The sequence below is a fragment of the Symphodus melops genome, assembly GCF_947650265.1.
Source record: "Symphodus melops genome assembly, chromosome: 14".
In the NCBI taxonomy this organism is placed as follows: domain Eukaryota; kingdom Metazoa; phylum Chordata; class Actinopteri; order Labriformes; family Labridae; genus Symphodus; species Symphodus melops.
This window is the reverse complement of record NC_136704.1, coordinates 16,462,930-16,523,877: the sequence shown is the minus strand read 5'-3', so window position 1 is coordinate 16,523,877 and position 60,948 is coordinate 16,462,930. Positions and strand designations below refer to the sequence as shown.

The following is a 60,948-nucleotide window of genomic DNA, read 5'->3' as shown; positions in this document are numbered from 1 at the left end:
TTAACAATTGGAGCTTGGCTACCGTGCCCTTGGGGAGCTTTGCAGGGGTGCAGAGCAGGCGAGAAATCGCAATTATGAATTCGGAACTAAACTTATAACTCAGTTGTGAGTCTTGTAGGACCAGAAAGATAACTTAAGATCATCCCAAGTTTGCCCTGAGGGGACATAACATTTTTGACACCTTGTAACACAAATAAAAGGCAGATATAAGTGTTATGAAAAAAGCACCCAAAAAAAGCAGTGATTATGCCTTTATTATCTGATATGGGAGACTAATATTTCAACATTCTGCTGGCGGTGAATGAATCAGATATTATGTCAGCTGATATGGCTGTAGATCCATGAGGTGAACTTGTTGACCCTGGTGTAGACCCCAGGAAGGTTTGGTCGGCCACAGCCCGCCCCCCAGCTGACAATGCCTATAAGGAACCAGCGACCGCCTGGTGCCTGACAGCTCAGCGGGCCCCCTGAATCACCCTGATGCAGAAAGAACACATTTAACATTCAATGCTTCAAGGTGGTTTAAATTTACATTCTGTGAATTATGGCTAATGCAGACAGATGTAAGCTCACCCTGCAGGCGTCCCGCTCTCCAGAAGAGACCCCAGCACACAGCATGCGCGATGAGACGGGTCCGTAGCTCTTCTTACATTCAGTCTGACTCATTATGGACACCTCGGCTTTCTGCAGCACTGACGGCAGCACTTTGTCTGCAAGGGCAAGATGTAGACACAGATCAAGCAACTAAAAGAAAAGGGTTTTTACACATAACGCCAATATTTAAGAAGAACCAACATAAAAAAACTGCTCAAAGATGTCAAAGACCAACTAGTGCTGCCTTTGACGAGCTCATTAAGAGGTATGATGCAACAAAAGTTTAGTTGTGTTAGGGAAAAGATTAAAGTATGAAAAGGCAATATTAATATTTCAAAAGGTTGATTGATTGTAAAGTATCCAATTCGAAAGGTTAACATTTATATGTATAAAAGCCAAAGAGCTCATCTGAGTTATTGCTCACCCTTAGCGCCACCCCTCCCTACACGCAGAACACACGCTGTGCGTATAGGGTTAAAATGCTATTTGACCAGTTGGTGGTCATTTGGTAGCTCAGCTTTATAGCATATTAATCTACGCTATCAATAGAAGTTTTGGGCTATTTTCATGGAGGTAAAATGTCGCCATCTCTTGGTGAATTTAATTCATAGCATGTGTATCATGCTATGAATGTCTCATATTAGAGATTGGATAAAATAAACTGATCCTTTATTTGACCCATGATGGAGAAATTTAAAGGGTTGCAGCGGCAAACAGCAGTGGAGAAATCTCTTCAGCTACATATGCTCCTCTTACTACTCCAACTGCACAAGCAGTTGAGCCTGCCTCGTGATACGGTCATTTTGTAATGGGGGGGGGGGGGGGGGCTCAAAATAAAATGCTTCTAAGGGCCCCAATTTGACTAGGGGCGGCCCTGCTCACCATCCTCAGAGCGGTATCCCCATCCGGTGACCCAGCAGCGGTGGCTGTGGGTGACAGTGTGAGACGAGGGAGGCAGGCACACAGGCTGCACGAGCGGGTTGAGGGATGGAGGCCAGGGCTTCTTCAGCTGCAGCAGAGCGATGTCATAGTCAAATGTGTACGCGTTGTAATACTCATGCACCACAATCCGCTGGATCTCCGCTACATGATTGGCACTGTTCTGTGTCAGCATGCCGAGGTGGGCACTCCAGTAACGCGGGTCAGACAGTCTGTAAGGAGAAAGGGATCAAGGAGACATCAAAGATAGCGTAGATTCTAGCCTACTGTCTTTTAGATGAACTCTTTGAAGGCGAGAGGACCGCTGCACGGATCATAGAGAGTCTGTTGAGCTCTTAGATCGAGTTTTAAACAACATTTATTTACTATAGGCAAAAAAGTTATCAGGGCTTTAAAATGTCGTATACATCAAATGTTATTGCAGTAAATTTAGAAATTGCATTTCAGAAAATTATTAATTGATATCACTTAAAAAAATTATTTTAACACAGCCTTTTAAGGTAAAACTTTGATGACCAATAATTAAAAACAGATCACATTCGCTCTGCATTTCATTTCACGACTTTAATGCAGTGATCAGGTACACATCAGCTGTATAATTAAGTTATTATATAGGCTGTAATAATGCAACTAGTTTTTATTCTTAAACAGCTTCTTCTTATTGAAAAGATAATTAACTAATATGTTCAATGGATTATTTTAGATATTGAGTCCGTAATTAATTTGAGATCAATCTTAGGGGTCCCAAAACAATTGAAGGGATTTTTCTGATACTTGGAGTATTAAATGTAAGTATTTCACTTTGAATCCAGAGGCCACTACACTTATCAGAAAATCTGAGGTGGTACACACTGACCTTTGCTTACTGAAGCAATGTGCTGCTGATATGAGCCAATCAGAAGAGAGGACAGAAGCACCACAGTACAGGTTACCGGAGAAGTGGAGGCTGACCTGCCAAGGCCACTCCCCCTCCATAGAGTTATCTCCGCCCACAATACGCTCTGCTCCTGTAGATGAACCCACCTTCTTAACCACAAAGGGGCGACCACAGTCTGTGGATGACACATATTTGTATTCATATTGGAGTAATTATATATGTATGTGTGTGTGTGTGTGTGTGTGTGTGTGTATATATTTATATATATTTCTACACACACACATATACATATAAACATATACATATATATATATATATATATATATATATACTGTATATCACTATATATACTGTATATCAGATGTATGCTATGTATGCTAAATACTGTATATCATACATATAAAAACTATTAAAAACACTATTTTTTGAAATATGGGTCAATGAGTTGCTGCTGCCTTATTAAAAAGTAGGGCAGTGTGTGTGCATGCACATTTGCTGATAAATGATCAAAGACAGGCCTGTTCCCATCACATTGAGCCCCCCCTGTGATCAAATTAAAGCAAACATTAGAGCGTTAACAGCTGGGTCACCTCAGCGCTGCAGGTCAGCCGGTTCGGAGCACACAGCCCAGTGGATTATGAAATTACTACAACTTTCTCATGAAGCCACATAAGGGACCTGGCAGTGGAGGGGCAGTTTAATCACCAAAAACCTACTGTTCATTAAGAAACAGTTCAGGTGATGATTTTGTATATATGTATAAATTATATAAATAAGTGTATATTTAGAATAACTTGAATATGATAACCATTGTCGTTTGCAGAAAGTTAAGAGCAGTTTGCAGAAATAAGGGAGAACCCCAACATATTAGGACAATCAGATGGAGGAGGAATATATAAAACACCACTCTACAGGATGATGTTGTATTGTACAGTATATTAGTGACCCCCTAACCTACATCCAAGCACTTTCATAAACTGTCATGAATTTCAGAGAGTACGTGCTTACAGAATTAATGCCACTGGCTAAAAGGCAAGTGACCATCTGAGCTGGATTCAGATACTCAGGCATCATGATCAGACCAGAAACCTCAAAGTTTTACAAGGCCAGTTATTGTAGATTAATTGACTATTGTTTTCAAAACAAGTGAATTCCATATATTTAAATGTGCATAATTTATTGGAGTGCAGATGGCCTAGCCATAAGGTCTTGGCCCATGTACAGAGGCTGGAGTCCTACAAGCGTGTGGAGTGAGTTCAACCTGTGGCTCTATTCCCTCATGCCATTTTTGAGCTGTTCATTCAGAGGGCTCACCGCAGTCGGCCTCATCACTGCGGTCCTGACAGTCATTTACACCATCACACTTTGCGTTCTTCTTCAGAATGCATGAGCCACTGTCGCACTGATATCTGATGGCAGAGCAGGTTGTTTCTGAATAATTAAAAAAGGAAAAAAGGAACAAACAAATAATTTATTGCTGGTTAAAGGCCGACAGTGAATATAATGAACTTTAAAAAAAAAAGAGTAAAATCCTACCCTGAGTGCAGTTGATCTCATCTCTTCCATTGATGCAGTCTGTCTCTCCATTGCATACAAACAAAGGATGCAGAGGACTTGGGCCTCCACAATTCTTCGTTGGCCTCGCTTTGAAAATATGCACACAAAAAAATTAAATGCACGACTATCAAAATAACCAGTTTTATTTTGCTTGTGACACAACTTACAACAGAAAACCTCGTCACTCTCATCCTGGCAGTCATCCAGACCGTCACAGCGTCGGCTCTTCTCCACACACAGTCCCGTGGAGCAGAGGAAGTGGCTCTCTGGACACGCTGGGGAAAGAGTTGTAAAATACATGTGATAGGAAAGAAAAGTAGGACAAAACTGATTCAAACAAACACATGTACAGTTTTTGTTTCCTAGGGCCTAATTTCAAGAAGCTTCTTTGATGAGGGTGTTTAACTCGATCACATTGTTGGAATCTAACAAATGACAGCGTGACAGTGCAAACTGTTCCAGCAATGAATACTGTGCGATGTGTATTACTATACATTTTTTGCTTAATAGGAAATATCAGAATTAATATTTCAAACAAAAAATAAGAAGTTTTTTTAGAGCCCACTTTAAAACTAAGTCTTCCATACTGCAGTACACTGAAACACATTTGATCCACTTCCTTATTCGTATTCTGGCAGTTATAGTAAGTGTCTCTCTGGCCATGCTGTGCTTACGTTGGCTGATATTGTAGCTGCTGTAAGACGCCTGAAAAGGTTGAGCAGAATTACGTGAACTGCAGCGAAACTCCACCTCTGGGCGGTGGGCCGCGATGCGAAACACCGTTTGATATCCCACATAGCTGCCACAGAAACTGATGGAAGGAGAACAGCCATCAAACACCTTCACACGATGTTGTAAAGTACAAGTGAATAAAGAGTAAACATGACTTTATTTTCTCTTAATAAAAATCCACCATTTGATAAGAAGTTACTGTAAGCTGAAGAAAGCAGTCTGTGAAGATATTTGTAAAAAAAAAAATCTAATTGTATGAAGCGGTTGTAGCGACATACATGATTTCATTAATCTTCCACCAGCCCTGGTCACAAGCCTTCATGTCCTTCAGTTTCAGTACATAGTTTTCAAAAAGTAAAGCAACTCCTAAATGCCTGTGAGGGGTCTGAAATGAAATGAAAGCAGAACATGGGTCAATAAAAGCTTTTTTTAGGAGAGCAGTAACATCGTCACCCATAGTTTGAGGTGCCATGTAAGTGTCCGTGTGTTCTACCTTAAACTTCCAGGTGCAGGCACACTGAGGGGGCAAAAGGCTGGGGTAGAAGGGGCTGTAGATCTGCCCTGAGGTTTCAGTTTTTAACTGGGTCTCAATTTGAGACATGCAAACTGAGAGAGACAGAGATGGAATTTAACTTTTGACTTTCAAACAGGAGAGAGTCTAAAACATCTTTCTAACAATCATTCACATATTATTCATTTCTGGTTTAATTGTAGTTTAATCCCTTCTTTGGGTCTTGTTAAGATTCCAGACAATTGACATCTCTGTGGTCATGAATAAATTCTAAAAATGTTGGGAACTACTCCATATAAAATAACCAGGTAAATGTGACGTACTTTCCCCAGCAATGGCCTCAAAGTGTCCCCTGAAGCTCTTGTTGCCGTTAGTCATCCTGAAGGACAGCAGCATGACATTAGAGGTAGAAACCAGGGACAATGAGCTGGACACCGGCTCACACAGCCTGCAAAAACAGATCAGCTTTAATAGACGCAGAGTCTAATATCATAAGGAGAGAAATCAGCTGCAGGCTCACCTGTGCAGAATGCGCCCTCTCATGGGCAACAGAGCATCATACACGGTCAGAGCGTCATGCACACAGTCACTGGGCTCGATGTGGAAAAGGGCGACGGTCAGACGGATCATAGATCCGGGGACAGCCGTGAGTTTTACATGGCAGGTCACACCGCCCCATGAGGGGAAGACGTTTAAAGGGACACTTGAGCCGGGAAGGTTGGCATACAGCTTATCTACACACTGTGAGCCTGGAAGGAGAGCCAACAAACTTTAAGACACAAAACGGGCCATCAAGTATAGATTAGAATTCAAGCTGTATCACCTACCTGCTCCATTTGATGCGTAATCTGATCTCTGAACAGCTGCATGAAGACACAATAATCAATCTCTGCGAACATGAGAAAAATAAGGATGCTTGTTTGTGCACTCAGACGCACCATTGATAAGGATGGAGTCTATGTCAACTGGGATACCCAGCAGATAGCCGACAGAGGACCTGTTCTTCATGCTGGTGTGGACTGAGTCTCTAAATATGGCTCCCACACATTCCTCACACACTGCAGCGCTCTTCAGCTGAGTGACTACAAACACCATCCAGAAATGAACCAGCACACCGCCTTCTTTGTTGTTACTGTGTGAGAGAAAGCAGCCTATTAAAAACGAGGTGTGGAGGTTTTTGATAATGAATTCAAACGCACAAACCAAATCAAAATATCAGCTTTATTACAACTCCGATTTACCGAGTCCCTGTACCTGAGGTCTGAAATGACAGCCTGCCTGTAGAGACTGGCCACTGAAGACATCTTGTACACATTGCTCACCTGCAACAGCAGACACCAGCAATTAACACGAAGACTTCAGAGGAGATCAGCTAGTGTAACACAGATGCCTACCACTTGCTGGATATTGTTTGCCATGGATACAAACTCATGGGACTCTGCCTGGCGGTACTCAGGGATGAACTCCACATTAGCAACACGGAACATGCCGGCAAAATACACTGCACTGTTGCTTTCTCTGCGGACTAAGGAAATCAAGACAAAGTTTTAAGTAATACTTATAGTTACAATTTAATCTTAATATAAAGTACATTAGTTGCAAAAAAAAAAAAAAGAGTTAAATGCTAAAAATAGTGGTGTGGGGGTGGTATTCATTTTGGGAACAGGTTTGAAAAGCTAAACATTTGTTGCATTTAAATAAAAGATCCAGACACTTACATATGAACACCCACAGCAGTGACCACATGATCACCACCACCACAAACACCACACCTGCGATGATGACTGCAAGGTGTGGGATGTTCAGCAGACGAATCCAAAGCCTTTGGAGACCCTTTGGTTTCCGTCGAGTCTTCCTGTACATCCTGCGGAGCATCTGAAGAGTGTGGTCCACTGTGGCCAACTCCACAGACACATCCGCAATCTACAGCCACAAAGGACACACACACACACACACACACACACACACACACACACACACACACACACACACACACACACACACACACACACACACACACACACACACACACACACACACACACACACACACACACACACACACACACACACACACACACACACACACACACACACACACACACACACACACAATGTATTCTCAATGTTTGAGGATGTATATATGATAAAAGTGAGACATCAAGAAAGCTGAAGCCTGCTGTGACTCTTCCCCTTGTATCACTGTTTTTTTATACAGGTCAGCTAGTTATCAGTTCAGTAGATGAAACGATATGCAAATCAATCCTGACGGTACATGTAGTAGTAGCAAGTTTTTTAATTGTAGAAGTTTTCATAAATGTTTAAAGGGAACATCAATACTCAAAGTCAAAGGAAAATGTAACATGCAGCAGATCTGCCACTTGTGATATTAAGTCTCCATTGATAGTGGCCCACATAACTGGTCACTGGAGCTTATGGAGGCTAATACCTGACGAGCAGTAACTCCATACAGTGCTGTGCACTCATTGAGTTACCCAATGCACATGTATTATTCATTCAGTGTCATCCCATACTGTGCAGGCGTCACTTAATCCATCACAAGTTAGCGGGAGATAAGATTCCCACGGGAAAAAATGTTTAATGTGTTAAACCAACATTTAATGAAGATACATGACAAAACGTTTATTTTAATTAATCTAAACTCAATTCAATCTTCAAGGTTTAATCCTGAGAGAAAGCTATAATCCTGATAAAAACTATTTGACTGGTTTCAAATGTCACCTTAAAATCAATAAATATAACACTATGACCACTCCATGTTGATGTACTCACACTGGCAGCATCCTGGTGAGAAGAATCATCATCTCCCCTCGTTGGCTTGTTCTCCTCGCTTTCCGTGCCCATGACAAAGGCATCTCTTCAAGCGTCTATCATCTATTTACCGCTTTGTGATTTTTAAGATCCATTCCCTCGAGAAGAAAAATTGACGCACAAAATCATCAGGCGACAGAACGGTGTGTAACCACCCAGCACACTATTCAGATGCACAGCCGAGGGGACAGACGTGTGAAACCAGATCCTTCAGCAGGGAATGCGTCGTCTGTGATGGTCATGTTCCTCCTCCAGCGCTATAGCTAATGTTTCATTCATTAACTTCTATCGTCGTTAACATAGAATCACTGACTTCATAGTGTACAATAGTTCAGACTTTCATGTAAAAAAATGATTTTTCATTCACACAGAAACAGAAATCTTTTGAAGTAATGTTTTGGTATGTTTGTACAAGAGTTTATTTACAGGGTTAACAGGGAAGGTGAGTGTCAGTTAATTTATCCTCCAACCGTTTTGTGCTCAAAGTTGACAGACTCGAAGCAAAAAGGGTCCAGCCTTTGAGAAAGAACTAAAATCACGTCTGTCAATGAATAAGCGGAATATACATCTTTGTCATAATTAACATTAAAAAAAAAAACACTTTTCAGCGGGAGCTGATAAGACAAAGAGGGTGTGAGTCTCTTGGGAGAGCAGCATCTTTAACAAACCAACAAAAGGGACAGTCAGTAATTTAACACTTCAGTCATGCCTCTTTCAAAGTGGAAGGCACTATACTTCGAAATGCGAACAAACACAGACACACAGAAGACAGCAGGCACAGAAATAAAACATTCACAAGCAGGAAAACGCACATGAAAAACAGAGTGTTCTTTGAGTCTTCAGGACTGTTTTGGGGTGTGCTGAACATGCACAAGGAAAGAAAAGAAGGTGAGGGAGCAGAGCCTCATTTTCTGAAAAAGGCGTTGCGTGTGATGCTGTACAACAGGTGATAAGGCTTTCGTTTTGGGGGCTCCGCCAGGGAAAAGACCTGCTGCTGAGGCACGCTGGTTGGAATGGTGATGTGACGCTGGTGAAGAGGGTGGAGGTTTGTGTTGTGTGGTGGAACAGAAGTAGAGTAACCGATGGCTGAAACGTAAAGAGGCAAAACAAATCAAATAAATGTGAAAGTCAGATACAAACTTAAAATCAAATCTAAATCAGGAGCGGTAGAACAGCCTGAGCTGAATAGTTCCTTACTTTTGTTCTTCCCCTGTTTGGCTCTTCGCGCATTAACAATGGCCTGTTTTCTTTGCTCCTCACTGATCTCCATGCCTGCCAGAGAACAAACACAAAGACACCTTCAGGTCAAAATATGCACCAACATCCCCGCTTTCCAACATTCATTTCACCCTGTTCACCTTTATTTGACATTATGTAATGAGTGAGAGGAATCCCACACAACTCACCCATTTCTTGGTCTTCCTTGACTCTGTGTCTCTCCTTTGCAAATGCCTCCAACCACCTCTGTTTGTCATCAGCCTTCCTGCAGCACAGCACACACACAAACTCCAGAGTGGATGCGTTGCGCAGCCGCATAGCGTTCCTCAGGGACAGGCCCAGGTCTGGGTCCCGCCCGTCGGGCATATCCAGCACCTCGGTCTGGTCCATGTCCAGCCGTCCACGGTAGTGGAGCAGGTCTCTGCGCAGGACGTCTTTCTTGCAGAAGACCAACTGGTGGTCAAACAAGAAGAAGCTGCGCTGTTGCAGCTTTCCTTGTCTGATAACTCGGGTAAGCTCACCCGAGTGGATCAGATCTGAGCTGCGCTCTAACACATTGGATCCCTGGAGCAACACAGATGTGATTGATGAGTTTCATTTAAAACTTGACATAAGGTTGGTTTACGTATTCGCAAGCGACTTTTTGTTAGTGATTTTTCATCATTACCTCCCAGTGCAGAATGGCCACCTGCCAGTGAGCGATTGTGTCTATGCTCTCAAGTCGTCTCTTCCTCTCGTTAATCAAACTCGCCACATTCTTCATTGCCTCGTATGCTTCACTCACTCCACTGTAGTCACTGCGATTAATCAAGAACAGATCCAATGAGAAAAGGGTTCATGGGGTAACAAGTAATCAAACCTCTGGGGCCCCGAAGGGTTTCTTTCCTGAAACCTTTATGAACTCACGGTCAACTTAAGTCCAGACGAGTTAATGACTTATCAACCATCTCATAGTTATTGGGTTGATGAATGTCCGATGAAATTAGGCAATGTTACACATTCTGGAAGTAATATCTTAAATATGGCTTCATTGAGTTAGTTGTGCTACAACAAAGTGCTTCATGAAGTCAAGGCTTTGTTTTCACATGGTTGTACAGTTGACTGCATCCATAGCAACAACAACTAACGTAGATGTCTATGAGCCACATGCTGCTTATTATTTCATCAACTGGATGTGTGAGTGCAGGCTGCTTTTCAATTCATATGTAAGCTGAAGTGTAAAAGGTTGTGTGTTTTTTTTTTTTAATATCCTAAAAATGAGAAAAGTGATGAATTCGTATAATACGCATCATGATGTGAAGAATTCATGGAGGAGTACCTGTGGTCTTTGGGGGTGTACTTCAGCAGTTCTCCCAGCTGTAGAGGGTATTTACAGATCTTCTGGACGGGTGTGAGCAAGAAACCAGCGATGGAAATGTCAATCATCTGCTGGAGAAGCCTGCAGGCCTCAAAGAAATGTTTGTATTTTCCTGACTTCATGAGACGCTGCAGCTCAGCAGAGGCTGCCGGGTGAGTGTTACAGTAGTCCGAGTAGATGGAGAAGCCCTCTCCCTGAGAACAGCCAATAAAATCAAGTTAACTGAGCTCCTAAATAGTGTAAATAAAATGGGCTTTACATTGATGAAGTGAATATTAGAGTGGTTTGTGCGTGTGTGCTCGTCACCTGCAGGAGGAAGCAGGATCCTATTTCACTGAGATGTGGTTGCACTTTGTTGTACTTCTTCTCCAGCTCTTTGAGAAACTGCCTCTGAAATCTGTAGATGTCCTCGATGTTACTGAAGATGGTCTTCAGCTGCAGCTCAGTGAACATGTCTGGGTGTTTGCGGCACTGACGGATGTAACCCTGGAAAGAAACACAAAGCATCATGTTGACGTGGAGAATGGAAAATGCTAAACGTGCTGGTGGGCGATTCTAAACATTTTGAAATAAGATGCTTTGTGTTTTTGTCAGTTTATTCTGAAACGCAAAATTGATTTTATACTCTGACGTTTACAAGTGGAAGGACAGGGAAGACAAAAGCAGCGCAGATATAACAGAAGTTCCTGCATGTACCTCACAGATGTCCTTCAGGTGCTTGATGTAGATGCGTTCAGTATTCATGATTTCTTGAACCACATTGGTTCTCATCTGCTCCTTGTGCTGCGTGCTGTGTGTGTCTCTGGGAGCTGGGTCTGCTACACTCTCCACGCTTTCTGCACCCGAGTCCTCTTGGTTCACTCGCACCTGAAACACATCCAACACACACACAATGACTTCCTGAACAGCACTGAAAGCATTTCAAGTCAGGATCACGTTTATAAATCAGGACGTATTTGTGTGAAATCACAAATACAAATCAGCAAAAATTACAAAAGGAAGAACAATAAACTACTTAAATTACAAAAAACTAATCCTATCACTATGGTAACAACATGTGCAAGTTTAACCAGCTCCTTTTCTGCAACATTGATTCAGCGTCATGCAATTACACAGCAGATGCCCATCTGCCAATCAAGTAACCTCGCCATAGCTTCCGCCACCTAATTAAGATTCAACTGTCAATCAGCTGTGGTTGCCACAGAAACCAGTTGAACCTCTGAGGTTTGAACTCTTCCACAAACAGCACCGTTAGTACTGCTGAGGTTTGTTTGGAGCGGACCCAGTTTGTTAGTCTTTTCTGTGCTGCCTGAGAGCAAACATGAGTGGGACACACAGGTCAGGAAGTCCACTTACCCTCACAAAGCTGGAGGGGAACCAAGCCTCCCTGTCAGCCCCCCTGCCCCACCACCAGTCCTTGTGTGAGGCATCCAGGACACGGATAACGTCTCCAGCTTTGAAGGCCAGCTCCTGCTCCTCCATGGTCACATGGTCCCAGAGAGCCTCAGCACACACTGTGTGTCCAGAGCTTATCCACTGAGCACACACACACACAAACAAGATAAATATACAATTACATGCTGGATGAGCCTATGTCTTACATGTTAGATTACGTCTAGACTTCGGACACAGAGGCGGTTGTGAGTTCTGTTGAACTTTTGCCAAACATCTTGAAAGCACACATGAAGACATTTGACACGGCTGTACGAGAGCCAAGCATGCACACAGATAAATGTTGCATCATAATGTAGACACTTCTGTTGGAGAAGACGTCTACGAGTGTTGCAACGTGACTATTTTCCCCCCAACAGCCTTACCTCATTAAGCACAGAGAGCTCCACCCCCAGCTGGAGGAAGGGCGTGCCGTCAGTGATCTCATCAAAGCTGCCCTCCTCTTCCTCACTCACGCTGTCATCGAGTGTCACCGAGCACCCCGACATGCCATCTTCAACACACACACACAAGAGATGAAAAACCTTTTGAAAACCAACTTTTTTACAATCCAGAAAATAAATCTCAGACAAAGGCAACGCCCGCGCCTGGCTCCACGCCAGCATTTTCTTCCAGCACACTTGTTGACATTCCCAGACTCAGCTTTTCCCTCACGCTGAAATATGGGATCAACAACAACCCCGGGTTCTCACCGCTGAGCACTCTGTGGAGCTTACGCCGTCCGACACGGTCCAGGCCGATGGGGGTGCTCTGGGAGAGGGTGGAGGGGCGGAACCTGGCTGATACTGCTCTGTAGGGGGGTACCTGGTGGGAGGGGATGGGGGGCCGCGACAGGGGCTGCAGAGAAGACAAGAAAAAAACATTCAGGCATTTAAAAAGAGCAAACTCTCTCAGGCTTTCAACACTTAATAACATGTATTAGTAATAAAACAGACTGAAAACACTCATCTCCAAGAACTTGATCAACTGTTTTGAAAAATGAAGAGATGAAAAAAAAGGAACCTGGTCTGAATGGTACAGGAAATTGGATATGAATAATTAATGCTGGGGGGGGGGGGGGGGGGGTCGGTCAGATTTGGATTAATTCTGGCTATATTGTTAAATTGAATTTCAAATAGCATAACATTAATGATTGTATATTTTTCATATCCTGGTTGTGTTTTGTGTTAAGGCATGCCGTCTGTATACACCCTGCACTATACGAACCATGCTGCCCTGTTACACTTCATTCATCCAAACATATTAACGTTTATTTGTGGAAACCTAAAAATCTTTTTATTGACAATCGTAACACATTTGCTTATCTACAGTTTTAAATTCTACCTTATCATATTTATATTACGGTAAATATGAATGAATATAAAAGTGAAGTCTTTAAGAGTCATTACAACTGATAATGTAAAAAAGTTACAAATGCTGTGCTTCCCAATGTCATGAAAAGGTGATGCGTTTTTAGACAGTTTTTTAGTCGTATCTTGGAAAGCTCATGATTTGTACTTACAGAAGGAAGGCGGCCATCTTTCTCCTCAGCATCAGGAGAAAACGCGTCCACGACTCCGATCACAGAGATTGGCCGCTGCTTACTCCCTTGGATGTCTCCGTTGGACACGCTGCAGCTCTCAAGGCTTTCTCCATTCCCGTAGATGTTGTCACCCCCGCAGTTTTTGTGCAGAGGTGCGTTTGCTGTCCTGTGATCGGAACACAACTCAGCCACTTCCTCGGGAATGGAGTGCTTCCTGGAAACGAGCTGTGCGTAATCAGAAATGGGCCGAGGTCTCGGGCGCCCGTTCCTCCTCCTGGGTTTGATGGAGGACGTTTCTGTTGAATCTGGTGAAGCGTCTGTTGATGATGTTGGAGACTCTGAGAGGCATGATGGAGAGACAGGAGTGCTGCTGGTTGCTGGTGAGGTATCCTCTGTTTGGAGAAATGATTCTGACTCTTGTGTTTCTGCTGATAACTGTGAATCAAAGAGGGGAAAAAAAACTCATAAAGATGAAGGTATTGACTGTGCTGTGTTCAATGACCTGTAGTTTACAGAGATTACAGGCGAGAACATCATGTCTGCTGGGAAGAACATCTGTTAATCAGAAACATAAAACTACAGTGCAATACATAAAAGTTCCAATTAGGAACACATACCTTAGTTGAGTGTCAATTTAACACCAGAAGAATCAGAGTTTAATCATTTCAATGAACTTGATCTGGATTCTCGTGAGCAGCTGGATTGACTGCTCCGAGTGTTTGAGTTTGAACAGGGATTGGCTCAACAAATCAAAAATAATAGAAACCCCAAAACACATCAATGTCAAACAAATAATCCCCAGTGAAATGTCACAAAACTGCATATGTGTCTGAATGTATTGTATGTGCAACAGGCAAGTATTCTGAATGGCTACTCATTGTTTTAAGTCTGTTCGTCAGCCTGAGACTTCAAAGCTCACCTCTTGGTTTTCTCGATCGTGTTCCGCTCCTCGGCATATACACTGAAAAGGCACACAGGGGACGAGCACCATTGTGAAAAAAAAAACAAAAAAAAACGAACACTTAAAAAACGTAGACTGGCCGGGGTCCGAGGCCAAGTTCCGTTTTTACTTGAGGCCAGTAAAAGCCACTTTCTATAGTAAACAAATCTGATTTTTAACCTTCATTAAAAGGTAAAACACTTGTCTCAAACTAATCCACATGCCACTGTAAAAAGTGTTTATGCTCTGCATGTTACTCGCTGTCACAGGCCCGGAGTTCGTGGTGCTGGACTTTGACCCGCCGTGCTTCAGCTTGAGTGGAGAGGGGCAGACGCGAGGTGGGGGGGGGGCTGCTGCTCTCAAACCGCAACAGGACTATGGAGCTGTTTTACACAAGGGCGACTAATCATAAACAAAGCCTAATCATTAACCCTGCTCCTTCAGCGTGCATGGAAGGACAGAACAGCTGGCTCGAGCATGTGACCTCACTGGAGCAGAAATCAGTTCATCAAGCACAAGTGACAGGAAAGAACAGTGAGGGAGGTTTATGCCTACGCCATTATTTATTCAACACTGAAGGGGACTTTGGACACACGCGTACACACAAACGCACACGCACTTCCTCAGACAAGGGTCGATGCCATTCAGCTGGAAGAGTGCCAATCCATCAATGATCATGCCGTTTGAAGATGAAAAGGAACACACTCAATCTTTCCCTGTCCGGGCTTCCTTGAAGATTCACAGAAATCCTGTTATCTAATGATTCTCAATACAAAGTTTCTCAGTCAATGATAAAGGTGCAACTGATGTGTGATCCCGTGGGACTCTTTCAGATCTTTAAGCTGCAGTACATTGGATCCTGTTGTCAGCAGGAATCACGCACAAAGATAACGAGGCTAGCTTGATGTCATTCTTACTGTTACACGCGCGTCCTGCGTTTGTGTCGTCGCACGACGGCTCCTGTTTCTGTGAGCCGACAGCTCACAGAAACACTACGATGTAAAGTTTTAGCCAAGGCAGTTGACTTATTCGACAGAAGAGCCCGCTTTATCTTCAAGCACCTGTTAGCACCTTATGTTGCATGATAATCTGGGCGGCTGCCGAGAATCAAAGAGGAGTGTCTTATCTCTATGCTGATCGAGTCTGTACATGCGCGTGTGAAGACTCCTTTACAGAAAAATGTTTTCCTTACCTAATTTCCAAATCACTGCAAAAATGTTCCGGTAAATATGTAAACATAACCTCTAGCTGCCAGTACGCTGTGTGTGTCATAGCGATGACAGTCAGATATTTATCTTCTATCTGGAGGTCTACTTAGCTTTTGTAGGTCACAAGGAAGAGTAAGCATTACATTGAAAGTGCTTATTAGCCAATGAAAAACTTTCACAGTAGATTTATCACATCTTTTCTTTTTTTACCTCGAGTTGGCCCTCAGTCTCGTCTTGATTTTGCATTGGCTCTTTATGGTTCAGCGGAGACGAATCACATTCTGCAGTCTTTTCAAAATCACTTGTTGTGGTTTGACTCAGTGATTGGTGATGAGCAGAGGTACCGGCCGAGGTCTGCTCCGTCTCCGCAGGAATCGGGCTGATGAGGACCTGGTGCTGCTGTAGGCCGACCTCGGGCTGCGAATGAACCACAGGGTTGTGTCCGGCAGACAGGACCCTCGCTCTGATGGGCGAGGGCCGCCGCTGTCGCTCGCTGGCTGTTAGGCAAGGCGCGCGGCGGGAGTAGTCGTCATGGAGACGGCTCAAGGAAGACATGGTGGAGGGAGAGATGGGGCTTGGGGACGGACTTTGCCTCTGTCTGACAGTCACATCAGTCATGCTTCCTACTAGCTTTAGCATTGGTCCCTTGGCCTTCACAGGGAGCTTTCTTCCAGCGTGGCCGTGGAGGTCCACTGAGGACGCACTGGCTCTCCTCTGGATGCTTGGTGCCTCGTTCGACGGGAAAGTTCTCGGAGGTTCTTCCTGAGAAGACTGAGGTCGTTGAGCAGCTGCCTTGCGCCTGAAAGGTGCCTTAAATATGTGAATATTTTCGGCGCTTTTGCTCAGTCTGTTCAGCATCTTCACATTTGTGTTCAGATTCGTAATCCTTGTTTGAGAGTTCGACGTCTGACCTGATTTCGGACTGATTGCGACTTCTTCTTCATTTGTGCTTCTTCCTGCGACTCTCCCATTCCCCGTGTCGAGTAAAGAGATGCGTCCCGCTCCGTACGCTCTCCTGATACTCCTTGAAAATCGCGTATTGCGCGAGAGACCGTCTCCTTCGTCAGTCTCGTCATCATCATAGTCCTCAATATCTGATCCACACTGACACATCACGGCCAACTTTTGGCCAGAGTGAGCTCCGTTGGACACATGTTGTCCTGCTGCAAACTTCAAATGATTTGTTGCATCAGGGCCGACACGAGCTGTAACCATGTCATGAGTCTTTTCCTGATTTGAATATGGGATTTGATCTCCCTCTTGGCTGATTGTCCCTCTACTCTGTATACCCTGTAGCACAGAGGAGCGGAGCTTTTTAAAGGAGTCCACAACACCCAGTCCTGAAAGACCTGACCAGGACTGGGGGCCAGAGTCGCTGCCGTTGGATGAGGTGGGACTGTCAGTGGATGGACTATGAGCAGGGACGGGCCCTTTCCTGGAGTTAGAAAAAAGCCTCATAATTCTTGTGGGGTAAGGGTTTCCCTCAGGCTGACCTATCACAGGATTGGACCAGGCGGACGAGTTGATTTGGTTCAGTTTGTTTTCATCAGGACCTGCAGTCACTGGCTGAACCTGGGAGCCACACCCAGACAGGAGATACGGGGCCTCACTTCGATCCGCTTGCGTGTGGAATGGGTAAATATCACTGAGGGGTCGGCTTCGGATCGGCGGCTCAGCTTTAGAGTTTTGGAGGATCGGGAGAGGGTCCTCGCTCGTGGACAAGATCCTGTCCTTCTGTTCTGCCTGCAAAACACAACAGAATTTAAACGAAAAATTATAATTATAGTACTAAAGCATAAGAAGGACGTACAGCATGTCAAAGAAGAAGGGAGCAGAAGTATGGAGAGTTGTGCGTTTACAGAACATTGTCCTGATGTATGTAAATGAGAAACTAAACTAAAGGACACATTAAAGCCGAGATGAAGACACTTCCATCACTGTGCACAGGGTCCAGAGTAGTGAGACATCTGTAACTAAAAACCCTCTTTGTATTTGTCCTTGGTGCTGTATTTCAGCGTCCCAGGAGAGCAGAGGCCCTGGTAGGGGCGGTGTTGTGCTATGTCCAACTTAATGTGAGTGTGTGTGTGTGTGTGTGTGTGTGTGTGTCTCAGGCCAGTGGCTAATGCAGCTGAGCCTTTGAAGTGGGGCTTTGCGAGCGTGACTAAGCAATGAAATTTACTAATCCATTGTGATTAATGAAATAAATTGCCCAGTTTCCCCCAAATTGCGTCGACGAGGTGATGTTCAGGGTTGTGTGTTCTTCAAATCAGTGAGACAGTCTTACATGCTCTACTGTTATAAAAAGCGGGCCTTGATTTCTCTCTTTTTTTTTATTCATACCAGTAAATCCTTTTCACACAGGTAACAGCTCTATGTAATAGAAAAGCTAAAATATTACTAATAATTCGAGATGTAAAGATTAATCGTGGAGTCAAGGGTCACATCGGCACTCTGCAAAACAAATCCCAGTAACATCTTGAGCATAAGCAGCTGTAGAGCAGAGGCGGTGGTTTGTAACAGGCGTTATCATGGCAGGCCTCATAACAAGCAGTCACGCTCTCCCAAAGAGAATCTGAGGTGTGTGTTGGTGTTTTCAAGAAGAAAAAAATAAATAAAGGAATCGTTTTCAGTCTTCTCATTAGTTTTCTTCAGCCTCATTTTGTAAACTAAATCGGGGGAGAAATCGGACTGTGAGCCCAGCGCCTTGAATCGTATGCTGAGTTGAGTAAATCGTCACATCACTGCTAATAGTGTTAACTTTTTCTACAGTTTTGACTGAAAAAAAACACTTTAATCACGCGTCAGGGTTTCTCTTTGACTCCGACTCTCTGTAAAGCAACAAAAGTTCAATCATGAGTACAAGTACGGCCCACAGTGAAGCCTTTTTAGGACTTTGTCCTGAAAGTAATAGCACATTTCTCGCTCTACAGACTATTCGTCCCTCAAATATATTTTGCTTTTACATGCCAGTTTTTTGCATTCAGACAAATTGCATGAAGAATAGTTCATCTCAGCAGTTTATTTACAGAAACGTTACCTTATTATTATGGAACAAACATCAACCCAGGTTTTGTTTGCTGGAATAATAATAAATAGCACTGCATTGTTGCTTACTTATTGTGTTCTTGAATGTTTTGTTGCACTCACATTTTTTATTTCTCAGGTTTTGTAATTAAGCTCTTGTCATTTTTTTAAGCTCTGAAGGCAGCGTCGCTTCCACTTCCTCCTTTGTTGACGTGCAGGGAGTTGCAGGGCTCCTGGAACACTCCCATGCCTCCCGTCCCCGTGCCTGTTCAGCAGCAGATGGGCTTTCTCAATCAAACTCTCTGTGGAATCTGCTGTCACTTCAAGCAGCTCGCTCCATCACACCGAGCACTTATGTAAACACAGAGCCGCCGCTGCCAAGCACCACTGCTGACAGACAGTAAACACCCCTCGCGAACAATGTGCTGCTTTCAAAGCTACGCTGAATTGTCTTCTTGTACTTTCTCCTCCTCAGCTGCGGAGGAATCGTACCGAGTCGCAACTGGAAAAACACACATGATCGATTGTTTTTTTTTTTTTTATAATCAAAGTAGAAAGATCAGAGATGGGGAAGGAATGTCAGCTCGAGAAGCTTGTTTTTGTTTTGAATTCTCACATCATGCCATCAGCCATTCTACCAACTGTGCTATCCTTCATCACCTTCCTGCCGTCTCTCTGCGCTTGGCGCCAATTGTCACAGGCCAGTTGGCGTCCGCTAAGACTTGGCATTGATGTTAGTCAGAACCAGATTGGAGCAGGTCGCAGTTATGATATTTCACATAAGAATTACGGCTGGAAAAAATGGACAATTCAGATGTAATAGACTGTACTCTGTAATAACTCCAGTATGTCAGATTATGTATACGTTCCTTTAATATGGACAAAAATATCAACTATCAACTAATCTGCTGATGGACACAATGGTTTCACTGTTGAGTCTGTAAGTAGTCCAAGCTTGAGGAGCTGTTGTTTTTTTCAATGTGAGAGGAGACAGACATACTGATGCAAAAAAAAAAAATCATCATTCATTTTGTTGATTTATCTCAAAAGTCTAGATAAAAAGATTAAATAAATAAATAAATGCATTTCTGTCAACTGAATAAGAATAAACTATATATTAAACAAGTTTTTAAAAAAGTATCTATGACATTGCTTTCAACAGCTCTGCAGCATCCAGACAAATATTACTTACGTTGTGTTAATGTCACGGCGCTCTGTCTGTCAATGCAGATCACTTTTACAAAGGTTAACTTTCCTTTATCTGCATTACCCGCTCCAAGATCGCTGCTGCTCTCTTTCTTCCTCCTGTTTGACTGTGGAGGGAAACAGTGCCCTGGTCCAGAGTTAATTAAGAGCTCAGGGAGGAGTCTCCCCCCCAGACACACACAAACAGGAGTACATTGGAGCCAGCTGGAGCCTGCCTCAGATTAGACTCCTGGAGAAGAGGATGAGCGTGCACCCATACCAACATGTGTACAAGAGCTAAAAGAATTCACTCCAAAAACACATGTGCAATTAGTTTGAGCATCCTTTCTCATGGCTCACAGACTACATCTGTGTGTGTGTGTGTGTGTGTGTGTGTGTGTGTGTGTGTGTGTGTGTGTGTGTGTGTGCGCGCACTGTGCATGTGCTCTAACACACATGCATGCGCAGAGCAGAGCAGGGAGGAGCCCATTTCAATCATTGACTCCCTTCCTGTTTGGCTATAAATCCCATTCGGTTATGTAAGGAGTCATACATGGATAATGATAAGTGGCCTCCTACCCGTAGTTCAACTTTGCAAAAGGTATGTCTTGCCAGAGGCTAGGATGAAAACTCATTTGACTAAAATGAACTGAGCAATAACTAGAGAGATCCCAGACAGAAAAAGACAACAGAAAGGAAGCTGTGCGGTCATTTTCAATTCTCAGGCTTAACTGTGACAGACACAAGCACCCTGCAGGAACACAACCATTCCTCTGTTCACTGTCACTGACCTGCTCGTCAACTTGTATACATGAAAGCTGTGAGGAAACGTTCCTAAAGAGCTTCCACAATGAACACCATGTACTATTATAAAGAACAGATCAGCTTCTTAAGTCAGTATGAAACTTCAGTGTACATATTTTCACTAACTGAGAAAAAATGTCCCGTAGTTTTGTCAGTCAGGTGAACGTGTTCCTGTATTTGTTCATAAAAGCGCCTGACGAGATCAAGAAAAACCTTGACCTTACAATATATTAAACATTTAAATCTTTATAAAAATGTTTTTGTCCCAATACCGTGTACAAGCAGAGAGGAGGCCGAAGGAGTGTGGGGCAAGAGTGCATGCATTCATGTGTGTTTGTGAATGTTTAGCTTATTCATCTTTCATCCCAGTAATAATCTGATTAAAGGAGCTTTACCAGTGTGTGTCAACTGCTGGTTTTAATCTAAACATGATAGTCTCATCAGGGAGACAGCTAGGCTATTCAGCACTGATGGAGAGTGACACTCAAAGCTTGCAAACAGCCCACCGGGGCTGAAACTGCAGAGGACGACTCGGCCTCTGTGCACTCTACATTTCAAGGGTGTCAATTGAGAATGAAAGGTCAAAAATACCAAAAAAAAAAACAGTATAGGAAACATGTCTCTCTTGGGTGGTAAACTTTCATAGACAAATAGCCAGTAATCAAGTGTTTTGTTTGAGTGCAAAGAAATCTGGCATGACCACATGTCCCAAGTCTGGATCAGGTGAGCAGATAAGATACAGGTTCAGTTTGTGAGTTAAAGTGTCATATTTGTTTATGACCTAGTTCCTCATTTTTTTAATCGGACAGGAAGAAGGAGACTGAGAATCACCACGCCTCTTTCTATAGAGCGTGGGAAGTACAGGTACGGGCCAGACCAGGGAGTGTCCCCTCTCTCACGGAGGCAGCCACATACTCACATGATCTGTTGTAGACTGTCACAGAGACAGACGGACAGAAATCAAACACCACACAGGGCACAAGGCTTAGAGAGGACAAAACTAAACTGAGCCTCCATGTCAACAGTCAACAGTGTTTCCTGACAGCTGTGCAACAATAACCAAGAGGCTGCTGCATTTATCAAAAACCATTAAATCCAAGAGAGACTCTCAAGAGTTCAGTCTACTAATGTAACATCAGGATCCAAAGTACTGTTGAGTGGGACTGGAGGAATTATGTTGTACAAGATTTCTCTGGTTTAAATCATTCACATATTGTTTGCCATTGAGCAAAATGTCATACACCTGACGTAGGCCTGTTTTTTTTAATATCCCCTATAAAGCAGAGCACTCAAACAAATAAATGATCCCGACTTTACACTTTAGCACTAAGTCCATGTGGGCAGCTCTGAAAACAAGCCAAAGCACTTGAGAGTGGAGTCCTATAAGAAGACTAAGAAAAATGCTATGAATGAAAGGGGAATCTGATACAAGGATCAATGAAAGGAGATTATACCGAGAACTTTGCAAAGCTCACAGAGGACTTAGGGCCAAAACTGCTTATTTATTTCTGCATTAATTAACTTTCTCCGGCCTATAAAGCTCTTTGTAGTTGAATCCCCCCCCCCCCCCCTCCCCTCCCTCCCTGGCATCTCCCACATCACTATAACAACCACGGCTGTAATGCACTACAATAACCCCCTCTGGTCCCGTTTCAAATTAGACAACAGGAGGGAATATCACTGCAACTGTACTGCAACAAAACAAAATGATCAATGATTGGAAGGATTCCTAGGATATGATTGTGTCTCACCTTGCTCATAGTCGCTGGTGAGTCTTTTCTCACATCAACAGGGCAGCTGTGGCTTCTTGTTCAGCCATAGTGAGGTAGTCTGTGTTCCTTTGAGGTCCAACGACTTGCTGCCTTCCACTCTTCGTCTTCTCGCAGAAACATGTCGAGCAGGCTACATGAACCACGACAAGTGCACCGTTTCTGCTTGCTAGTTACCCCTCAACATGTTGTTGAGACAAACGCCTGGCTGACTCCTCAGAGCTAGCGACTTGAGCTAGTTCACGAGCTCACCCATAAAAAAAAAACAAAAAAAACTTTTGTATTGCGCAAGCTCTGCGGTTTTAAATTTCGCTTTCGTAGACCGGCAAAACTTGTGGTAGTCAAGGAAGTTAGAAACACAAGTACAGACTTATCCAAAACCATAGGAAGTTGCAAAAGAAAAGCTCTAAATTTTCGCTTTAGACTCCAGTGAAAAGAGGTCTTTCTTGGAGGAGTGGGCTGGCGAGCATCCTTACTGCACTTGTTGCAGTGTTTGGAAGGGGCGGGGTCTCTAAAGGTTAGGTTTGAGGTTACTGGTTGACCGCAGCGTGGCCATTCTACAGACAGCCAATCATATGCAGGCAGATTAGTCGGTGACGGAATAGCCCCGCCCAAAGTGGAGCGCTGTTCATTGACAGAAAAAAAATGGAGAAGACAATGTAGCGTCTGACTTCCTGCGGCTTCTTTGAAGACAAAAAAAGACTGGACCTTCCAGTTGTCACAGCGTCTTCCTCGTGTCATGTCACTCTATCATGCCGTGAAAATTAATGTCTCGGGTATGTCTGTTGTACATGCCCATCCCCAAATACCAGGGGAAGAAACTTGACTATAAGAATGTTGCTCTTTATTCTAACACAATAGACAGGGTGTATTTAAAAGCACACACTAAGCAGGTAAGCGTGACAAACATGAAACCTCAATGTCATCTGTTAAATGTTTTTATTAAGCTAGTCTCTTACAGAGAATCACATGTAATTTGTTGTTACCACTTGTTGATTAAAAAAGGCGTGTGGAGTGTGGAGAATATACAATTCAATTAAAAAAAACGTTGTGTGTGTGTGTGTGTGTGTGTGTGTGTGTGTGTGTGTGTGTGTGTGTGTGGTGGGGGGGGGGGGGGGGACTAAATCTAAATCGATCTAAATCGGTATAATCACAAATACTGAAAGGCCATGAGCATAACATTGTAGGACGATTCAGTATTATATTATCTACCTGTATTATTTGGTTATTATCATTGATGAAAAATAGCATAATAATAATAATAATAATAATAATAATAGCATGCAAACCATCAAGTCAAATAAAAGCAGTCCAAAGTAAAAAGTAGACTAAGATGTGTCCATCTAAATTCTATGAGTTTTTGCATCAAGTGGTAATACTCGTGTAAAATACAAATACCATATGTATTCAAGTAGATGAGTTAAGTGAATTTATTGTGTGGACGTTAATTCCAGCACTGCAAAATGCATAGTCACTCAAGTTTGACTGATCCAGCTGACTGATTCTGATTTCGTAATTTCAATAATATAATAACCTATGTAGTAATCATGCCTTATTTAGACCCCAAATATTAAGAACCCAGAGAAAGTAGTGTCATCATCTTCATCAGCAAAGAGTCCATTGGACAGCTCTCCACCAGCCACCTGCAGCCAGACCTTGTCCCCCACATCTAGGTGCAGCACAGTGCCCCCTGCTGCCTGATCCTCGCTGCTTTGGTAGTTATCCGTAGTGTGGATGATCTTTGCACCATTCTTCACTAGAGCGACCTTTACGTTTCTGGAGAAGACAGTGATGTGGTAGGTAAAGTAGTAGGCTCCTGCTGCAGAACATGTGAATCTTCCTGTCTGTGGATCGTAGTGACTCTGCTGATTGTAAATAATCTTGTCAAACCGGATGGGTGCGTTAGCTGCTGGGAGTTTAGAATAAGCTGTGAGTCCCACAGAAAAGGCGCTTTTAGAGATAACTAAAGAATCTCCCTTCTCACCCTTATCACCTCTCTCCCCTCGAACCCCTCTTTCACCACGATAACCAATGTTGCCTTTGTGACCTGGAACACCAATTTCCCCTTTAGGCCCTGACCTGCCAGGAGGGCCTAATGGTCCCTGAATGCCTCTGTCACCTCGAAGACCAATCTCCCCTTTGGGACCCTCTGGTCCAGGAGGCCCCAAATCCCCTTTATGTCCTTGGGGTCCTGGTAGCCCAAGTTCTCCCTTATTTCCTTTCAATCCAGTGGGCCCTTGGACTCCTTGGGGCCCCATTTTTCCAGGGAAACCACGTTCTCCATTATCTCCCTTTTTTCCTTTGAGCCCTGCTTGGCCAACTTCACCTGTAAATGACAAGCAAACAAAATCCTTAAAGGCAAAGTGTGCATACATATTCCACAAAGCCAGATAAGCCAAAACACTGTTTAACTGTTATACATTAAGTGCATGTAAAGCGTAGTTGGTAGGGGTATTTGGCATTTTACAAATCTGTCTGATTATTCAGAGGATACTTACCAGGCTCCCCTTTGTCTCCTCGATGGCCGTCACTGCCTGGTCGTCCAACAGGTCCTGTTTCACCTTTGTTTCATAAATGATTGTTGATATCAATCACATAGTTGAACCCTTAGACACAGAAAAATAGACATGACGTCAAGTTCTAAAGAAGTTTATTCCACTTACCTTGATCCCCTTTTTCACCTCTGAGTCCATCTCGGCCATCTCTGCCAGGTGTTCCGTTATGTCCAGGGTCCCCTGGAATTCCAGGGTATCCACAAACACAGCCTTTATTTTGGGTTTCTTCCTGTGCAACAAACCTGGCAATTAATAGAAGGAGTAAAAAAGTAACCTTAAACCTCGTCTGCAACATCGTGCCAGAGGCACCTGTCTGACAAAACTAAAAAATTACAAAAACGTTCAGAGAGGAAATCCAAAAGTGTGCATAAAGTTGCTTCTTTATCACAAAGCAAATACTCAGAAAGGGAATGTCGAAATTGTTTTTTTATCAGGCAAAGCCAAGAAGTTCAGTGACGACTAAGACACCAACCAAAGAAAACATAATCTGGACAAGAACTTTGGACAAAAGTGACCTCAATCCTCAGAGCCATTCCATTGGTCTGAGTGTGTTTTCAGCTTACTTATTGAGTCGGTCAGTTACACATCACCTGTGCCCTTTCACATGCCTCTTTAGACTGTTTCAGGCTAATAATAAGCTGAATGTGCAGGCCAGACATACTAAAGGCCACACTCTAATATGCTGCCTTCTTGTTCAGTCAGGCAAAAAAGGATACTGGATCGAAACAAATCATAGCATGTCACTAAATATCGAGAGTGAAGAAGATACAAATCTTAAACTGTTAATTAAAAAGGGGTTTGGTTTCAGGATTGGATAACCTAAATAAATATAAGCCTTTTTTTTATCACAATTTAAAAGGACAGAATCTTAATGTGATAGGCTCTGTTTAGCAATTGAATGATAATAGCTAGCTAAAATGTTAATTCAAGCATGCTTTTCTTATAACTACTCTTTAAATGCCAACCATCAGAGGGAATTGACCCAAAACAAACTTGATCACTGACATAAAATTTGACCTTTCCTTGTTCGAATTTCTAGCCAGCAATGCCTCAATCAAGGTCTCTGCTTATCTAAATGATTGTATCCTTCAGTGTGTCTGTATGCTGAAAGGATTTCAGTGCATATTTAAAGTGGACTTTAGGCCAGTGAATTAACACAGGCTCACAAAAGGTGCACACATAAAATGGAAGAACACAGAGCTATTGGTAAGTATCACAACCAAATGTAGTTTTTCTGACAGTATTGGTGACTGTGTTTTGCTTTACCCGCACCGCAAAGGTGCAATCTGATGTTCAAAGCTTCAGTAAGGTTTCATGGGTAGAGGAACCATCATAATCATTATGCTGCTGCTGCCCCTTTATTAGATTGTGTACAGTTAGGAGAGACAGCAGGGATGGGCACAAGGGAGGAGCTGGAACATAAAACCAAGATAAGAAAAAAACTCTGCACACAGCATATACTTACATACTTCCTGATTATCAAGATACCCAGCTTGTATTACACAGACATACAGACAGACACAAATATGTGTTCACATACTTTATTGTTCAATTAATCTTGTCACAAGCCTCCAGATACAAATATATTCAAAAATATAAACATGGAAATACATTAAAGTGCACATTCAAGCAATGACTTTATCCAGAAACGTGACTTTCAGACTTGTTCAGTTATGTACTAGGACACAAAATGGACAAAGATGTAATCTAAAAAAACTAATAACAAGAACATGGCTCAGAATGAATGAAACTCATTTAGAATTTGCAGACACTGAATCAGGACCCAGTCTCTGTAGTCCCATAACCAGGCACAACGTGAGATTGATTTGGTTACAGAGGATACTGCAACAAGTCTACAGACAAGACAGCAGAGGCATCATCTGTCACTGAGTTCCATTAGATTTAAGGCTAAATAATTACACAGTAACCTACCATCCTAGCACAATGACCAGTGATAAATGGAAACAAATGTATACATATGTACAAATAAATAACAACATGCTGCAACATTTTTCCAGATTTAACAAGTGTACAGTATAACACTGATGGCTTATTTCGTATAGAGATTTTATCTTAAATTCTCTAGATTAAGACCTAAATGTTGTAGAGCGTCTTTGAAATTACATTACATTACCAGAGAAAAAATAAGCATGAAGTAACATCACATGGCATAAGGTAGGACAGGAATGGGAAGAGAGCTGGAAGAAGGAGATCTACTGTATATGACATCATTTTACAAGTCCTTCTTTTTAGGAAAGCAGCAGTTCCAGGAAAATCGAGGTTCACATAGCAGGTGCAAAATAAGGATATGGAGGTTACAGTTTTGGAGGTATTAGTAGAAATTAAAGTTTGGAAGCAAGGGATCAGGTTAGCTACTGTAGTAAGTGATCTACATGATCTGACGATGCATACCGTAGCCGGTCATACCAGACTGGGAAGCCCCTTGGTTGCTGCCCATCTGAAGGCCGATCAGACTCTGGCCCTGGCGGAGCTGCTCTTGGCTGAACTCTCGCCGATAACCCTGGGCTTTCCTATAAATGATGTAGAACGGTTATGAAAAGTTGTGGAGGAACATTGGCGCAATGGGTATGCAGTTGTAAGAGTTTCTTTTTACCTGTGAAACCAGTCTCGGTCTCCTCTGTAATGGCCATCGTCCTTAGTGACAGCCACGCTACCCAATGCCATTAGGGTTCTCTGAACTGCTGCCATGTCCTTTCCTTTAGCCAGAATAATGGAGAATGTTGTCATGACATGCTGTTAAAACTTCTTTTAAGTGTAAAAACTACAATGAAAGAAATGAGGCTAATCCAGGACTACATGCAGGGTAATCATGGGTAAATCACCTTCCCAGAGGTCCACAGTTTGAAATATATCAGTGGTTGTGACCCCGTAAGCTTCAGCTGCTTGCAGAAACTGAGAGATTTTCTCCATTTGTTTGAAGGCCATCTGCGTCTCTGGAATCTTCTTGATAGGCTCCTTCCCCCTTGGGTAAAGACTATTGATGAGCCTGCAAAGGATCTGGGACACAGGAAGTCGGAAATATGAAGCTTGATCTTAACTGACACTGATAAAAAAGAAAGAACCATTCTTTCACAGACACAAACTACTAATTTACACACTTAAGTGCTATAATAAATGTTTTTGGTGAAGCAGCTTTCGCTAATGTTTCTGTCTCAGTCCTCCTCTTCTTCCAGTGTCATTCCCCAAGAGCACAGAAAGAAATGGATTAGATTTAGTTGAGGAAGCCGACATCAAATATACAGTAAGTTATTTCTGTCAGTGAAAATGCTATATTTTCTGTAGCTGCATTGCACTATTCTCTGTCTAGCTACTTGTTTTATTTCCAGTTAAAAAAAAAAAAAAAGGAACCTTCCCTGTTTCAGATTTTATTTGTAAAGCCTGGGAAAAGAGGCAGAAAACATGATTTAAAAAATTAACTACGCCAGGAACCTGCAACTTTGTAATGATACTATGTAATGTTACTACCACTGCAATGCAATGTATAATGCAATGTATTTTTTGGTGTCTTAAAAGCCCATGAGGGTTGGGTACAGTGTGTGCATGACACGAAAATAAAATTCATTCATTCATTTCCAAAAATTGACGTCTCTGTCTGGTCTCTGATGAATTTCCTTGAAAGATTCCTCCAACATCAGCTATAGTATCAAGAAAGAAGGCACTATCTGGAAATACAGGGTTCATTTCATAATTAGTTAGTTATTATGTCTATAGTGCTTAGGGTTCCCACTTCAGAATTTGGTGTTTTGCCCCCATCAACACTACCAAAATGATTCAGTGTAAAAATGTCTACATTTGTAATGTGAGGACCAAAACATTGTGCAAAGGCTACTTTCAATAATAATAATAAAAAAGAATAATCCTCTAAAAACTTTTTACATTTCCTCCAGCTCTTCAAATTTGCCAGAGCTGCTCGGTCTCAGCTTGAATAATTAAACAATAACTTCTATTTTTATGTAGTTCAGCTACTCACTGTCCCATCCATAAGCCATTTCTGGAAGTTCTGTCTTCCTGTCTGTGGCCTCTCCAGGTTTGCTCCACACTGTGCAACTATCCAGTCCACCAGCCGCTGCTCCAGGTCAGGGTCATACTTCTGCTCGATCTTTTCCTGCACCTCCCGGCTCAGTCCGTAGCTGGGACCTCTGTTCGCCATAGCTGCTTTCACAACTCTCCAGTAGTGTGGTAAAGGCTTGAAGAAAACACGTGGTACACATAAAGCTTAATTGACTTTACATTCTATTAAAAAATGGTTAAAATATTACCATAAAATTCCTCTTGTAGCAAAGCAGGGTGTTTTTTTCAGAAGTTATTTTGTAAATATAAATGGCTACTCTTCTTCTTCTTGTCCTTTTTTCTCCTTTGTTTACTTTTCTGTATTAAAGCACTTTTATAGGCTACAACATGTCTGTGTTTGAAGAAAAGCCAGAGCCAGGTTTCAGCCTCTCTAAAGCACCTGTCCCCCACAGCTCAGCCCAGGAACATGGCAGAGCCCATCCATGCTGTAGCAGCAAAGGGTGTGGCTCCTGGCTTCTGTCCCACACAGGAGAGAGACCAGCCCTCTGACTGCTATGGCAACAATCAAGCCCGTTTCCGGCAGGCTGTAAGAGGATGGTGCAATTATGACCTCCAGTAGGCAATCACCATGGCGATGACGCAAACTAAATTATCAAATGTATCTGCAGAAAGTTTGCCCTTTAACAAACAAGCGTTCATTCAATCAATTGGCTTGACTGGGTTAAATTTGATGACGTCAGTGAGTCCCTTGTGGCGCATGAATAAGGTAAATGTGAACTCTTCATTAATTGTTGGGGACATTTCTTTCAGTTAAATTTAGTTAATGAAAAAAGAAAAAAAACTCCCGCCATTAAAGCAATGACATTGCCACACATTCTGCAGCTTGTTAAAACATTTAACTAACCAGGAGGCAAGTGCGGAAAGCTAAATCACTACGCTGCGACACTGCATCGCTATCATTGCCTAAACATTTTATACAGTGTACGTCATGTGTTTAAAGCAGTATCACTCAATACAAGCTACGTACACTTACCAAAAAGAAAAGAGTCTGATTTGTCCGTGCAGTCAACGTGTTTCAGTTTCGCTGCGCTGGGAAGAGCTGAGGATGCTGAAGTGCTGAAGCATCCATGAAGCGCAGCACAGGCGCATGGGGGCGCAGGCTGGGTCCAGTTTGTCCGGGAGGGGCGAGTCATTGCTTTTATATGCCAGCTCTACCAGGAGGAGTCCAGAGACACTCTCCAATACGAAATGCAACGTGACACCGCTTTTGGACAGTGGTCAGTATAGTGCATGCTCAGCTTTGCAGCATTAAATGAGCATCAGCAAACCAAGGAACAAGACAATACCAAATTGATTAAATCCTGTTACAAAACATCCAAAAGTCAATGTGGGTTATTAAGCATCTGCATACAATATTTAAAAAAAAAAAAAAATGCCTCATGAAAAATGGCCAATTTTAGTAGCATGTTTGTCTTTCTTCTCCAGTTAGAATAGATTTTTTTTAACGGTTTCTACACAAAACAGTCCATACAACTTACAGTAGATTTCATGTAGTTTCAGAGATAGGACTCATTTATCTTCTTCTACTGAATTAGGAGGGTTTGTTTTTGTGGTGAACACTGCATAATTTTAGAAAGAAAGAAAGAAGAAAAAAGAAAATGAATACAGTGTAGTATTACTAATACACCATCTCATGGTTCACAAAGATAGTTGCTGTAAAATCTTACTTTACGTTAAACTATATCGACATATATTCTAAGACATCACCCTGTGCAATGTCTTTTTACACTATCTCTCCTGCTGATGTTCAAACTGTCATCCTGAATGCTCCCATAAATTGATTTTGATTTTAGTTTTGACACAAAAACATCACTGGCCTCGTAGCTCAAGCACGAGTTAAAGGTCAGCGCTGCAGTTAAGTAGATCTGGGAGACTTAAGTGGTTGGTTTCGCCCCATTGAGCACACTGCAGCTCGTGGCCAATTACATGTTAATAATCAACAGTCAAGTGGCTCCATTCTGCAGGCCTCACTGTGGCTAAAGGCCACATGAATGAGGAGTCATGTAACAGGGTGATCGGTTAACAAAAATAAACCCTACATGGACGCACTGAAGTTAACTATATAGAGCTATTCATTATGTTGCCATGCTTGTGTGTGTGGCTAATAGTTTCTGTTTACATGTAGCTATTCAATCTGGATTTGCAGGAAAGAAATATCCTGATTCCTAAAAAAAACATGTTAAATAAACGGATTACCTAAGAATGCACAAACCACTTGAGATCTTAAAGGGATACTTCACTCATTTGCATGAAGCTTTGCATCATTAAAAACATGGTAGCAGTGTTGAATGGTCGTGAATCCAACCCTCATTTTGCCCTGAGACGAGGAAAAATATGTTTTTCTTTGCCTGGAAGTTTTCTTCATGTGATGCAAAATGACACTTTTTTTCCCCTACAGCTCTCAATTTCCTCTAGTACTTTTAGATTCTTCAGATGATTGTGTTGTGGTAACAGACTGACACCTGCACCGTAATGTGCAGAGGTTTTATTGGCCAAAACAGTTGAAAAGTGATTTAAAAAGGCACAGGAAAACTATGCATCTAAGTAAAGAGGGAGGGAAGAACAGTCAAACGATGAGAACAGCGGTACACAGCAGCAACAGAAGCCCTAACAAAGGCCAACATAACACTCTGTATATTAACGTGGAACACATACAAAATGCTACCTGAAGACATAAGGGGAAGAGCTAACAGGAGAGCTCCCCTCATTGTAGTTTGCACTGAAACGGATTGTTGAAATGACAGATGAAGTACGAGGAGATAAAAGGTGGTATTTGGCGGAGACACGTGCCATTGTTTGGTAAATTCTTGAAGGTTGACTTCCAAGTAAACAAAGTCTTTCTGTCTTTATTTCAGCAACCTCTGAAGCTCATTCCCTCGCCCTGTACTCAGACCAAAGTGGTCAGCTTGTCTATGAGATCGTCAATAGTGTAGACCATGAGCTTGATGTCATCTTTGTCAGACATGCGGTGCTGGCCGTGTCGCCGGAGGATGACGTCCACGTCAGGGCTGAGGACGCGTTCTGCAACCTGCATGGAGATGTGCCACGGGACGTCCTCGTCCTTGAGCCCATGAATGAGCCGTACTGGACAGGTGATGGGGATGGGACTCTGGAGCACACAGTGATTTTCTGCCTCCTTCAGAAAGTCCATGTTAAACTTGTAAAAACCCTCTTCTGAGTGTTTGGTGGGCACTGTCCACTCCCCCTTCTCCTCAAACTCTTTGCGCGTCTGTGCATTCAACATGAAAAAAAAAAAAAAATCACAGTCAGACAAACCTGTTAATGAAAACACTACGAGAGCTTTAAATACAAATACATTAATATTTGTGATAATCTGCTTTATTCGTACCTCCAGAGGAAGAGCGTTGAAGGATGTGACAATGTGATCAGCAGCAGTGGAGATGCCAACAAGTGCTGCAGTCTTCTCTGGTCTTGCAATGGCTGCGAGCAGCATGAGCCACCCGCCTATACTGGAACCCACAATTATCTAAAAAAATACAACACCACAAAATACATCAACCAACTTATCGTTCATTTGTATTCGGACTCTTGTCAAGAAAACATCTCCCGAACACAATCCAGACTCATGCAGAACAATCATGGCAGAAGAAGACTTATGATACCATAAATATGGTAGCACAGTGCCATCTTCTGGACAAATGGTGGAACATAAAAACAACAACATAAAAATTCAATGAATTATTTTCACTCCTGTTCTTGATTTGAAATTAGATCTTAATGAGCCCCATTCATGGAGCTTTTATTGTGTTCTTCTTACAGTTGGCACTTCTATATTAAAAACTAACATTTATTAATACATGATAGAAATGCGGTCGACTCAGTATTGCAAAATGTTTCATCGTGAATATAAAGCTGGGACTTAGGTAATATTTTATCTTTGTACCTTTGTCAGATTTTACTCTTTATCTGGTGTCTGTTCTGTAGTGTTATGTATATTTCTGAGGACAGTGCTGTCGGAACAAGAAAAAAATGTCACGTATCTGTGTGAAGTCACATACAGTGTAGTGTATCTACTGATGCAAATAAATATGTGATTATTTAGCCTGTTTGGGTTTCATTTTGAGCAGCACAACATCCTCTTTAGAATAACTTCAGTACTTCTAACATGCCATGCAGGTATCCATCACTTGAACATTTTAATTTGGGCATTTCTTACATCTCTGGACATCTGTTTTCTATCAAGTTCACCTTGGGTGTGTGTGCTGAATGCACTCTGCTCTGCATTCTCATCATAAAAGGGCCCGTTTCTCTTGTTAGTTAAGACGGACATGCACAAGTTTATAGGGAAATTATATTCATCAATTTCAGAAAACAGGTAGTACAGTTCCACTGTTTCAGAAGATGTTATGAATCTGATGTAGGTTGAACCTAAATGAAGATGTTGATGAATGAGGCTCCATAAAGCTCTTGTTGATTATTTGGTAAGTTTAGATGAGAAACATTTTATACACACTTTTAAAGCGTAGATTCCTGTAACCACTGAAAATATCATAAAAGACACTTGAGGTCCCTTTCCTTTAGAATAACTGTTCTCATGTTGTTGTTCTGAGGGAATGCATTCCACTCCTCCACCAGTGCTTCACACAGTTCTGCCAGGTCACGAGGGGGTGGTGTACGAGCATCTAGTCACTGCTTCAGCTGGTCCCACACGTGTTCTATGGGTTTCAGGTCAGGGGACATTGATGGCCATACCATATGAGGCACTCCCACTTCCTGAAGTCGAGCTGTGACAATTCAGGCTGATGTGGTGGAACACTATCGTCCATGAGCAGAATCAATCCCCAAATCCGTTTTTTCACTGACTGGTGATGCCCGCACAGACTGTTGCCCTTCCTCCACCAAAGCGAACCCTGGGGACCATGTCCACTCACAATACCAGCTTTTTACACCCCCATAATGTTGAAATTGATGCCACATTGAAAAGGTGTGTCTTTTTGTATTTATTTCATCTCGCTTCCTTTTCATGCCAAATCTCACACTAAAGTCCAGGAGAATGTTGGCTACAAAGACCCGGAGTTCTTAAATTACTATTTCTACTGCACATAGATCCAAACCTGTTGTAAATCTGAACCTCTTCTAAATGGGAGTTGACTCTCACCTTTCATCCCTGTCGAGCAAAGTTTTGATAACTTTGTTGATTGCTGACAGACAGTCACCTCCAAAGGGGCATAAACCGAAGAAACATATTTACCTGTGGCCCCTCTGCTAACTCATCCAACACGAAGAGGACGTCTTTTTTCCATGTACCAATAGTCCCTTCTGCTCGCACCCCCTCTGAGGCCCCATGTCCCGTATAGTCAAACCTGAAAACCATAAATAGAACAGCCAATAGGCATCAGAGGGTAAAACAAAGGCAAACTATAAGAATCCAGATTTAATTTGTTTTAGACATGTTGAGTACATTTAATAATTCTCATACCACTAAATGTGGAAATAATTTTTGAGTACTCACTATAATGAATAAACGTCTATTCCATGCCATTAATAGATTTAAAATGGTTATAATGATTTGAAATATTCCACATCAGTTACAGCCTTGAAGCCATCGCTCCTTTGTAAGCATTAACAGTGCATTTCATGTTTTTTTTTTTACTGACTCAAAGGACCAACTGTGGATGCAGGTAGAATACATCTCTCTGAGTATCAGGAATATATTCAGTTTATTATTATCAAATGATCAATGCAACCTTTGTCATGTTCACCCGGCGTGTTGGATGTGTATAAAAGTACAACTGAAGACTTTAATCATCCAGGATTTATACATCATATATTCTGGTTTATAAGATTATTTGCAGGACAAAGTGTCAGCATGGATGATTTTTCAGAGGTTAATTTGAATGCCTTACCTAAGATACGAGTGTCCCAGTGACCTACAGAACTCCTCCAGTGACTCAGCTTTCTGCCCATTCATGCTGGAGCCATATCCAGGGAGGAAGACCACTCCTGGACTCTTCCCCTTCGTCCTTCTGTAGGCCAGCTTGGGGAGGTCTGGTCGTGAAGCATACTGAACTGTGGACTTGTGTCTCCTACCTGTTGGTTGACACAGAACTTAGTATTACTGCTTTAGTTAAACATGTTATGCAAAGGACTCAATGTGCAGCTGGATGTAAGCACACCCCTTCATATTAGTAACTGCATCTTAGGCAAGTTACAAGCGTGTGTTTTTTAGACCGACCATAAGAAATAAGGCAACTTGACTCTCTTGGTTCAGGAAATTAAAGTCGAAATGTTCTCAAATACCAAAAGAAAGAGCCTAGACGTGCACACCACATGCGCAAACACGGCGACGTTAACTGCCCTAAATTTTGTAAGACGACGCAGTCTGTGAGCCACACCCCCTGCTCGGTGATTTTAACAGCCTCGGAAGAAATTCAAGCGTAGTGTAATTCATTACGGCCAAGCGGAGACTTTAACAAACCTTCAAGACGCTTAAAAGACAAAGCAGCCAGCCCTCCATTGCTTGAAATTTGTGAAAGTCCTCTGCGGCAGGACCTCAGCGCTACGGCTGCCATACTGCTCCTCGACCCACTGAGGAACTATCGCGAGAGTAGGAGCGGTGAGTCGTTGACTCAACGAGCAGGAACATTTCATTACTAAGGAACCACAGCACAGCTCTGTGGAGCAGAGGTACAGGATGTATTTAGATTGAGAGTAGCATTATTCTTGCATTAACAAAAGAATGCATGTACATGTTACTTTAAGTATCATAACAACACAACAAAGGATGTAGGAACCTGAGCCGCCCGCCTGGAGGATTATCCTCCATACATTGTCAGTATAGGTTACCAACACACATTTCACTTAATGTTATGTTTTTATTTGAAGTGAAATGCGTCTTTTTATATATTTTTACACAAATGTGTAAAAAACAAAATTTTAAATGATTCTAAATGTTCATTAGTTCTGTCAGAATGCAATTTAAGACCCCCTTAGTGGTCCCCCTTAAGGGGGTCCTAACCCTCACTTTGGGAATCACTGCTTAAGGCTCTATTTTATTGGCCCATTGTTTTTAGACAGTTTATTATCATGCATATATATAGAGGCATTTTGGTTAAGGTGGGACAAATATAATGCAAGCAGAAAAATGAAAACATTGCATCATAAGTTGATCCATGCTTACATTTGTTCTTATTTCATTATTTTAAATGTAATAATTTTTTTTCCACATTGAAATTCATCCATTGACCTCCATTAAATTCGAGTTTGTTTTCGGCGTGTATTAACTCCTTCACGCAGTGGTGACAATTATTTTTTAATATCAGACACTATTAGCATTTCAGTTAAACAGCCTATCTCTGTTTAGACTCATAATGAACGTCTGTGGGAACTTGTGCTTTAGTGACTGTCATGTGTCAGACTGTAACATGACTCGGAGCGTCACAGGCGGAAGGTCACGGAGCAGCAGCACGGAACGGAAGCGGGAGTAAAAAAGCCTGTCCGCCATTGTGGAATAATATGAAGAGCGATATTCCAGTAAGACACTAGTCACTTTCAGATTGACTGTCTAAAAGACCAAATCTGTGGGGCAGGGGTCCGACACATTCACCGAAACCTTCATAGTCGCAATTTTCACCGGGTTTAACTAAAGGGAGGAAAAACACCGCCTTGTACCCACGACAGAGTGATTGGACAAACAGAGAGACGAGCCAGGAAAGCACCGGAGAGGAAAGAGAGAGAGAGAGAGAGAGAGAGAGAGGGAGAGAGAGAGAGAGAGAGAGAGAGGGGGAAGCCGTGGACAGTCTCACAAACAGCGATCAGTTTTCGGCTCCTAGAGGATGTCTGCAACCACAGTCGATCAGGTCGGTGTGAGCTCATCTCAGATATTAGCGGCGAAATGAAACTTTTAGCGACAACAGTTTGATCTTGTGGTGTGTCGCTGAAAAAAAACTCTCGGATGTGTGATAGCTGTTAGCTTTGTGTATGTAGGCCGACTGTAGAGCTGTAGCCGGCTGCCAATGCGGCAGCGTTTACTGGATGTGTTTGACATCCGCTCAATAACAACCTGTATGTTAACATCCGGCCGGAGGGTTTTAACTTAAAGGTTACTGCGATCGTTTGATTTATTTTTCAGACCAGGATACAGCCGTCTCTCTCTCTCTCTCTCTCTCTCTCTCTCTCTCTCTCCCTCTCTCTCCCTCTCTCTCTCTCTCTGTTTCTTGTTTTCTGCCGTGATCTGACAAGTCTCACCTATTTTTTATCTTCTTTCAGAGACCTAAAGGACAAGGAAATAAAGGTAAGTGGTATTTAAAAAAAGGGTCTTTTTTCAAAAATAACGCTGATCAGCCTGGCTGTGCCAGCTGTTTTGATTTTACAATTAGCTCACATGCTACGATTGGTGATTGAGCTTTAAAAGCTGCAGCTGAAACTGCAGTTGTGGTTGTGTGGCCCCTAATGTTACACAACCATGAGATCTTGTCATGTTTTAGTGAACCTCTTCATGCCAAACTGTGTCAACATGTCGCCTTGAAGGCCACAGTGCTTCAGCTCGGTGCATAAGATAAAGTTCATGTCCTGTCTTCTCAGTGCAAAACGGATCAATGCATCAAAAGGATGGAGTAAACGATGATGACTTTGAGCCTTACTTAAGCGGCCAGACAAATCAGGTAACACTGAAATATGACAATGGAAACACCCAGAACCAGTGTTGATGTTATAACTTCACGTTAATTCCCAGTTAGTTATTTTAGAAATACTGTCATTCCTGTTTGGCTATTTGTTTGTTTGTTCTCAAATATGATATATGTCCTTTTAATTCAACACACAGGCTATCTTTATTATTTTAAGTATTGTCATCATGCTAGATTTGTTAATTAAGTAGCTTTGCATTATAGTACATTAACCGTCTGTCTCCCTTTGCCACACAGAATAACAGCTATCCACCAATGTCTGACCCCTACATGCCAAGCTACTATGCTCCATCAATCAGTTTCCCTTACTCTCTTGGAGAAGCTGCTTGGTCCACAGCAGGAGACCCCCCGATGCCCTACCTAACTACCTATGGACAGATGAGTAATGGCGAACCGCATTTCATCCCGGACGGCGTGTTCAGCCAGCCAGGTGGCCTGGGGAACACACCTCCCTTCCTGGGCCAGCATGGTTTCAACTTCTTCCCTGGTAATGCAGACTTTTCCACCTGGGGTACCAGCGTCTCTCAGGGTCAGTCCACACAGAGCTCGGTCTACAGTAACAGCTATGGGTACGCCCCCAGCTCACTGGGTCGGGCTATTACAGATGGACAGGCAGGGTTTGGAAGTGACACCCAGCTTAGTAAAGTTCCAGTGCTGAACAGCATTGAACAAGGTATGACAGGGTTAAAACTGGGTACGGACATGGTGGCAGCTGTCACTAAAACCGTAGGTTCACCCCTGGGAGGCACGGCAGGTATGAGCAGCATGGCGGCCAATAGCCTTCCTCCGTCTGTCAGCTCGTCCGCACCGAAACCAGCCTCCTGGGCAGCCATCGCCAAGAAGCCGGCCAAACCACAGCCGAAGGTCAAACCCAAAGCCAACATGGGAATGGGGGGCGGTGCTGCAATTCCCCCACCCCCCATAAAGCACAATATGAATATTGGTACTTGGGACGATAAGGGCTCCCTAAATAAGCCCCCATTAGCTCAGACTATGATGCCCCCGCAGCCTCTGTTGCAGCAGCCCCTCCTCACTCAGCACCAGCCCTTACTGCAGAACCCACTGCCCCATCAGCCTCAGCACCAACACCAACATCAACACCAACACCAACACCAACAACATCAACACCATCAACACCAACACCAACACCAACAACACCAACACCAACAACACCAACACCAACAACACCAACACCAGCCCTTCCAGCTTCAGTCTCTTCAGTCCCCCCAACATCCCCATCCTCTAGCCCCCGGGCCCCCACACCTGCACCTCACCTCTCAGCCCGGTCCCCCACAACACCTTCATCAGCAACAACCCCAGCAGCCTGGCCCACCCCCCAACCGCTGGTTGGCTCCCAGGAACCGTGGCGAGGGCTTTGGTCTTGGTGGCGGGGTCCCATTGAGTGCCTCCCCTTGCTCTGGAGAAGTGCATCCCGTACTGGAGAAACTCCGCACCCTCAACAACTACAACCCCAAAGACTTTGACTGGAACTTGAAAAACGGACGCGTGTTCATTATCAAGAGCTATTCCGAAGACGACATCCACCGCTCCATCAAGTACTCCATCTGGTGCAGCACAGAACACGGCAACAAGCGTCTGGATGGTGCCTTCCGCTCTCTGGGCAACAAGGGCCCCCTGTATCTGTTGTTCAGTGTCAACGGCAGTGGGCACTTCTGTGGCGTGGCTGAAATGCGCTCACCGGTGGACTACAATGCCTATGCAGGGGTCTGGTCTCAGGACAAGTGGAAGGGCAAGTTTGAGGTGAAGTGGGTCTTCATCAAAGACGTGCCCAACAACCAGCTGCGTCATATTCGGCTGGAGAACAATGACAACAAGCCAGTGACCAACTCCAGGGACACTCAGGAAGTGCCTCTGGAGAAGGCCAAACAAGTGCTTAAAATAATCGCCACTTACAAGCATACCACCTCAATCTTTGATGACTTTGCACATTATGAGAAACGTCAGGAAGAGGAGGAGGCTCTGAGGAAGGTGAGATAAACACATGCACGCACAGAACCGTTTGCTGTTTGAACAACTTTTTTTTTTTTCTTTGCATGCCAAAAGAGAGTTCACTGTAGTCACCTTTGAATCCAAAGCGAGGCTAACTTTCACTGAGTCACTGCTGCAGCCTGTTGCCAGACTATAATCAGCTGATCTTGTTCCACCTGCTCTCAAATAGAGGTTGTAACTTCCTTTTGGCTGAATGAACACGCTGGCGTAAAATGGAAGTTCCCAGAGGCCCGTCAGCAGACTGACACGCTACTACATTACTCCGGAGCAGGTTCAGGAAGCCGCGATTCCTCATCAGCCATCTTGTACTGTTGAGATTGTGGCGCTGATTAAACTCATAGAGCTTTTCCTGAAATAGCCCGCATTCCTGGCATTCTTCTCCTTCAGACAAAGGCAGATGTAGGCTCTGATCTCTCTTTGAACGCCGAGCCTCTCTGCTCTCCACAGGCTCCTCCATGCTTTATTAGTCTTTAACAACATAAGCCCTCGGCCTGCAAACTGTCCGTGGCGAAGCTCGGAGTCGGCACAGATCGTCTCAGATGTTTTCCCCAGCGAAATGCATACTAAAGATGTGTGAATACATTCATCTGTGCGAAAGATCCACTAGCAGTGTTAGCCCAAGTCTGCAAAGCTAAAATATTTTTGCAGTAGTGATCGAGTGGTTTACCGCAAATGTTTGTTATAACAACTCTGTGGGATTCTACTGGTGAGAAAGAACAGCAGCAAAGGAGCGAATGCCATGTTATCATTGCGATCATTCTGCAGTATCCATTCTTATATTCACAAGTATGCTAATCTGGTGGTTTAGAAAAAGAAAACCCCATGACTCGCTCTCTTCTTTTCTCCTACTCCCCTACTGCTGCTGCTCCATTGATGCTGTATTGACTCCTCGCTGCAGACCTTGTTAATATGCGCTGGGTTACTTTCTCATAAATATTTCAAGTCAATGTTTTCAGGCTTCTGAAAACAACCTGTCAGTAGAAAGCCTGTTTCATCTCGCGTTGTGCAGGCGTTGCGCTGTGCTGCTTTTGTAGCCCTGACCTCCTACATGACAGGATGGGCCCGGCCGAGGCCTCGCCCTCCTCTGCCTGACAAGGTTAATTGTTCTCTATTGTTTGGCCTGTCCTTCCCCAACTTTGAGAGGTGTCAAACCAGCACAGCTACCTGCACCAAAGTGTTCCCAGAGGGTTTTTTTAAGGATAACTTTGGATCTAAATGTTGCTGCAAGATTTGTATCTGAATAAGTAATTAAGCTATGAGTACTTAGAGGGGAGCTTTTCCTCTTCCTCGGGATACATAAACAAATGACGCTCCTGGTACGGTAGCTTGCGTAGCTACAGTTGTATCCCAACAGGAGAGATCCGGCTTAGCTGTTTGAATTTTGCGGCGGAGTGATTTACGTACTTTAGTGAAACAAAACGTCTTGTTTTTTTTTGTTTAAACTTGTCATGGTGAAATTTCAGATTTTTAGATTTCTAATGAAATGATTGAAAACAAAATGGCTGCCAAATTCCCTGAGGTTAGCTCCGTTTGAATGCTTTGATCTGACAGACCTTTTTCTCCGACCACAGGCACTCAAACTCGCAAACAAAGATACTCTTGTCCCTGTAAAAATGCTACAATCTGTTCATCAATTGCGGTCTGTTTTTTCTCTAAGTTAATTTGTTCTTTTGTTTTCTCAGATTTTTAATAGACTGTCAAGCACCAACAGTTACTTATTGTTCCTCTTGTCGTTTTAATTCCTGACACTCCCTTACATATTTGATATTTAAGGCGTGTTTTGATTGCTCATGTTTCCTGGAGTATATGAGCAGTCATGTGTTTCTCCACCAGACCGGCATTACAAGCTCCACGTCGTGTCGTGGCTGCTTTGTAGACACGATGGAACATTTGAGTTAGCAGATACGTTCTTGACCGTGTCACTGATGGATCACTTTGATCTTAATTTTTCTTTATAAATCTAACCTCATCCATAAATGATTTTTATTTTGGGCATTTGTCCTTTTTAATTACATCATTTTTTTTTTTCTTGATTTATTTTTTTTGCTTGTATTGTATTATCATCTGTCACCGGAGCTCAAAAAGTTTGTCACTGAAAGCGGGTGTGTAAATAACATTCGATCTCAGAGGTGATGTCAGAGTCTGTTGGGACTGTCTGCAAAAATGTACAGGCATCACTCCAACCAGCGTTCATCACCAATATGTTTATCAGTAATACTTAGCATGATCAACATTTTGAAGGGGCCAGAAACCTTACAAATGATCCAGATAACTATTCTGTTAGAGATTCAAGTGTTGTCAAAACCAGAGTTCTTTACGTTTATTACATATATTTTTTAATATTCTAAAACCACCACTTGGATTCTTGCACAGATGAATAAAGTTCCTGACAGCAGTCAAACCGTAACCTTTACATGAGGCTGGAAGTGAGACAGTTATCCCAAACTGATTCTGCGAACTCATGACGCGTCTTTTGAGATGTTCGTGATTTAAAAACGTCCGTCGAAGGATCACATCGGCTTGAGTGCGCTCAAAAAGACGTTCAATGAGTGTTGTGAATAAACGCATAGAAAGTCTTTATTTGACTCTGCTCTGATTAAAACAGCATCCTTTACTTTAATTCATGTGGATCTCTTACCAGATGAAACGGTTAGGATGAAAAGCGTCACTATTTTTAGGGAAGTGACATTTTCTAACTTCCCCTAAGTTCTTTCCAACTTTGCCGAGACACAGAATTAATTTGAATCCAACAGTGTGGAATAAAACTTGTACATGAATAAGAGGCCATGGGCTCTGTTGTTGTTGTTGTTGTTGTTGTGGATTCTGTTTATGCCTGTGTTGCTCATGTTCTGGTATCCACTGATGATCTCTTTCTGTTCTTTGTTTTGTCTCTTGCCAGGAGCGCAATAGAAATAAACAGTAACCTTCAAGCAAGCTCTCTGCTAGAACTGCAACACTAATGACGTAGGACCTTAAATACAAATATTTGCCTAACCACGAGGAGGAAAGGCTGTCACAATCTTTTTTCGCTGAAGACAACAAATGTATCTGAACACTTGAACATGAAGATAGGTGGACTCATCTGTACTTGTTGACTGGTGCATCAAACCCCGTGTTCCTGTCTCACAAGAAAAAAACAACGTAACCCACTTTCTCTAAAGCACTTTCAGTCCTCCTGAGCAGCCTCTACCATTACCCCTTAACTGTCTAACTGTGTTCTTCTTCTTTTTTTTTTTGATTTTGTTTGTGAACGACTAACTGACTAACCCGAGTAGTCAGCAGATTTCACAAGGCTAATTTGTAATTTTTTAAATGCCTCAAATGTTTAGGATATTGGCAAGCTTCATGAAGAGAATTAAAGATGATATATATGAATTAATCAAGTACTTGAATCTGCATTCAGCCGACTGATCCTCCTCAGACAGAGGTTCAGATGATTGACAGATGGGATGAACTAATTGGGAAAACAGCCACAATCATGTCAATCATAAGATGAATCCTTCCTCCCCTACCTGTTCCATTTCTTTCTGCATATGTTACCGTGTACCAAAAGATTATAATTATGCAGCAGTCTGGCAATCACTGGCCAGTGCACATCTTTTTTTTTTTTTTTTTTTTCTTCTTCTTGTGATTCTGTCATTCGGAAGTGCATTTGTCTGAGGAGAAACCTGCTGCTCAACTGTTGATGTCCTCTGCTGTACCTCAGGCTCAATCAGACTGTCTGACCTCAACAACTCTGTGCACTTTTGGGAGAACACCCCCCCCCCCCCCCCAATCCAACCTTCTTTCTACTTGGCTTGACCAGGATTCCCCCAAAAAATCTGCAAGACATCAACTTGACAGGATGTGACAGTTTTCTCCTCTAGGTGACTCACTAGCTAAATAAAATTACCCATGTTTAGCGCAAACCTTGCTTTTGTGTTTTTACTCATTTGAATCAGAAATGTGCATACGTGCCTCTAGATAAACAGGCATGTGTACGGTCGCAGCAATCCATTCTCCTGTCTGCTCTGCATCCTTTGCATTAAACTGACGATGTGTGTAAAGTGTGTCAGTGTGCGGGGGTTGACTATAGACTCAAAATACCAAAGGTGTACAATAAATAGACTTGAAGATGACACCGTATCAACATGTTTGCAGTGTGGGAAGCAGCGCTGCCAGCTTAAAGTGGGTTACTTCACATCAAAGTACACGTGCAGGAAACAGCCTGTACAGTAATACACACTCTTACCTATATGTAGTCAAACTATGACATCAGATGTAAGCAGTAGGTTTGAAGTTAATCTGAGCTTCTAAGTTTACATCACAATGATAAGATTCCCATGCTTTACTTAGATATTTCAATTGAATGCGATGCTGTGCTTGTACTCCACAGCATTTCACACATTGTAACCTTATACTCCGCAAAATGTATTTCACAGCCTGAGTTACTCTCTCTATAACAAACAAAGAGTATGATGAAACGTGTGTCTTTTAGCCTTTTTGGCCTATGAATGAAAAACTGTGCGCTGGGGGTTTGGGAGAATACATTTTGCCTTTCAACATCTAACATGTTTTTATTCGTATAATACATTAAAAAAGAATAGAAAATATGTTGTCTACTTTTTGCATGCAAGAAGAAAAAATATGTTTGACTTGCATGTGCAAGTATATGCTCTTTAAACACAAGGTAACAGATGTACACAATGTGGTACATGAACATTAAACCCACTTAAAACAAACAGACACAATAGGACGACATTAAAGGAGGGCACCAATGGTGAACAATGAAGTGATGGTTTAACTTAATTTGAATATTTTCCAAATCTGTTATTTTGCATAAAATAAATATTTGAATTGTCTTTAAAAGGAAAACAGTTTTTCTCCCACCTTCCTCTTCTAGCTATGACATCATGACCTCTCAAATTGAGCCATTTAGCGGTCGCCTAGGTTTGGAACCACTGGACCAAACTAGATGACTAAAGTTTATAAAAGTAGTTCATTTCATCTACTGAAACACTTATTGCCTCTTCTATACGGATGAATAATGTGACATGATTGTGTTATTATATTGCTGTTATATATATGGTTACTGCTGAGTGACACTTTGATGCCACAGTATACACCTCCTCTCTGAGCAGGAGACTTTAAACTTGCTGTATAGTGTAAGGAGGCTTCTAAATAGTCTCACAAACATCCAGGTAAAACTGATGTTAATCCCCTGGCTGCTTGTCACAAACCTGACATACCGGTAAATTATAATCTCAGACTAACCTATGTTTAAAGCCATGAATCTGGGACAGTCACTTAAAACAAGTGTGTGTTTTGTCCAATTTTAAAGGCACAACGGTCTCATCTTCCAGAGTGTAATCTTACAAATATTGTACGTAGACACGAGCACAACTGGGTTTAAATAATTTGGTGGCAGCATTTTAAACAGGTGAACAAAAACTGTGATCAATCCAAAAAGACAACAACCCACATAAAACGAAGACGTTTACCTGAAGTCTACAAAATTAGTTACTTATTTATCTGATAGATTGTTGTTGTTGTTTTGGGGATGAGAATTGCAGCATTATAACAAACAGCAGTTTTTCAGGGATGAAAGTGACTCGTTTCAGATGAATATGCGTTTGAAAATAAATGTAGAAATATAAAGTTACAGTTTTAGTTCTTATTTTCTGTGGAAAGGTGCTGCGAGGGAAACCTTGAATTATGACACTGAATAAGATCTTTGTTGTTACTGAGAGAACTGTATGAGATTGTTTTTAACAAAGGAAAGTAAAGGCACTAAAGCCTTTATTTATTGTGAGGTTTACAGCTAACCATTGTAAAGCAAGGAACTCCATCATTATTCTTATTATACAGAAGTGTTACATTGTTGCCTTGTTTATAATGATCTCGAAACGGTTAAAAAAAAGTGTTCCACTATCTGTCCACCAGAGAACGCCATCACATCACGTTCAGTCACAATTGCGCCCGTCCTCGGCCATCAAGATGCACCACAAAGCCTCTGCTGAGAGCTCTGCTGCTCAAAGCTTTCTTCTCAAGTCCCCCCAACTCCAGCAGACAATTATGCCAGGACGAAAAGCACTTGTTGTGTTTCCACAGCTTTTCTGCAGCAATTACTACCCTCTCACCAAAGCTGTGGAGTGAGATGCAGAGAGGGGAGAGGGTAGAGGGAGGGGGGGGGGGGGGGGGGGGGACTGCAGATGTAAGGTAGCTCTAAACTAACTGTGGTATAATACATTCAATTAATATTGAACACGGTCCCTTTACAAATAACGTTAAAGTTGGTCGGTACATTGGATGTGTGCGTGTGTTTGAGTGTGCTAGAGGACCAGACCTAAAGTAGGCCAGGAAATAGCTATTTATTCATGCCACACTTGTTATGTGATTGTGATGAGATGAACAAATTCTGAAATGTGCAAAACCCTGATTTAATTACACTTCTGATTTCATGATGGTTTTAACTCATTCTCTGAAAATGACTTGTACACTCTGTTTGGCTTTGACGTTTGAATAAACAGGAAAATTCATGTAATGGTTTACTTTCAATGGTATGTCACTTTGCTTTTAGCATTCAGGGATCAAACTCGCTGGCTAATGACTTTAATGTCACCAGCTTTAAATTTCTCCCTCCATCCACACTGGTCAAAGCTGTTCCAAGAAAGTGCCAAGCAAACTTTTATCTTCCCCTCCCCTCCCGACCATCAAAATGTCCTTCTGCAGAGAGATTCAGTCGAGCAAAGATGAGAGAGAAGGAGCATCCTCTGCCTTATGAGCTGAAATGCCTTTGAAGTTTCAGTCACACTCAAGACTCATCAACACATGGCTCAAGGCAAGGTTAAGCCGAGTCTCAGGGTTGGCACTTTCTCAGTGTTTTGAAGGATTTCACACTGTGGGCCGTGACGTGTCACTCAGAAAGTCCTCGCAGAACATTAGTTCTAATGATGATGATGTTATTTGACATGTAGACGATCAGATCAACTCGTAATTATTCTGTAAATATGTTGCTTTGCTGATTTACATTATATGTACGGTGTAACTGTTCTAGACATTCAAGTTGCTTAAGTGAGAAATGTAAGTGCATCAGCATTGGTTATACAACGCACAGCTGAGTCCCATTTTAAAAGCTGTGTTTGAACTTCAAGGTGTTTCTCAGCATGTCAGCTGAAATAATCAACAGTTTTATCTCTCATTTGAAAACATTGGCCTTTGACTGACAGTAATATCAAAGTTTTCTTTCTGCCCTTCTCCAAGGTGTCTCTGTTGCCATGGTTATATCGTCCTCTGTGAAGTGAAAGTAGAGACTGAGCATTTTGCTGAACACAATGAATGATAAGATGTAGATCCAAGCTGAAAAAAAAATGAAAAAAACTTCAGTGTTCGGATTTTAGTCCAAGAAAATACAGACTTGCTATTGAACATTTTCTCAAATAATTATCAGATAAGTACAATGTTGATTTTCATTGATGTGAATGGTTGTATTTGTTATCAAAATTTAGATATGTGATACAACTGTGTATTTACTACAAGGAATTCATGTTTCAGAAATATTTATGCTGCACAATTTGTTGTAAGAATTTTGTCCTTGATGATTTGTAGGTGCCATCTAAAACAATGTTAGACAGACTGAAGTCTACTCTTAGAAAGCAAAAAATATTACATTTCAATGTCTGTCTTTGAGAAAATGTTATTTCATTAACTTATTTGTCTTTATTAACAACATATTATTTTGCAATTTGCACATGATGCAATATCTTTAAGACTTGTAAGCAACTGGAAAGTAGCCACGTTGACTGGCAACGAGGGATTTCAATGCTATTTTATTGAAAAGGCCATGATGTCCCAAATTTGAGACCCTAGAAAATCAGCAATACATTTCTAAATCTTTGCCTAAATAAAATAAATCCTGATGATTCATAGTTTTTTGTTTTTTTTAGCCCCCTGTGGTTTTTTGCAATAAAGAAATGACCTAAAGCAATCAACACTTTTTTTTTGGTCCCAGGCTGTAAATACATTTATTTCTGTTGTAAAAAAAATGGCATTTTAATATTGGCTCTAAAATAAATTCATTGGATTTTTGCTGTCGGACTCAAGTGGGGACTTAAGGAACTGCAGCTTTTAGCACTTGGCATAGGCTTTATTTTTTTAACACCACTGGTTGGTTGATGGTTGTAGTGCATGTCCTATTTCCTTCATCCTTCAAGCTATTCTGACAGGAGGAATAACGAACATACTGTCTGCACTCTGTGACAAATAAAACGTATTCATGATAATGCATAAAGAAATCTTTCAAGAGCAACACGGCATAGTTCAAGGCCCTATGAGATTCATTTGTACAAATATTTCCAGGCAACAAGACGCAACTGTGAAACCCACAAAGTTCCTGCAACTCCTAAAAAACAAACGTTTTCTTGTGCATAAATAATATTATATAATATAATAGGTGGCACAGTGAAAGTGTAACAATGTCCTTACTCTTGTTGCTGTCCTTTTGACTAAAATGTACACACAAACTTAAAAGCCGACAGTAACAGGCACTAATAGAAAGAGTGCCTATGGCTAATGGAGAAGATAAAGAAAAGCAGGACAAACAAGAAAACCCTTGTGTGACAGACATCTAAAGGTCCATTATTTCAGATCATCTGAGCAAATGTGGACCATCATTATTCACTTTACAGTGGGTCATAAGCTGCCCTGCTTCTGCTGCCCTGGGGAGTCGGGTTAGTGCCAGTATGTACTCGAGTACATACATGTATGGAGGGAGGGGAAAGTAGAGAGGTAAAGGAAGAGGAAGAGAGTGAGAGATTTTGGATCAGTGACTTTTCTGAGGGGGGCTGCACGGTGCATTGGTTAATGCTGTTGCCTTACAGCAAGAAGGTTTCTGGTTCGAATCCCCATCGGACAGTGCAGAGTTTCAATGAGTTTTCATGCATGGATTCTCTCCTGGTGCTTTGGCTTCCTCCCACAGTTCAAACACATGCTGGTTAGGTCAATTGTTGACTCTAAATTGACATAGGTGTGAATGTGACTGGTTATGTTACGCAGCTCCAGCTCCCTGCGACCCTGAACGGAAAAAGCGGACTTATCTCTTATGCTGCTGCCTTGCACATCTGTGACGCTTTTCTACATCCAGCACTCATAAATATGAATATTTAATCTATAAAGCAGATGAGTAAAATATGAACTGAAGGACACTGGTACCACATTTAAACTTCAGGACTAGACCTCTCTCTCTCTCTCTCTCTCTCTCTCTCTCTCTCTCTCTCTCTCTCTCTCTCTCTCTCTCTCTCTCTCTCTCGAGTTGGGTAGACTGTGAGTTGAGAAATATTGTCAGGTCAGGCTGCTTATTGAATTCAAAGTTTAGAGTATGTTCTCTGCTGTGACTGTTCAGGGTGAGGGTTTTTTTTGCATGGCAGGGGGTAGTGCAGGATGGAAAGGTCTAAAATGTAATGCATTTGAAATGAAATGAAAGGTGCCGAGAAATGAAACATGGCATGACTGGAGTCCTGGGAGTTACCAGTCGGGACTCTACACTGAGCTGTAGCCTATTTGTGTGTGTGCGTGTGTGTGTGTGTGTGTGTGTGTGTGTGTAGAATCTAAGAATATGGCGCAGTGTGAGTCAAGGTTGTAATATGAGCGCGCTGTCTTCACTCCTGTGACTTCCTTTTTTTCCCTTCCTTTACAGGCTTGATGGAGATTAAGAGCCATTAAAGGCTCTCTGCTGCATGTGCAGTTTCTATTGATCACATTGACTCAACCCACTGTAGCCAATGATCCGATTACAAGTGTTGTACCCCAATCCTTCTCCCCTCCCCCTCCATCTTCTCCCCATCCTTGTCTCCCTCAATGCTTGGAGGGGATCACACTGCCTCTGCTGATGTCAGCACTGGGGCATACCCAGAAGGTCCATGAGCGCCCCCCCCACACACACACACCTCCCCCCTCCCCACCGGCAGGCCTTAGAATATCTGCTTGCGTGTCTGTCTGTATTTGTCTTTCGGCCTTGCTGTCCACTCCTGAATCTCTCCCATTCCTCGCTTCTGTGCTCTTCCATCCTCAGCCATCTCCAAAGAGAGCGGGGTTAGGATGAACCTCATTCTCACAAGAGAGACCGAGAGATGGACTGCGCCAAAGACCTAAATGAGTTCAGACAGTCTAAGAGGCATCGGCTCATCCACCCCCTCCCCTCCCCTGCCATTGCCTTTCTCAAACAGCCCTGGGGGAAGGCTCAGTTAGACCATTGTGGTTATTGGCAATGACAGAGGCTCACAGAAATCTCCTTCGTTTCTTCTGTACAGGAAGTGTCCCACTATGTTGCTTATTTAGGGGTATTCCCACTGAACTGGCAACCCATTCCCCTCTAAAAACAGCTAATTTTAGAGCTGTGTGGCATCTTCTGTTCTAGTTGTTGTATACGTTTCTAGCTTTATTAGCATGACTCCAAGCCTGGCAATATGGTCCTTTTGGTCTTCAAGTATATCCTTTTGGTGAAATATCTCAACACTTATTCGTTGGCTATAAAATCTTCATTCACTGGATGAATCGTATGGACTTTTTGAGGTTGATATTTTTTCTTTGTATATCGACAACTACTGTATAAATTAGTATGAAATGTAAATTTCATAGATTACAGATTAGAAGATGTGGAAAGATTTGGTGTTCCTCTAGAAAACAAAAAATATAGTTTTGTTTTGCAGCAAAATATCTCTAAAACGTTTCAGGCATTCATTTATTTCAAATGTTTTTACGTTTATTATATGCTAACTTTTCATTCATCACTATCATGTGGTGAAAATTCGAACGTGTCCATCAAGAAAGTGTTGCCAGTAATTAGTTCAGGTTAAAGTTCATCTGTTTGCCATTCCATCTTTATCTATATAACACACAGAGAAACAAAGTTAAGCTACTCAGGACTGTGTGTTAAGAGAACGAAGAAACACATAAATAACATGGATGGTTTATTTGGTGAATGAAACATTGGCTCTGATCTCAGCTAGACTTTGTTCTAGTGCTAATTAGCAAGCATGCTATCACAGTAAACTGAAACAGAGAATATTTTGAACTTAACCTTGACCAAACCATTGACTTTATATGAATTATAACACAACTCTGCCTCCTCCAGTTGTACACAGGTTAAGTAGAAATTATCCTGTGATAGGCTCTGACATACTGAGCTGGTGAGGTCTTTAGCGGCCAGGGCTCAACAGTATATCCTATGCAGTTTTGATGTCCTGCCCCTTTTGCTAACCAAAACACTCATTTAAACTAACCAAAAAAATTGCAAAGATTCCTCAGGTCAGTCCTGTCATGCAGATTTAAGTGTCCGTTTGAAGCAGACACTCGGTTTTCTTCTTCCGTTACGCCTCCTCTCGTCTGCTAATCCAGTGCACAGGAGCCATGTTTGAGAAAAAAATCTGTGGATGTGTGTTTTGATTTCCAAGATTACCTCATGTCACATCTCCTAACATGAAGGAGACAAAGGGATCTTTACTGCCAGAGCCAGTAAAGAAGGTGTTTGGGGAGATATCATGTAGTGCATGCTTTTAATATGTTTTTTTCTGTTCAATGCACCATTGTGCTGAAGTGAAGCCTCACAGAGCTGCGAGCATGATTAAACTATTTTTAAAGATTTTTTTCTGTGCCTTTTCTGTACGCAAAACAACATCTTGAATTGTTTCTCTTGCTGGTCATGAATAAAATTCTGTTGAGATGTCTTTAATGACTTACATTTAATTTTGTTTTGTTACTGAAACATTATCAGAACCCTTTTAAATACCTCAATGATGAGCTTGATTCCAGAACAACACAAAGTAAAGACCTATAAGGTGACAGAATTGGGCCAAAAATTGGTGTGACAGAAGTTTTTTCTCTGTCCTGGTTCTATCAATCAGCTGCAGCAGTGAGGGATTCACTGGAACCAAAACCCCCAAGAAACAATACAAAGAATAACTGAAGCTACAACACATCACAACATGCAGGAGGAATGACTCACTAGGAAGGCAAATGTGTTGGATTTCACTTATAAGAAAGTAAAATATTATGTAGCAAGGGATCTTTATCCAGGAAAAAGATTTTTTTCAGTGCTTTGCATTAAATATTTGGATATTGGCTTTGATATGCAGTAGAGTCATTGGGGCCAGATAGCTGGAAAATTAATAAGAAGGAAGCTCTATAATAGTTAGAACCAGCAGAGCATTGAAAATAGGACCAAATGTAAACAGATTTACTCCAGGGATGAAAGACTCCCTGTGATGTCTGTCCAAGGAGAGCTCAACATCCGGTTTTAAAGTTCGCCGAGAACACAATTAAAAGCAGATTTTTGTTATCGATCAGCAAAGTCATGCTTGTGTTCAAAATTCATAGAGATCAGCATTAAGAAACAAAAACTGTGTGTGCGCGTCCAGACTTTGATATCATGCACAGGCCGGGCAGGAGCACTGACCTTCGCCGATTCTGCAATTACATCATAGGGCAGCTCCTGCTCTCATGCATATTGATGCAGCTTCTGGAGGCATCACCCACACCTTTGATTCCCTGGGATCTGAGCTCACCAATGCATGACAAGTGTATCTGGACACAAAGTGTGTGTAATGGTTTTCTGCTCCAGGAGAGAAAAAAAAAAACAGATCAAAGGTGCACACACACTCTCTGCAGGGGAGTGAGAGAGAACTGTATGTTTGTGAGAGGGAAAAGGAGAATTGTTGTTGTTGTTGTGTGTGCAGTCAGATAGTCATACAGATGACACATTAATTTAGAACTAAAGGTTAAAAACGATCCACAATGATTTTTATCTGGAGAAGAAATATTTAAATGAAAGAGAGACTAAAACAACAGCATCATTATTCTTAACCCTTAAGTTTGCACACAATTATTACCAGTACAAAGGCTAAAACTGGGTAAAATAAGGAAAGTATCACACCAAAAGAAGCATCACAGAAGTCACTGTCACAAGAAAATCCTGTTTTCTATTTTCCAACCTGATATTTTAACACAGTGACTCCTTCTGCCAGTAGAGGGCCTCGTTGTTACAACATAGAGCTCAGCAATGGTCGCGTCCATTTTTCTAGCAGCCAGGCATTGATTTGATTATATAGAAGAAACAATGGTGGTTCAGTGCTGGAATCAGCTTAAATGCATGTAATACAAGGTGTTACCATTTTACACACTTATTTCATAATTCTGTTGGAAAGTCCAAATTGTATATATTTACAAGACATCAGCATTACAAGATAATTCCAACAAAACCAGAAGCCAATGACAGCGTTGTTTAATCTCTTTTAGGAGATAATAGACTGCACAATTCCTAACTCACTGAAATACTTAATATACTTAATATTAAAAAAATATTTCAATATTTTATTTTAAATGATGATGCCACAGAAGGGTACATTATCTGGAGAATTCGGGGATGATTCTCTACATAAACTGTGCTATTTGCCATCATGCCATGAAAGGCCTGAAGCAGCGTTAACTTCTCAGAGCTGTGACAGAGCTCAGCTCAGCAGGGAGCCAAGAGGAGACTAACCATCACATGAATGGACTCCACTTGCTGCTGAATGCGCCATTCCTGTGCACATGAAACAAAAGAAAGACGTATTTAATTTTAAGCATTTAAGACTGAATAAAGTAGTAACATGTCTTCCAGTCTAAGGATTTCTGTGAATTTGAATATGAATAAAGCTGGCAAACAGTGTCGATGCTGTATGTTAGTTATGTGTGATCTTTGCAGCAACATTTACCCATATTAACTCTCCATAATGAGTAAATTAGTGGGTCTCCATCTGTGGCACTGCAAACTTAGTCGCACATGCTGACTGCATCCACAGGCTCCTGCTGAGTGTGTTGGTGGAGAATAAACATACACAGGTTATTTCACAAATGTTACAGCAGCCACAGCACAATGCACAAAAGGCTGCATTATAGCGTTCATACCACATACACTGTAATTTACACACTCGCTGCTGAGAAAATGTTAGCACAGTGGAGGCTAAATTCACAGTGTGAAGTCAGGAATGGATGCGTTTCTCTAGCAGTACTATTGATCTGACTGCTAACCCCCACCCCCTCTCCCTCCCTCCTCTGTGGTTACATTTCTTCCTGTGTCATGGAGTGCACTGTAACATATATCTGATTCATTGCACATGCATCATTGATCTTCTGTGTCTCTTATTCATGCTAAGATTCTTTACAACAGCAGCTTATGTTGGCATATATATACGGTTTATATGCTCTCCTCTACCAAATAAAAAATGAAATGATAATTGCTTTAATATATATAGACTCTTGAGAAGCAGTGAAACTAAAACAGGATAAAAAACGTCTCTGTTGTTATACTTTGACCTAAAATTTACTTTACATGTTTCCTAGCCTAAGAGCTCATGAATTGAGCTCTTAGGTTCTTTTTTATTTATTGAGTGGATTCTTCCCTGAAAGTACTTGACCTTTAAATGATATTTTACCTATAATACTCAAAAAGACTTCTAAAATAGAGAACTTATGTAATGAAAAGTAAATCACAGTATTTAATTAGAATAATAAGAAACAGCTTCCTTTAAATATAAATGAGTACAAATGTAGCCTAAAGGAGGCTGCACACATTAAATAACATAAGCACACAAATACAGGGAGGTATATACACAGATGCGTACATTGTCAGATGCATTTGCATACACACACGCACGACCATTTACATATCATCTGCAGCCATCTGCTCTAAATAATAGGTAATTAACTGAGGCCTGCCTTTGTCTCTCGCTGCTGGGATGACATATAGGAGCTCTTCAGGAGAATATATGTGAATCAAGGACTTCAAAGAACAGAGAGGACGGGAGAGAGAGAGAGAGAGAGAGATAGAGAGAGAGAAAGGAAGAGTGAGGGGGCAGGTTGGTGTTTGTGAATGATGCTGCATAAACCCAGAGAGGCAGCGCAGAGAACCATCACAATGATGGCAGAAAAAAAGAGTGGAGATGATGGAAAGAGGACACGCTGGGTCAGAGACGATGTAAACACACACGGCACATTTAGTGTGTGTTGAACCTGCTGTGCAGCTCACCTACTGTTTTCTGATCAAGGTCAAACTGTTTTAAACAGACAAGCTTTGCACTGTGTAGGTTTAAAAGCTTAAGCTAAAGATGGCAGCAACCTCCCTTAACAAAAAAAAAAAAAAAAGAAGCGCTATGGATGCTGTTTGAGATATTTTACATCACACATTTTATCTTAGGTTGCATTTAGGGTAATTTGAAAATGGGTCAAAAACATTCAAGTATTCTCAAAACTGTTATACTCAAATTTTTTATTTTTTATAAAAATTAGCATAAAACCAAAATCCTTAAATAATTCATTTATGAAATTATATTCTGGAGTCTATTTGATGCAAGTCTGCCATTGCACTCAGCTGCCTTTGTTAATCCACCCTCCTTCTATTTCCTTCTTCTTCTGCATGTCTGCTCCCTACCAGTCACCCCGGTATCCAACTCTGTCTCTATTACTGCAGCATGGTGCTATAATTAGCCAGGTATCTCCTGTAGTAATGAAGAGTGGTTGAGAAGCCCTGCATCTCGCTGCTCTGGAGCCCAAGCGGCAGTAACAGCACCAGCAGCCGCAGCAGCAGCAGAGGAGCCCCATTTCTCATCAGACAGGATAATTAGAGTGTGTATGGAGACGTGATTTCAGGTAAGAGGTGACAGGGAGCACAGGAGAGGACGTTTGTCTACACACTCACCTCCGCTGCTGAAGTAGAGAATGGACGGGGGCTGCTGTTGAAGGATGAACAAGACAAGGGCAGATGCAGGGGGAAAAAATACCATAATGCTCCTCTGAAGATAAAAACGTAAAAAAGTAGAGCATTTTTAAATAATCTAAATTGAAGGATGCTAGTTTAATAGTAGCAAAGGACTGTGTAGTTAGACACACATATACTATGAGGGGATAACCTAATATTTGGATGCTCTTGCAGCATGTTTGATGTGTAGGGTGTGGTGCAGTATGGAGACTGACAGATGACCTGATGCAGTAATTCTCCAGTGGAATGGGCGTCACTTTGAGCGAGCACGGAACAAGCAGAGAAACAGAGAGACAGAAATAGAAATAGAGAGAGACATGATCAGAACGATGATGTTTAAAATGACGGTGTCTGCGGCCCCTCTTATCTGGATCACACATCTGTAGTCAGCATCGCCTCTAACTGCAGTGTCCCTCCCCAGACGCCTGCCTGACACGTCTGCACTGGTCAGCGGAACATAAACATACTAATGCACCATTCCAGCAAACAAACAAACAAGTGTTGCCGTGGTAATTGCAGTGATTAGGAGATAAGCGCCCTGGAGAAATAAGCCAGTAGTGGAGGAAGACCCCCGTGTGACCTTGTCTGGTGTGTAGAAGCAGCACTGCAGTTGGATTCAGGACACGTATGACTAGCACCACATAGATCGACAGGCCATAAATATGAGGACAATGAAAGCCTCTGCATGGCACAAAAAGCACCATGAGCATGGCTTTCAAGTTGTATTTCATGCTGAAGTTTGTGGTATTTCCGTAATATTAGTGGTCACAGGCAAATTAACATTTTCCAACTCTCAGAGGTTTAAAACGTTTTACACATTTGCTATAATCCCTGAAAATCTTTTATGTCCATATATCATGTGTTTTCTCTGAAGACACTTTTGGCCAAGATTGTTCACACAACTCCCACAATCCTCTCCTAATGTACAAATTAACTCACACAATGCCTGGCAGGAAAATACTTCTAGTTTAAACCAATGGTTGTAATTAATGTTCTATAGGTTTATTTATGTGAAGCAATATGCAGTAAACACAGCATGTCTGAATCCTTGTGATTATGTGATAGCATCTGTCAGTATTTCATCGATAACATGCTATCATTAAGATGTGCTAATAACCTTAAGGCCACCAAGAAGGGTTACATTAGCCTATAATAACATTTTGTAATTGCCATCGAGAAAAAGAGGGAAGATAATAAGCAAACCATTAAGCAGTAAACAGAACCCTAACCTCTTGCTACACTTAAAATCAATAACATTGTGGTTTGTGTGTTTAATTTAAATGACTTTAACATTGCTAAATATGTCTCATTAACTTGGCAATTAAGAAAACTGGGTCATTTAAATGATTACAATTCAAATTTCTCTTACTGTGCATGTTTTTGCCATCAACAGATTATTATTATTCTTTTTTTTTTTTTACAGTTTTTAAATATTTAAAATTGTTTTCTTGATTTATTTGAGGCGTCTGCTAAAATGAGCGCTGGGATTATTTTCATGTATGACAAAATAATGACTAAATAGTATTTTTGTACATTGTTAGTGGTAGTCCAGAGAAAAGCCAGGTAACATCTTTTATTCTACTAATATACTGAGGATAAGCATACATAGATTGTAATATGTTCCTTTGAATCCATGCACTTGGTTTGAACATGGACTTTCTTATGTGGCAGACTCACGCAACCAGTCTTCTTTAACTCAATGAAAAAAATCTGCTCATGTTTATGATCATAGCACTATACTTACCACACCGTCTACACTACACATCTAAATCATAAGACAAAGATGCGAGGCAAATTACACTTCCAACAAGTTTCTATAAAAAATCTCAACCAGCCTCAAAAGGACGTTTGTCTATCCTGAATTGGATGCATATAGTGAAAACATAAAAAAAGAAAGTGAAACATTCATGCTTGTTCTGTTTCTCACAGCAATGTCACGGCCGGTAAAAGTGGCTTAGTCACACATGCAGAGCTGAAGGTGTTAGAGGAAAATCAATGGTTGGATTGCAGCGTAAGGTCCTCTGGGTGAAGTAAACACAGTTTGCTATATTTTCTGCCTCAGGAATGTTACAAAAAAGCCTCGAAAGAGGAAAATATGTGTGTTAAGTACATGAACACAGGGACACTAAGTGGGCACACGCATTGACACAACATGAAACACTATAGTATTTTTGTCATAGTCGTTATTGTTCTCAAAGATAGAGACCATTACTTTATTGTTGCGTATGGTGCAATTGGTTAAAAAATGTCTCATGTTTGAGCCCACGTGACCTTCATCCCCTCCACACCCAACTCACTCCTACTCACACGCACACACACCTTCCCCGTCCCTGTGCAGCTCCACAACTCGCAGCCTATGAAATGTACATCACACCTCCGATCTGAGGGAATCTCACCCCAAATCCTTCCTTTGAATTATTGAAGAGGACCAAGCCAGCTTGACTCTGATTATCCTCCAATCAATATGCCTCGCCTCTACTCCTATAACATCAAATGCCTACAGCGATCGATCCGACCAATCAGGGACGCCGCTTCAACTCGAAACGCAGAACGGATTGTTCTGCATTGTTTACACTGACACTGTTTGGCGTGTGTAATAGGTGTGTTTATACTCCGGACAGGTCTGATTGCTGATTGACTGAGATGCTGCAGTTTTTTTTTCTGCTGTCTGGTTTGTGTCACTTACGATCTACCTGTTTTGTTTCTTGTTGTTAGAAAGACATTCAAGATAAGAAGAGATTTCACAAAAACCCAAAGATGTGATGAAGTGTCTTTGAAGCATTCCCTGTATTACAAAACGTAAGCTTTATATGCATGTGCATCTACAAAGTGCAAAGGACATTTTTACATTTCTTAAAACTGTTAAAAACTTGAATCGGAAATTTGTGCAATGCAGAAATTAGTCAAAAGCCGGCACAAAATCCAGTCAAAGCTAAAACGAGCTCTGATATTTTCACTCCCCAAAAGCTTCTTTCTTGGAGACTTCAGGCGTAACTGACTGGTAGCGATTTTCTTTCTTAATCGCATGCTGAAAGGTGAATCCACACCTTTTTTCAATAAGAAGAATGAAAACAAACATATGCCTGGAACCCTACAATTATACAAGACACACACACACACGCTGTGCGATTCGCAGGGCTTGTGTAATGATTGCAGGAGGCGCTGCTCTATTATTTGCGAAGATGGAACGCTTGATGTGTGATTGTTGACTGTCCGCGGTGAAAGCTGTTCCTTAAAGCTTCTCGCGGCGATGCTGTCAAGCTAGGAAGTCTTTTCTTGCAAACTCAAAAGTTTCACAGTTAATCTGGACTTGTAATTGTGTTATTATATAGATCAACTAAGACAGGCCTTATAAGCTCACACTTTGAAAAAAAGAGGCGTCGTCTCTCGGTGCAAATGTATTTGACATGTAGATTTTATTTTACATAAAGTGATTGATTTACGCCTTGAAGTCGTGCTTATCTCTCAGAAGAACACTTACTTTTTGCCAACACTCATTCTAATACATGTACTAAAGCCTGCATCTGTAGCATCTCTGCAGCAGGCTGGATGTATTGGCAGAGGCCAGATGATGGCACTCTTCTCTCTGTACCAGACCGCCGGATGTCCCTGCTGCGTGCTCCGACTGCATGATGCAGCTCAGCCTCATTTTAATGATTTAAATCACTTGAGGTCTGCCGCCACACATTTTAGAGGCTTGACTGAATTTATCCTCCTTGATAGAGATCAGTGCCCCTCAGTCCTGGACTTTGCCAGACTACAGTAAAGGGAGAGACCCCTTCTGACTGACACGATTGGATACAGCTCTCCGCTCTGATTTTACTTTTGATCCCTCCGCTCTAACTCTGGCCCCGGGGACCGATGAAATGGAATGGAGTGGTGGAGATAGAGAAGAATGCCACGCACTTTTCTATCTCACCGGTCAGCCTTTTATACAGATCCAGGTCTTGAAGGAATCGTGTTAAAATGTCGACTCTTTTATCAATCGAGATCCTTTAATGCCTGGTATAAAATGCTGCAGCCATGCAAATGTGAATTTACGTTTCTGCAATCAAGCAAGCATATAAACAGCTTATTGTAGCATGGTGTGTAGTCTTTGATGCATTTATAACACATGAGTTATGACTGCCTATTTTAATTGCATGCCCAGAAGCAAACTATGATGAGCAGGTTTCGATTCTTGCAAAACCAAAAACTTAAAAAAAAAAAAAAGCAGCTTCTCAATGTTTTGACTCACAGTGAAGAAACAAGCTGATTTCTACTTTTAGGTAGGTAGAAGCACACGCACACACACAAACACACACATGGTTGTTAAGTGCCCCTGTTCAGCGGCAGGGCACAGCGAGGTGGAGGGGGAGGACTAGATGATACAAGTGTAACCTCTATAGCAGAGGTCCAGGAGCCCACATAATGCTAACACACACGTATGATCAAACAACCCACATACGATAACTCCAATCTGTACAGCGACCAACAGGTCATTACTGAAATATCGCTTTTAGCCTCTGCACCTTACTCATTACTGAAAACATACACGAGCAGATGTGAAAACACACACATGCACGCACCCCACCATGCATGTGCAACCAGTCATAACGTGGCAAAGGCAATGATTTTTCCCAGAGGCCCCCTCCACGTGATTGGGCACGGTAGCTTTAATCCCCTCTGTTGACCCAGAGCTACGATGCACTATTGATTAGCCGAGATGGTAATGTGTGTTTTTGAGTGTGTGTCTGTATGCGCTGGTGAGCCACAGGGGGCACAGTGAGGCGAGCAGCATGGCGACAGAGGGCATCGTAGTGCATCAAGGTCAAATGAAGGACGTTGGCGAGTGGTGCAGAATAAGTGCTTGGAGCCCGAGTCTGCCTGTGTGACGGGCCGCGCTGCAGAGGGAGAGCAGAAAATAGCTCAGCTGAGGGAGACACAGCACGTGAAGAACAGGGCTGAGATTTCACTACTTTCTTCATACTCAGTCAAAAATGATTCCCAGGTCGCAAACTGTGACCAGTAACCGCAAATTTGTCATGTCTGAAAGGTTTTCCACAGGTACATGAAGGAATTGGAGCGCATGTTTATGAGACCAACGGTGATTCCAATAAACAGAGAGGAGTTTATATAACAATAGCTTTCCACCAGTTGCAGTTTAACGTTTCACTCAGTTACTAGCATTTGGATAGGATAGGATAGGATATTCCTTTATTGATCCCCAATGGGGAAATTCAGGCGTTACAGCAGCAGCAGTGCAGAATCAAGAAACTGTTTGTTTTTATTTGTTAGAAACAACATATATCCATTCAGGTAACTATTACTTTGGAAATCACAACATGTTATATGCTGCATGATGTGTATGCATG

General features: G+C 42.0%; 6 protein-coding genes across 9 annotated transcripts; 1 reads left to right on the top strand and 5 right to left on the bottom strand.

Moving 5' to 3' along the window:
- Positions 1-256: 256 nt before the first annotated feature.
- Positions 257-6,988, bottom strand: tmprss7 (transmembrane serine protease 7). The gene is made up of 17 exons (XM_079361870.1): positions 6,929-6,988; positions 6,605-6,735; positions 6,465-6,532; positions 6,149-6,342; positions 6,038-6,073; positions 5,731-5,959; positions 5,534-5,658; positions 5,193-5,305; positions 4,978-5,084; positions 4,642-4,778; positions 4,135-4,242; positions 3,947-4,054; positions 3,725-3,841; positions 2,390-2,585; positions 1,477-1,745; positions 574-710; positions 257-477 (listed from the first exon to the last, which is right to left on the bottom strand). Exons 1-17 carry the CDS (start codon positions 6,954-6,956, stop codon positions 319-321), a joined length of 2,262 nt encoding a protein of 753 aa, XP_079217996.1. The 5' UTR covers positions 6,957-6,988; the 3' UTR covers positions 257-318.
- Positions 6,989-8,436: 1,448 nt separating this feature from the next.
- On the bottom strand, positions 8,437-23,038 carry spata13 (spermatogenesis associated 13). Of its 2 annotated transcripts, XM_079361868.1 has the most exons (14): positions 22,503-23,038; positions 15,949-17,481; positions 14,510-14,551; positions 13,570-14,025; positions 12,761-12,905; positions 12,434-12,561; positions 11,973-12,152; positions 11,313-11,483; positions 10,923-11,102; positions 10,578-10,810; positions 9,927-10,056; positions 9,448-9,823; positions 9,239-9,313; positions 8,437-9,127 (listed from the first exon to the last, which is right to left on the bottom strand). In XM_079361868.1, the coding sequence occupies exons 1-14, from the start codon at positions 22,509-22,511 to the stop codon at positions 8,946-8,948; spliced, it is 3,840 nt and encodes a 1,279-aa protein (XP_079217994.1). In that variant the 5' UTR covers positions 22,512-23,038; the 3' UTR covers positions 8,437-8,945. The 2 variants fall into 2 exon arrangements, with proteins under 2 accessions (XP_079217994.1, XP_079217995.1); XM_079361869.1 differs by lacking the exon at positions 14,510-14,551.
- A 955-nt stretch (positions 23,039-23,993) lies between these two features.
- Positions 23,994-25,370, bottom strand: c1qtnf9 (C1q and TNF related 9; the record flags this gene model as incomplete). Its single annotated transcript, XM_079360753.1, has 3 exons — positions 23,994-24,846; positions 25,019-25,081; positions 25,184-25,370. 3 exons carry the CDS (start codon positions 25,368-25,370, stop codon positions 24,077-24,079), a joined length of 1,020 nt encoding a protein of 339 aa, XP_079216879.1. The 3' UTR covers positions 23,994-24,076.
- Positions 25,371-26,608: 1,238 nt separating this feature from the next.
- On the bottom strand, positions 26,609-30,317 carry tagln3b (transgelin 3b). The gene is made up of 5 exons (XM_079360754.1): positions 30,141-30,317; positions 29,067-29,282; positions 27,919-28,093; positions 27,690-27,792; positions 26,609-27,606 (listed from the first exon to the last, which is right to left on the bottom strand). The coding sequence occupies exons 2-5, from the start codon at positions 29,244-29,246 to the stop codon at positions 27,465-27,467; spliced, it is 600 nt and encodes a 199-aa protein (XP_079216880.1). The 5' UTR covers positions 29,247-29,282; positions 30,141-30,317; the 3' UTR covers positions 26,609-27,464.
- A 1,320-nt stretch (positions 30,318-31,637) lies between these two features.
- abhd10b (abhydrolase domain containing 10, depalmitoylase b) lies at positions 31,638-35,790 on the bottom strand. The gene is made up of 5 exons (XM_079361273.1): positions 35,607-35,790; positions 35,035-35,218; positions 34,380-34,491; positions 32,517-32,654; positions 31,638-32,396 (listed from the first exon to the last, which is right to left on the bottom strand). Exons 1-5 carry the CDS (start codon positions 35,698-35,700, stop codon positions 32,055-32,057), a joined length of 870 nt encoding a protein of 289 aa, XP_079217399.1. The 5' UTR covers positions 35,701-35,790; the 3' UTR covers positions 31,638-32,054.
- Positions 35,762-43,733, top strand: ythdf3 (YTH N6-methyladenosine RNA binding protein F3). 3 transcript variants are annotated; one of them, XM_079361244.1, is made up of 6 exons: positions 35,762-35,815; positions 36,545-36,987; positions 37,397-37,421; positions 37,712-37,791; positions 38,053-39,804; positions 42,725-43,733. In XM_079361244.1, exons 2-6 carry the CDS (start codon positions 36,964-36,966, stop codon positions 42,746-42,748), a joined length of 1,905 nt encoding a protein of 634 aa, XP_079217370.1. In that variant the 5' UTR covers positions 35,762-35,815; positions 36,545-36,963; the 3' UTR covers positions 42,749-43,733. The 3 variants fall into 3 exon arrangements, with proteins under 3 accessions (XP_079217370.1, XP_079217369.1, XP_079217371.1); XM_079361243.1 differs by lacking the exon at positions 35,762-35,815 and adding an exon at positions 35,884-35,959; XM_079361245.1 differs by lacking the exon at positions 35,762-35,815 and having other exon boundaries at positions 36,492-36,661.
- Positions 43,734-60,948: the final 17,215 nt, after the last annotated feature.

Excerpts from the sequence above, each read along its gene's own strand:
- spata13 (XM_079361868.1), bottom strand. Across the intron at positions 10,057-10,577 it reads TACACCCCCAAAGACCACAG|TGACTACAGTGGAGTGAGTG; the intron begins GTACTCCTCCAT and ends GATTAATCGCAG. Across the intron at positions 9,128-9,238 it reads CAAACAGGGGAAGAACAAAA|CCATCGGTTACTCTACTTCT; the intron begins GTAAGGAACTAT and ends TTTACGTTTCAG.
- tagln3b (XM_079360754.1), bottom strand. The coding sequence starts at position 29,246 with ATGGCGAACAGAGGTCCCAGCTACGGACTGAGCCGGGAGGTGCAGGAA. Across the intron at positions 28,094-29,066 it reads AATGGCTTATGGATGGGACA|ATCCTTTGCAGGCTCATCAA; the intron begins GTGAGTAGCTGA and ends CCTGTGTCCCAG. Across the intron at positions 27,793-27,918 it reads AACTGTGGACCTCTGGGAAG|GAAAGGACATGGCAGCAGTT; the intron begins GTGATTTACCCA and ends TTCTGGCTAAAG.
- abhd10b (XM_079361273.1), bottom strand. The coding sequence starts at position 35,700 with ATGGCAGCCGTAGCGCTGAGGTCCTGCCGCAGAGGACTTTCACAAATT. Across the intron at positions 35,219-35,606 it reads GTCTTTTAAGCGTCTTGAAG|GTAGGAGACACAAGTCCACA; the intron begins GTTTGTTAAAGT and ends GTCAACCAACAG. Across the intron at positions 32,655-34,379 it reads AGTTAGCAGAGGGGCCACAG|ATAATTGTGGGTTCCAGTAT; the intron begins GTAAATATGTTT and ends GTATTTTTTTAG.
- ythdf3 (XM_079361244.1), top strand. The coding sequence starts at position 36,964 with ATGTCTGCAACCACAGTCGATCAG. Across the intron at positions 36,988-37,396 it reads CTGCAACCACAGTCGATCAG|AGACCTAAAGGACAAGGAAA; the intron begins GTCGGTGTGAGC and ends ATCTTCTTTCAG. Across the intron at positions 39,805-42,724 it reads AGGAGGAGGCTCTGAGGAAG|GAGCGCAATAGAAATAAACA; the intron begins GTGAGATAAACA and ends GTCTCTTGCCAG.
- tmprss7 (XM_079361870.1), bottom strand. The coding sequence starts at position 6,956 with ATGTGGTCACTGCTGTGGGTGTTCATAT. Across the intron at positions 5,659-5,730 it reads AGAGGGCGCATTCTGCACAG|GCTGTGTGAGCCGGTGTCCA; the intron begins GTGAGCCTGCAG and ends CTGTTTTTGCAG. Across the intron at positions 5,306-5,533 it reads TGAGGCCATTGCTGGGGAAA|TTTGCATGTCTCAAATTGAG; the intron begins GTACGTCACATT and ends TGTCTCTCTCAG.